General features: G+C 45.6%; 2 protein-coding genes and 1 long non-coding RNA gene across 9 annotated transcripts; 2 read left to right on the top strand and 1 right to left on the bottom strand.

The window, feature by feature from the left end:
- Positions 1 to 5,478: 5,478 nt before the first annotated feature.
- LOC106025552 (uncharacterized) lies at positions 5,479 to 9,330 on the top strand. Its single transcript, XR_001199152.3, has 3 exons — positions 5,479 to 7,165; positions 7,638 to 7,766; positions 8,769 to 9,330. It is a non-coding gene; the product is annotated as an uncharacterized LOC106025552 (long non-coding RNA).
- Hmgxb4 (HMG-box containing 4) lies at positions 9,196 to 41,875 on the bottom strand. 7 transcript variants are annotated; one of them, XM_013143003.3, is made up of 12 exons: positions 41,773 to 41,875; positions 37,651 to 37,733; positions 36,906 to 37,054; positions 36,376 to 36,454; positions 34,653 to 35,626; positions 29,271 to 29,348; positions 19,283 to 19,364; positions 17,874 to 17,938; positions 17,055 to 17,160; positions 16,477 to 16,646; positions 11,935 to 12,057; positions 9,196 to 11,319 (listed from the first exon to the last, which is right to left on the bottom strand). In XM_013143003.3, the coding sequence occupies exons 2-12, from the start codon at positions 37,679 to 37,681 to the stop codon at positions 11,275 to 11,277; spliced, it is 1,902 nt and encodes a 633-aa protein (XP_012998457.1). In that variant the 5' UTR covers positions 37,682 to 37,733; positions 41,773 to 41,875; the 3' UTR covers positions 9,196 to 11,274. The 7 variants fall into 7 exon arrangements, with proteins under 7 accessions (XP_012998457.1, XP_063111628.1, XP_063111625.1 ...); XM_063255558.1 differs by lacking the exon at positions 37,651 to 37,733 and adding an exon at positions 36,159 to 36,270 and having other exon boundaries at positions 41,773 to 41,871; XM_063255555.1 differs by lacking the exons at positions 29,271 to 29,348; positions 41,773 to 41,875.
- LOC134477479 (uncharacterized) lies at positions 40,742 to 43,127 on the top strand. Its single transcript, XM_063255586.1, has 5 exons — positions 40,742 to 40,769; positions 40,915 to 40,979; positions 41,114 to 42,006; positions 42,359 to 42,413; positions 42,519 to 43,127. Exons 1-5 carry the CDS (start codon positions 40,742 to 40,744, stop codon positions 42,522 to 42,524), a joined length of 1,047 nt encoding a protein of 348 aa, XP_063111656.1. The 3' UTR covers positions 42,525 to 43,127.
- Positions 43,128 to 61,219: the final 18,092 nt, after the last annotated feature.

Raw genomic sequence — 61,219 nt, 5'->3', positions numbered from 1 at the left:
TATCCCTGATACAGCCCCATGTTCCCTCAGCATCCCCCGCCTCTCCCAGTCCTCCTGTCTGCCCCTGCCCACCCATTCTTCATGCTTCCCAGGGGAACATCAGAGATGTGGGTGGCTGTGTCCCACTGTGCTCCAGGGCCTCAGCCCTTCCAGAACATTGTAACCTTCCAAGTCATGCACTATATAACCTCCTACAACATTAGCAACACATGAAGAACATGATCTCACCCCTCCCTGTACAGTGTCTACTGCTGGACCACACTGAACTGAGGCATGGGGAGGCCAGCAGCCTAAAAAGATGGGAGGCACCATGGCCTGCAGCCTGAGAAGGACCAGCATCTCTGCATCAGGGTTGTGGACAGGACTGTGCCCTGGTACAAGGCAGAAGCAGGCAGGTGGGGAGAGGACCAGGGCATGAGCAAGGCTGGAGAGCAGTTGAGTGCCAGCAGTGGGAGGAAGATAAGGCCAAGGCAGGCTGGAGGAGCCCTTTCCTCCGACAGCTCTGGTGGAGGCCACAGGAGGCTGGGTAGAGGAAACTGGCTTGGATCCCCCTGCCCCAGTGACCCGAGCAACTGTCATGGGCAGCTGCTGAGAAGGTCTCTGCACTACTGACCTGAGCCCCAGGGTGACTTCAGGATGCAGAGGGCCAGGTGCCAGACCTGTTTGTCTCTAGTACTGCTGCTGGCCCAGCATAGCCTCATCCTGCCCCCAGAGTCCAGAGGCAACTGCCGGGAAGGGAATGAGGTAAAGGCAGCCCCCGGGCCAAGACCACAGCAGTGGCCTCCACATTACCTGTCCTCACTTGGGAGTCTCTGTCTTGCATCTGCAGTGGGTTCTCGGCCTGGGCCTGCACAGTATCAGCTGGGCAGGGACGGTGTGTTGTGGTTGACAATGCACAGATACCACAGCCGTTCACCCTGCCTGGTCACCCTGGGATGGGCAGGACCAGGAAAGCCAGGTGACGGTGCCCTCTCGGCCACTCTCCTCTGTGGGCAGCACTGTGGACTCGGGCCCATTGCCTGCCAGGCCTGGCTGCCACCTTGTGCTTCTCTGGCTGCAAACTGTCAGGCCATGTGCCCCCTGCGGGTCTCACTTCCTCCTAACCCAGGCATGGACTGAAGGCGCTCCCCACATTGGTGACCACTCCCCACCCTCACAGAGAGAGGAGAAGCCGAGACAGTTTGTGAGCTGCAGACAAGTGGTGGGAACCCACACAGGTCTGGTCCTCAGATCCACAGTGGGAACCAGCACAGGGTGCCCTCAGCAGGTGGACACTTGCCCAGGCCTGCAGGGCAGCCAATGGGCGCTGAGTTCACAGAGACCTCCCAGCTGTCAGAGCAGGAAGAGAGTTGGCACAGCCTATTCCCTGAAGACTGCCTCACCTCCTGCTGCATGTGACAGAGATGGCTGCCACCAACCTCCCTGGTTCCACCCTGCTTCAGATAGGACTGGCTGTGTTCGACCAGCAGGACCTGTTTGCTGACTGACTCCCTGAAGGCTGAGGTCACATCTGGCAACACAACACTCTCCGAGGCCTTTGCTTGCCCCTTTGGCAACAGCTGCTGTGTGGGAACTCTTACTTTCCTTCCATCTGACCATTCCTGGAACTTTCTTTCTTTCTTTGTTTCTTTTTTTGTATTGTTTTTGAGACAGGCTCTGGTTATATAGTTCAGGCTGGATCTGAACTCACTGTGCAGTCCTAGCTGGCTTCAAACTTGTGGCAATCCTTTTGCCTCAGTCTCCCAAGTGCTGGGATTACAGGTGTGCACCACCATGCCTGGCTTGTTGGTCTCATTTTAACCTCCACAGAATCATCTAGCATGTTCACCAAGCATTAGGGTATACTGGCCTGAGTTGACATATGTGTTAGCCAGCAGAGTGGTTCTTTCTACTGCCTGCATCCCAGTGAACCAACCCTGTCTGTCCCTAAATTCTGTGCTGGCCCCTGTGGCCAGGCTGGCCTCTCCCTCCTCTGCCCGCTTGCTCTCCTTGTCCTTGTGTGTAGCGGCCCCCCACAGCACTTGCCAGTGCTCCATCAGCTGCCATGATTCCATATCCAAAGCCCCTTGTCCAGGGTGGGGCTGGCACCTGAGGCCAGGTCCCTGGGCAGAGACAGAACTCTGGCAGAGAGCCAAAAGCCACTGACATGTGTCCTGGGGCGTGGCATAGGGCTCCCAGCACTTACGGAGGCACACAGACTGATGTGTTCACTTTAACGCAGGATGGAATAAACCACGAATTAGCTCTTTCAAAGCCACGATTTCAGGGCAGTAATTACATGAGATGAGGTCAAATTAACACAGGTGATCCAGTTAAAGGACAATAGCCACCAAGGTGGCCTGCAGTGGACACAAACCTAAGCTTGCTGCTGACTGAGTGGCATCTGGATGGTAGGGGTTTAGATCCAGAACTCCTGGATGAAGTAGAGAATCAACCTGCCCAGCATCTACCTGTTTCTCCCCAGATGAGGGCCCCCAGTTAATCAGAAGACATGGAGGTTTCTGTTTTTCCCCTGAGACCAGAAGATGGGGAAACTGTGGATTCTTATTTCACTAAGCTCAGGGTGGGGAAAAAAAACCTATTTACCATTCTACCCAGAGTTAGCCCAATGCCTTGGGTCCCGAGTGCACAGCAGCTCCCACCTACACTTGGAACCTGAGCTGTCTGTGAATATGACAGCCAGTCTGCCTAGGACCTTGGGCACCGAAACCAACACAAACTCAGGGCCTCGGCCAGCAACTCAGTCCTGCTCAGGAATGCTGACCACAGGGTGGAAAATCCCATGCCGCCTCCTGCCTGGCAAGTCCAGCCAGGTGCTTTGCAGTGCTAGACATAGCACCCAAGTGACAGGCCTAGCACTGGACTCACTGCACAGGAACAAAGCTGGACACAGGTCAAGTCGCCTGCTCCGAGCCACTGTGCATACAGCTGGTGCAAAACCCTGCTGAAGGCAATTCTGTCATTCTGGCTCCTGCACGCTGGATCAGGACACTGCTGCTTCAGACTCACAGGCTTCCCAGGCACATATGGGCTAAGGGAGCGACTAACTTGGGCCACCTTCCAGCCTCCCTGGCATGGGTGCTCTGGAGCCCACATTAAGGAGCACAGCCCGACCCCTGCCAGCTAGTATGACGTGAAGGTCAGCTACCTATGGACCCACGAAACAGACACAGTCTGCTTCTGTGTGGCCTAAGAAAGACAGAAGGTCTTGATACTTTTAAGTGACAGGAACAAAAGCCAAAGGACAACATGTCTCCTGGCATGTGAAAAGGACGACCTTCAACTGGCTGTCTCGTTAGTACATGGCCATTCCCATACATCACTCCTGTTGAAGGCTGCGCCTATACAATAACAGTTGTGCTGGGTGGCTGCAACAGAGACTGTGCATGCTCACTCTGTGGCCCTTACAGGAGAAGCTGGGGACTCTGCTCTGGTTTACTCTGGCAGCCATGCAGACATTCAGCAGCAGCAGCAGCTCACTACCCATCAAGGCAGGTGCATCTCTGATTGGCTCCAGGGCTGGCTATTTACACCATTTCTCCCGTCACTGAGGTCTCCTTGCCTCTCGACCTGGCAATCAGTTCTCTTGCCTATCCACAGCCTTAGTGTCTCACTTTCTGTCTTCCTGCCAGTGCCGGCTTAGCCTGGACCCCTCTTCTTTTCTGGGGGGGGTGGTGGTGGTGGTAAGTGAGGACAATGGGCAGTGCACAAGGCATGGTCAGGAGTAGAACAAGTGCCAGCCCAGCTCTACAGGACCCCAGCCTGCTGTCTGAGCATGTTAGCTGTCCACCTGGTTTCCAGCGGCCCTGCATTTTCACGCTTCCTTCCTATGGCTGCCTGGTGAGGCCTATAGGGACTCAAGGACAGCTCTTTCCACCTCTTTTCCAAGTGCTGAGCTTTCCACCTCACCCAGCATCCACCACTCCAGGGGCAGGCTGGTCTCTTGGACCAGTCTCTGGGTTTGTAGCTTGATTTCACAAGTGTAGGAGACTGAGAGCAGAAACAGATGCTGGGGATCTCTGACATCTGACATCTGTCTGTGAACCCAGCCACTGAGATGTGGATGCAAAGAGTCTTTAATAGGGCTTGAAATGCTCAAAAGACAGCTGTGTTAGCTGTGCCCAGAACAGGGGCTCTAGGACCCTCTTTGGCCAAGCTGCTCCCTTGGGAAGGACCTGGACCTGGTATAAGCCCAAGAAGCACATACCCATGACGTATGGGTAGATAACAAGGCCCATCTGGAGGCTGGAGGATGGTATAGCCTGAGGCATTGTTGTGAGAACTGAGAGACTGGATCTGCACCCTACCCATGGGGGCTGTGATACTCTGGACCTGGAGACTGACTCCTGGTGAAACTGAAAACACAGGAAACCTCACAGGGTCATCCTTTTTCCTTTCCTGTCTCCTGCTGGGTACCAATATCATGATAGTGAAGGGCAGCTAGGTAAGTGAGACATCCCTGTTCTCAAGAAGTGCAGTTTAGGCAGGGTGTGGCGGCACACACCTGTAATCCCAGCACTCAGGAGGCAGAGGCAGGATTGTGATGAGTTTGAGAACAGTCTAGGCTACATAGTGAGATCCTGTCTCGAAAAACAAACAAACAAATGAACAAAGAGAAGTGCAGTCCAGGTTAGGCATGATAGGCTCTGCTGTCCCAGCGCTCAGGGATGCTGAGGCAGGATCTCATGTTTAAGCCCAGCCTGGGCAACCTAGACACTATCTCAAAATAAAAAAAATTTAAAAAGATGTTGGGGATATGGTTTAGTATAAAGACCCATGGTTGAGTCCTTAATACTGAGAAAAATAAAAGAGTACAGGCTAGGTGAAGAGGAAGAGGTGTATAAGTGTGAACAGGACAGTGAGGTATTGGTGCAACAACGGCAGCCATGAGGTTTCCTGTCACCCCTGGGACAAGCTTGCTTCATGCTCAGAGCTGCCCTTAGTGGAGGAACCCAGAAGGCAGGAGCATAGGACAGGAGCTTGGGGGTCAAGACAGCCTCTGAGAAGAGGCAGTGATGCCTGCACTCTGACAACAGAAACAGTTCTGTGGGGCACATAGGAGTGGGTGCTCCAGCAGTGTTATCCACAAGTATCTGTGTGCGAGGCTGGACCAGAGCTCTGTGGGTTAAGCGACTCTGTTGGTTAGTGTCACAGAATCCACTGCTCTACCAGGACACTGTCCTCATGACTTTGCTCTCAGCACCAACTGGAGGAGAGACTATTTCACTCTTGTTGTGAGGGGCCTGCAAACCCTCCAACAGACGGCCTTCCATCTCCAGCAAGTATACAGTGGAGTGGTGTGCACAGGAGCTCTTACTGTGGGAAGGCTGAGGCAGTGCATGGCCTGAGACCAGAAATTCAAGACCAGCCTGAGCACCATGGAGAGGCTGATACTTCATTTCAAAACACAAAACAGTCACAGACAACGAACAGTCCTTCTGGCCCTACATGCAGAAGAACTTGGACAGCAAGGGCTTTAGTGAGGACAACAGCTCTTCGTGTAGCCTTACTGTAGAGAAGCTTCAGCTTTGGCTTAACTCTCAGCAGCTTTGGGTGGCTCATTTCTGCTTTTAGAGGTGTCCTTGGGTAAGGTGGACCTCCACCTCCCTCCAGCTGGATGGGCCAAGCCCACAAATATGCCTGGGGACTTGTTTGAATGCAAATTTTTGGGATCCCCTGGGCTGGGGCACTGCCATGTCACCTTAATGAGCCCCAAAGAGGATTGTGGGTGTGCAGAACAGGGGTGGTGGGTCCCAGGGTGAGCTCCTCCAAGCAGCAATCTCATCCCCTGAGATCAGATGTGCAACGCTCTCTTGGAAGTCTTTTTACCCATGAAATGCAATCCATCAGGGAAAGAAGAAACGCAATTCTTTAGCAGCTGAAGCCCAGAGCAAGGTAAGCTTGTCCAGGAAGCCTGGGGAAAAGGCAGCTGACTTTGAAGGCAGATCTGTTTTACTTATTTTGAAGTAGGAAGATTCTACAAGGGCAACTTTTCTCCAGTCCTGCAGGGTGGCTCCAGGATATATGAATATTGGGGGGTCGGGCTGCGCCTGTGTGTCCTCTGGGTCCCCTGTCTGGTGACTCCCGGGGTGGGCGTGTGTGGGGGGCTCGGGCCACATTTAAGCGTCCTCTGGGTTCCCTGCACGATGACTCCCAGGGTGGATGTGTTTGCAGGTTCGGCCTGCATTTGTGTCCCCCGGTTCTCCTGCGTCCCCTGTTGAAGGCTGACGATAGGTTCACAACAGCCACCTATACCCGGGGCAAGCGCGACACGGCGGTGACAGCTGGGACGAGTAAGAACGTTCCGGGCACAGAGAGGACCCCGCTTCCTGGTGAGGCGGAGTTCCACAAGGCCGCCTGGTTTCTCCACGCTGGCCGCGCTCTCAGCACCGGCACACACGATCTTTCGCCGAGTTCTCAGTGACCCCGGCTCTAGAGACCCGAGGGGTGCTCCGAGGTCCCTTTAACCCCGAAAACTTTCTCCCTCCACTCGCGACCCCCGCTGCGCGCACATTGGTGGACCGCCACACTGGGCCCGCCTTCGCCCTCACCGATTGGTTCCCACAAGCATCCATCCCTGAGAGAGGCTTCCTATGAGACTGCTCTCTTGCCCATCAAAGATGGGCGGGTCGGGTGCGACTCACTACCCTCAGCACCCTCCTTGCCTCTCGAGGGGGCCGGACCGGAGCCGCCAGAAGCCGAGGCTGCACGGGGCTCCAGAGACTCACCGATGCGCTGTCCCACCGGGGAGCTGAACGGGTTTCCCAAGAGAAAGTCCATGGCCGCGGCAGTCGCTGCCACTAACCGGGTAATCAGCTGACAGCAACCGCCGGCGCCGCCAACCCGTGACGTGACGCGCCAGCGGCTGGAGGAGAGGCCGAGCGCTCAGGGCAGGTCTCCGCCCAGATGCGTCACGCACGCGGGGCGAGGCCGCCAAACCGGGTCCCGAGCGCGGCGCCGTGGTCCAGGGGCGTGGCCTAAGGGTCCGCGTCGGAAGCGGGAGGGGATTGGTCCTTTCCCTGCGCCGGAAGTGGAGTTCGGGCGCTGTTCGCTTGCTGAGCTGCGGTGGCTTGGCGGAGTGGCCAGGCGTGGGCCGTCGGCATGTAAACACGAGTCCCCATTCTCTCTGCTTGAGATCCAAGACTTGGCACCATTGTTTTGCAAGGTCAGTGGTTCCATTGACCTAATTTAAAGAAAGCAGTGGGTCTTTGTGAAGAACAAAAGCCGATGAAGTTTCGCTCCTAATCCGAGGGCCTCCCGGAGAGGCCAGGCTGAGACCGTGACAGGGCTTTCCCAGCTGTGTGAGTTAAGCCTCTTTGGCTTCCTGGCCGCGGACCACGTGCACAGGCGACCCACGCGCTGGGTCACCAAATATCCTTGAGAGCCACTGCGGCCAAGGCCGGGCCACCGCAGGGTGCTTTAACATTTTATTGATCGCGTGCTGCGAATTTTGCACCTAAAAGGCTAAATTTAATTGGCACACATTTTGGCTGCCTAATGACTAGATGAATGTTGTGATGACTGCCATGTGTTCACTTGTTTGAGCTGCGGTGCAGCATCTACAGTATAAAAACTACTTAGAGGCCTCTAGTGCTTAACAGAACCCTGTCAACATCTGCCCTTTCCCACTGGGCTAGGTGCTCCACGGGGCTGGAGGACTCCGCCTCTTCTGGTCGTAACTATGGAAATGTAAGCGACGTAGTCCACCTTTCCGTAGAGGCTCCTGCACTGTAGCCATGTACATTTACGATGACCTTCATATTAAGGTACTTACACGTCTTGCTTCCTGTAAGCATACTGCGAACGTTTTTTCACTGATGGCTTTGGTTTTTGAGACAGGCGGGTGTCCAATGTGATCACAGGTGTGCAGCACCACACCCACCTCACTGATGACTTTGAATATATCCATGTTAGGTGGCGATTTGCTAAGTTTTTGTGAACTTTATTCTTCAGAAACAAATCATTTATAGCTATTACAGGGAAGTGGAAGCATGTTTTTATTTTTTGAGAGTTTTTTGCTATGTTGTCCAGGCTGCCCTTGAGTTTGTGGCGCTCCTCCTGCCGCAGCCTCATGAGTACTGGGATTACAAGCATGTATCATCGTGCCCTGCTGTTTTTGTCTTTTGGGACAGGGTCTCACTATACACTTCATGCTGGCCTTGAACTCAAGTGATCTTTCTGCCTCAGCCTCTGGAGTGCTGGGATTACAGGTGTATGCCATCACTCTTGTGCGTGTGTTAATTGATAAACAGAGATGTAAAAGGAAAATATTCTTAGTACAAAGCTGCCAGGCCTGCTTGTGCACAGCTGTAATCCCAGTACTCCAGGAAATTGAGGCAGGAAGATCAGAAGTTTGAGCCCAGTCTGGGCAACTAAGTGATGCTGGCTCAAACAAAAAACCCCAAACAAAACAACAAAAGAAAACAATTTTTAAAAAGGGCTGGGGAGGCTGTAGATGCAAAGACCCTGGGTTCAAGCCCCATTTCAGAGAAAATTGATTGCTTTTAAAGTATGTGTTAACAAGGAAAAAAGTGACTTGGGAAGATGTTTGATTTTAATTTTCCTTTTTAAATGTTTCAGTAATATTTGTATCATGCTTTGCTAAAGGTAATAAAAGTCCCTTTTCGTGGCTGCATAAATGTAATCTATTATTTCATTTAAATTCTTCCTAGAGAAAAATCAAGATACCCAAGGTTTAAAGATCATCATATATAAATAAATAAATAAAAACATATATATTTCCTGCTTTTTTTTTTTTTTTCTTTTAGGTTGCTTGGGACTACAGAAAATGTTCACAGTTCTGTTTGCCAGTAAACAGCAAGGACTATCAGATGCTCGGGCTTTGCAATTTGTTTATTTTATTTTATTTTGTCTTTTTCCTTTTTATCAGTACCAGGGATCGAACTCATGACTGCCTGCTTGCAAGGCAGGTGCTTATGCCGCTGAGCTAAATCCCCACTCAGCCCCATGGCTTTGCAATTTGTAAAAGACAGTGAAGAGCATTTACAGTGTAAAAGTTAATTAATGGTAAGATGGTTGGTAGGAAAATGGCTGAAGTTAGTAATTTCACTTCTACTTCAAATTCTTTATTTTGGAGAAAATTACAGTACAACAAAAGGTGAAAAACAGCTAAATTTTATAATTTCATAGCAAGTCTGATAAGCATGATTAGGGAAAAGACAGCTGAGACTAAACTACAAATATTAAAAATGTGATTTTTAATAATATAAGTACAAAATTTTATTTCTTTATACAATCATAATGACATTTGGGTCAAGCCACTGGAATTTAAAAAAACAAAATAAAACAAGGATATAAAAACTGCAAGAAGGTCTGGATCCAAAGTTTTTCCTCTATGAAGTACCAAATACCACAAGACACAGATTATCATATAAATGTGTACAAATCGTAAATACAAATATACTAGGGCTGGATTTCAAAGGAAAAAGCAAATGAACAAAAAAAAGCAGATTCTTGCCAGGACTTCATTAACATGTTCTCACTGACTTGAACTATAGGTGGTATGTACATGGCAGTCCCATGGGGCAGCGTGTATCACCTGATGGGACCATTCCTGCCCCCCACCATGGGACAGTCATGCCTGTACTGCTGGTGGTTCAGAGCCTCCCGGCAGTGAGTCACATGGTCATGCCCCCACCAATGTAGGCCTGCCTGCCTGTGTGCCACCCCCCACTGAGTCCTGTCTGACAGGGAGCTCCCCTGGGAACCAGTGAGGACTGGACACGGTCCTGGCATGTGCAAGCTAACATTCTGCTCTCCTTGATTTCGGTTCCTAACATTCCTGTTTCCTTGATCAAATGCAAAACTACTCTGAGCTGAGTGAGCTCAATGCCAGAGCGCCTTTGAGGAGCATGGCCTCCTGTAATTGCTGGCTGGCGAAGGGGGAGCTGCACAGGACGTGTGCTAGTTGCACTGTCCCCAGAGCCTCACAGTGGCCCTGGCCAGCTGGCATGGCTCAGCAAGAAGTCACCAACTGAAAACCATCCACTGTCCAGTTCTTTCCACCTGGGACACAGGTCTGGCTCTTTGGAAATAAGGGCAGCAGGGAATGGTAATATTTCTTTATTTCACTTTTTTTGACATTATTGAAGGGTTTGAAATTCTCTATGAAGAATTAGAACCACAATATGATGATTCTTTTTTTGAGATATAAGACCTTGAAGTATAGATGATTTGGAGTTTTCAGAACAGACCAGAGGAAGGAAGAAAGGGGAAGTAACCAATCTGTATCTACAATATGCTGCTGCTGGTGGAGGCTTTTGTTATTATTAAATTATATATACACAAATTTACAGCATAAATTAAAATCCAAGAAATTTAGAGTTAAATACACATAATTAAAATACACATCCACACACATATAAATAAACCTACATGAGAACTGAGTCATGTTGCAGTTCACTCACATGTGGAACGGTGCTGTATCTGCCCACAGGGAAACCGGTAAGATGAACCCGAGAGCCATGTGGGGCAATGCTTATCTTCCATCACCACCGAGAAACTAAGCAGCAGAATCTGGGGGCTTGGTGGGCAGTCTAGCATGGCCAATGAAAGACACCGGCTTTCGGGTTTGCAGACCAAATGCTGAGGGCCAGCGTACAACACGTGTAGCTTTCCCCCTCAGGAATTTCTTGCTGCCAGGAATCAACGTCACTCTTGGCCTCTCTCGAGGTTGCCATTGGTACCAGTGATTGCAGTGAGTTTTGGGACGTGGACACTGTAGGAAGGACTGCAGTGACCCCTACTCAGCCCACCTAAACTATCTCAGTAGCTACCGTGGGCAGGATAGCGTCACCTCCCACCAAGGTCACTTGCGCAGCTGGCATCTTTCATAGTCCTCCTTACATTTCAACTGTAAGACAGGTAAGGCAAATGGTCAGTGATGGGTCTGGAGGTACCACTGATTTGGAAAAAGTCACACTTTAGCTGTCAATGGCAGGAGCACTTGGCACCTACAACAAGCCCCCAGTCCCAAGTGACACTGATTTTTAAGGCAGATTTATCCACCACAAGAGAATAAAGAGTCCCAAGCCCCTATTCCTGCCAAAGTTTCCTCTTAGCTACACCTTTGCCATATCATAAAATAACTAAAGCAAAGTAGTTAGAGTCCTATGTACTGTACATTACATATATATAATACATAGATATAAAATTTAAAACGCACATCCAGAGGCCAATGAAGGGGCTGTAACAGTGATATATACACCAACCAGCAACGGGCTGGGGAGGGTTCTGTCCCAGGGTTCTTTGTTGTCACAGTCCAGGCATGATGTAAGCAATGTTGTCTAGTGTGTTTGACTGTAAAACAAGGAGAACAGATTCAACTGAGGAGTACTTCCCAGGGTGCTAGGAGGCACATTTCTCTGTTCAAGGGGAGAGCCAAGGAGGGAGGTAGAGTTGGAGCAGCAGAGGGTGGAAGGCATTAGGAGGTCTGTTACATTAGGAGCTACTCTGCTGACCCTCTCCTGTTAATCCCAGTATCATATATATGTAATTTTTTTTTTTTTTTTTTTTTTTTTTTGTCTTCTCGAGACAGGGTCTCACTATGCACTATGCTGGCCTTAAGCTCATTTTGTAGCCCAGGCTGGTCTCCACTTGCTGTGATCATCCTGGCTCAGCCTCCCAAGTGCTGGGATTACAGGCATGCACAACCATGTCCAGCAATGCCAGTATCAATGAGGCAGAAAACTGCCGCACTATCTGTGTATAGAAGAGCAAGTAGAGGTATGATACCTCAAGGGCTAGACTGCTTGTCCCCACATTACTGTTCTGGAGAGTGGCACATTTTCTGGTCTCGCTCCAAGCACAGCGTTCAACAGTGCAGCACAACATTCCATGGGCCAAGGGGCTCAGGAGCACGCCTGCTCCCGAGGAGCCTGACCCCCTGCATCCAAGGAAAATAGGAAAACTCACCAAGACCTGCTTGGGACAGCCGTTCAGCTCAGGTAGCTGTGTGGTCAGACACGCCAAGGGGCCAAGAGCACAGATGATAGAATCCAGAAGTACCGACAAACTGCCGGACACGGCCACCATGCCCTGAAAGGAGAGGGGACTTGTCACGCACACCTGTGTGCTCTCCCTTTCCTGACTTCCTCGTGTGCCATTCATTTGCTTGTCCATTCATTCATTCATTCATTCATTCATTCATTGTCTTTTCGAGACAGGGTTTCACTATGCAGTTTAGACTGGCATTTAACTCACTTTGTAGCCCAAGCTGGCCTCGAATTCATAGCAATTCTGCCTCTGCTTCCTGAGTGCTGGGATTAGAGATATGTGCCACCATGCCTTGCCATGTGGCTTTTATTTTATTTTGGTACCAGGGATCGAACTCATGACCTCTTGCTTGCTAGACAGGCGCTTACACACTGAGCTAAATCTCCAGCCCTGCCTGGTGGCTTGTAACAAATCTTGGACCCTTCTGTCTGTAAAATGAAACTTACATAGGCCGGGGGATCTACTCTGATGATTCTGGAAGTTACTTAAAGAGGAAACTTTCATAGTATACTTCCAGGTCTCCTCTTTGTATTCATAATCCACTGTATCTGCTCTGGAGAGCTGCTGGGAAGATCTGTGAGCTCATGTATGCAAAAGCACATCTGTCACAAGCCCCAAGAGCAACTCAAGTGTGATGACTCAACCTTGCTACTTTATATACTCCCACTTAAATAACCATGCACACATTTCTTGACATAGCTGAGATCACCATTCCATGCTGAAGTAAATTCTACATCTCACACACTTCACATCATCTATACCTGTGCTCTAAAGAGGTGAGAAGGAGCCCACTTGTGGTACACCCACTGCTCAGAAGCACTGTAAGGGACTGGATTTGAGTTCTGTACCTGGCCTAGCTGCTGATTGGCTGGGCCTGAAATAGTAAGTGTAAAGCATTGGCACAGCTTGCAGTATGTGGAAAGTGATTACTACTCTCATCACCCGCAAAGTGCATCCCTGGCTGTCCGCTGGGTGACCTCTTGGCTATCTTTCAATCTCGACATGCCTGAAAGAGGAATAACCTTCTTATTCTAATCTACCCCTTAGTCCCGTTAGCCTACCAAAGTCATTGCCATTCTCGCAGCTGTCCAGGCCTGAGGCTATGCTGTCACCAACTTTTCCTTCACTCTTCTTGCCCTCTCCTTTTGGGGCTGTGGTCCAGTGAGAGGGTAAGAGCTTATACTCTGAGGACACACTCCAAATTCAACTGTCAACACTAGGGCCTAAGCTTCTGAGCAAAAGACTCCATCTAAGCCTGTTTTTTCTTTGGTAAAATGAGAAACAAAAATACTGCCTGTCCTAAAGCTGCCATGTGAATTAAATGAATTAATCTACATAGAGCGTTCTGAACTAGAGTTGGCAGACTAAGCATCTAGCAAATGTTAGCAAACAGCAATATCATTCATCACTTTTGCCTACAACTAGCTACACCTAATGTACTATGCCTGAATCTCCAAACTGATGCTAAGTCCCTCAAGGACAGAAACTCTGCCCCTCTCTCATTTATGTGCTACCTATGACAAGTGTCCCATAACAGATCCAGAGAGGCTCTGTGGAAGGGTGGTCCAACAGCAACTCTTGAGTTCAGGCTGTGCAGCCAGGAAAATGCTCAAGAAGCATCTGCTAAACTAATCCACATCTTCACTGTATCTAGACATTGCTCTAATGCTTCTCCAACTCTGATCTCTCTTTATCCACAACCTCCAAAATAGCAGGTCTCAAAAGAACTGAATAGGAGCTCTGCTCATACCCATCCCCACTCAAAAGAGCCCTGCAGTTCCCAAACAACAGAGTATAAACACTGCAGAGTCCGTGAAGAACCCCTGTACTCTAGTTTCTAGACTTTATTTTCCACCTAATGCTTATTGCTAAAATGAAACTTACTGTTTTAATATTTCAGTGAAAATTTTCAAATAAAACCCAAGGAAGACCAACACACAAGATAGCTAAAATGTCTATTCCTCGATGGATCACCCTCATCCCTTCCTGTAGAAGACCAGGGCTGCAAAACCTGCCGTCTCTCCAACATCCTGCGGGACACACTCCCTGCTCATCTGTTCAGATCAGCTTGGATACCGCCTCCCTTTCACAGTGCCTTTCCCTGACTCCCTGCTCTGTTCTCCACAGTCTTCGTGCTACTTGAGTAGCACAGGGTGGCAGGAGGGCACAGGCAGGAGGGGAGCAGGCTGGGGACTTGCTTGAGTACTTCTGTGGATCGATATCCATCTGTGACCTTCACTCAACTCCCTAGGCCCAATTACCAATCTCTAAGTTCCCTTAACTGTGATATGTGCTTCCACGTTGCAAATAGGTGATACAACTTTGATAGTTACATGCCCCATTATGAACACTAGAGAAAAATTAGGACATTACTTTTGCAACATCAAGAATCACTGCAAAAGGATTTATTTACTTAGCAGCCCTGGGAATTGAACACAGGGCCTTTGTACTAAGCTACATCTCCTAATTTTTTAAAAAAAAAATTTGTGGCAGGGTTTTGCTAACCTGCTAAATTGTCCAGACTGAGCTTGAATTTACAATCCTCCTCCCTCTGCCTCCCACAGCACTGGGATTACGGAGGTATATGTCACAACACCCGGGTGGCTAAACAGACTTACTCAAATAAAACTGTAATTTTGGAATTAGATACCAGTGACAGGCTTACTGTGCTAGAAATATACAAAAATCCACTAAGTTCTGCACTTTAAAGGGTGAGTGCTATGGTATGTCAATCATATTGTAGCAAGACTTAAAAATATTAAACAGAAAATTTTAAAAATAAACAGTCCTAAGTTTTAAACTGCATGATCTTCTAAGCAGCATGAGATGGCTCTGTCCAGCCCTGTGGGCGGGGACCCATGCCCTGCTCTGCTCGGTGCCTCTGTGGGGTCAGTGGCTGACAAGCTCCCTGGGGGTCTGAGTGAGACTCCTGAAAAGAGCTACTGGACACTGTACATTAACTCTCACAGCAACTCTTCGCCTGAACTGGCTTGTTTTGAGAATTATACAAGCTTTTTGCCTTTCCAATTAGATTGTAACTTTCCCACTGATAGGTGTCCTGTGTGTTCAGATTTGTATTTCCCAAGTTACTAGAATGGCTTGATATTCACCAAACACTTGCTACACTAAATGGAAATATCTGGACTGTGGAAGGTATTTACAATGAAATATTTCTAAGTTTTTAGGAAACTTAACAGTGACTGAATATGAAAAACATAGATAAGGATCACAGATTATTTTATTCTGGGAATTCTTTTAGTCATTCAGATGAGTTTACGTGAGTGTTCCAGCTCTTTCTACACCAGCTGAATTTTTAGATTAACCAAAGAACTCAGATACAGCTTTACCTCTTGCAGCCTTTGGCATTTTATTTGCTAAACCACGGGATTAGCTCTGTTCCTGAGCTGACTTCTCGGTTTGTCTTACAGAAGTGGAACGCTGCAGCTTTGCAGGTCAAGTGACTCTGAAAGTAGAGTTTAAAGACCGATATGTCCCTCAGACACAGAGCACTATATGCTCAAGTGCAAAGTAATGAAGAGTGAGTATTTATTTATTGTCTTTTTGAGATAGGGTCTCACTATGCAGTTCAGACTGGCTTTGAGCTCACTTTGTAGCCCAGGCTGGTCTTGAACTTGCAACATCTTCAAGTGCTCAGATTATAGGTGTGTGCCACCATGCCTGGCTCATAATAAAGAGTTTAAAACCTCAACTTCCTCATTTATAATTTATTTTCAGAGAAACACAAAACATCTTTTATACAATCTAATTTCTACATGTAAAGCTTTGTTGGAAATGTGCTGAAAAATCCAAACCATCTTAGAAGTACAAGTAATGAAAACTGCTGTGGCATTTCCACTCACCTCTTCCACTGCTGTTTTGGTTTGTTTCTATTGAGACAGGGTCTTGGCATGCAGTTCAGGCTGGCCTTGAACTCACTGCATAAACCAGGCATGGCAGCACACTCTTATAACTGCAGAACTCAGGAGCCTGAGGCAGGAGGATCACTATGAATTTGGGACCACCTTGGGCTAGACAGTGAGACCCTGTCTTAAAAAAAAAAAACTCACTGCTGTAGCACAGGCTGGCCTCAAACTTGTGGTGGTCTTCCTGCCTCAGCCTCTTGAGTACTAAGATTACAGGGGTGTGCCACCACTTCCTGCTCCACTGTATTTTTAAAGAATACAAATCAGTTATAGGGAATTCTAACTTTTCTTCATGTTGCTTCATGAGTACAGCCATGTGGACTGTGTACATGCCATCTCTCTCAACCCTCAGCTCTGTGTTAGTGTGTTAGTGTGAGCTTTAAGAAGAAAATGCAGATTGGAGGCCAGACGAGCTCATCCCATGTCATCTTCTTCACTGCCTCTGTGTACCTGGCAGCTTCATCACAAAGCTACTTCTCAGCAAATGTAGGTGGAAGGGGTGGTGGCTCCAGACCCGAGCTGCGCAGAGCCATCTCACCTCTGTCTCCTGCAAGCGGTGTCCGATGAGGCTGAGGGACTCCCCCAGCAGCTGAAGGTGCGCAGCCACATCGATGGGCTCTGTCTCAGGAGCTCTGGCTGGTGATGCAGGTAACAGCACAGTGGAAGGTGGGGACTTCTTCTGGGGTGACAGGACTCCTGCAGCAGGAGCTGAGAAGAACAGTGGGGTGGGGGGAGGTGAAATTCGCCTGCAGCCTTAGATACCACAGAAGTGCTGCTCCCGACTTCCCTCCTTAGGAAGTATACCAGGCACTGGCAAAACTATGCCCTCTTCTGTGTGACCTGTGAGCTAAAAATAGTTTTACATTTTTAAAGGTCTGCAGGAAAAGACAGAGGTATCTGTGACAAAGTATGCATACAGCACATGGCCTGTGACATTACCTTCTGCATCTTTACAGAAAAAGTCTGCTGACCTTTGATTTATTTCCATTTTCTAAATCTGAACATCTTTTCTTGCTACCAGTAATGTCCAGTATAATGTGTGGCTGCTTCTAGTGTAAGCTGTTTTCCCAGTTTCTGACTAAGGCAGTGAGCGCATGAAGGGGAGATGATCATTACCTTTTACTTTGGTGGAGCCTTCTGAGCTGGACGCTTTTCTCTTCACAGTTGTAGCCTCCGCTTTGTTTTGCTTGTGTTGCAGATACTGAGCTTTCTGCTTCCAAATCTGCAATCAGATCAGTGTGCAAATGAAAAGATAAAACATAAAACAGAAGGTGGTCATGGTAAAACAAGATGGGAGAGTGGAGTGGGCAGGTAAAGGCTGATGCTTGTAGGCCGAGGTTCCTGAGTTGGCTCTGGCCTATTGTAACTGACACTGAAGCCTAGAAAAATGAACAATTTCCCTCACTAATGGTCAGTCTCAGCACTAGCAGATCATGCTGTGGATGAGAAGGAAGTCACACTAAATGCCTGGCCGTCATTCAGGTGGGAAGTAACTACATGATTCCAACATGAACCTGTCACTGTCTTATTGGCTTCTTGGCCGCAGGGTCCACTACATGGCCATGGGTGAGGAGGATGGTGAGCGGTAGCCAGGCTGAGCACAGCCCTTGTGGACTGTGTGCATGCCATCTCCCTCAGCCCTCAGCTCTGAGCCCTGCTGACGCTCAGGTCCTGCAGAAGAGGCTGTGATGCTCTGCCCTCCTTTAACGCTTCATTCACTGCCCAAGTGAGGTCTCCTTTTGACTCAATGTAAAGTGTTTGGAAAAATGAGAAACCCTAGCAGGTAACTCAGCACTGGCACTACTGACGCCATGGCCTACTGCTCGGTCTCTTTCTTCACTGTTTCCATTGTTGTGAAGTTGCATGGTCTGCAGGAGAATCACACTCAAAAGGCAAAAAGCTATGAAAGGTATGTTTGTAGGAAAATGCCCTTACCAGTTTGTCTTTTTCTGGCAACTGCTTCCACACTTCAGCCAGTTTTTTACTGAGTTCCCCAAAATCTGGCATAAAAGAGTAAAAATCAAAACAAAGAACAGGCTTATTTAACAAAATAGAAGGAAGGTAGATAGGAGCAGAAATAGGAAAAAGGTTTTTTTGGGACAGAGTCTTGCTATGCAACCCAGGCTGGCCATGAACTCATAGTGATCCTCCTGCCTCAGCCTCCCATGTGCTGGGATGACAGGCGTGTACCACAAAGCCCAGTGGAAAAAGGCTTTTGCAGATCCAATCAAAAGGTTGCAGGATTCTTTCAGAAAACCAAACCAGACCCCTAACACTTTTCTTCTAATTTTCTATAGGAAATGGACGTTTTGGTGGTTAACAGGCTCAAATCCTCACACATTTTACTCGTAGGTTATATTCCTGCGGTGTCTTTTAACTTGACAAGGCCTCCCAAGTTAGATTAAGGATCATATTACACAGAATCTGATAAAATGGTATTAGGCTTTTACTAAACATCTTAATGGTTAGAGCCAAAGAACTTTCCCATGGCAGCCAGGAAGCAGCCCCAGACGTGCGATGTCATCCTTCCATCTGCGTACCAATCCATTCCTCTTCATTCCTGTCTCCTGTTATTTATTTTTATTTCATTTTTTTTGAGACAGGGACTCACTATGTAGCTCAGGCTGGCCTTAAACTCACTACATAGCCAGGCTGGCTCTGAACTCACTGCAATCCTCCTGCCTCAGTTTCCCAAGTGCTAGGATTGCAGGTGTGTAGCACCACACCCTGCGGCCTTGCTTTAGTGTCCTCAGCTGCACATCACAGCTGCCCATGGAGACCAGGGAAGGTGAGTGAGACACACACAGGTAAGGGGCTGTCCGAGGTCTGGGGGAAGAGTTCTCTCACCTCGCCAGACCACACGAGAAGAATGTGAGCAGTGCTATACAGGCCGTTGGTCTAACTGCACCTAAGGGCAATCTGCGAGAAAGCCAATGGCAGGACCTCAGAAGGCAGGACGCAGACACATACACATGTGCGCACACTTATATGTGAAGTGCAAAATATTTCATTTTTCACAGCTTCCCATTATTTTCAGTTTCATACATTCACAAGAGGACTTGTACCAGCACCAGTAGTACATGTAAGACTGTTCCACAGAGTGGTTTATATCACCAACGGGACAGTCACACATGATTACTGGCAGGAACATGTGAAGATACATGGGAAGCTCACTTCCTGGTATCAGCGAGGTGAAGGAAGGCAAAGTCTACAGTGACCTGCAGGTCAGAGGAGAGATGAGATCTGTGTGCCGACAGGGAAAGCGGCTGTGCTGATTGAGTCAGCTGTGGGCGCTGCCCCAGATACAGACAGAGAGGAAAGCCTGAGGGCCCAGCTCTGCTTACCTATTCCCGGATGGTCAGCCACGATGGTCACACGGTACTCTTTGCAGAACACCTGGTAGGCCGACATGTTCTTCTTTTTTGGCTAGTGCCATAGAGAATACAGAACAAGGCAAGACTTGATCAGAACCCAAGTTTAGTGAAGCTCAACACTTTTTCATCCACAAAGATAGTGTACTACTTCTCAGCCTTCTGAGACAGGGTAACGTCTTAACCCATGATACTTACCTCTCAGGGGCTCTACGTGTTGGGCTTCCCCGGTTGCTGCAGTGACCCACTCGTTACCTGGAAAGCCTTCATTCTGCTCATAGCATTCCTGTGTTAGGGTTTCTTTTAGGAATAAGTACATCTTCGACAATCAGGACCACAGCATTTCCTTGTAAACTTTGGGGCCAGAAATCCAAGAAGAGATCTACATCTTTTTTGTTTCTCTGGTACTTATTTCTAATCTGTTTTTGTCTTTTTGAGACATGGTTTTGCTATATATTTCAGGCTGGTCTTTTTTTAAGAACTGGGAGTTGAACCCAGGACCTCGTACTTGCTAAGCAGGCATCATGCCACTGAGCCACACCCCCGGCCTCCAGGCTGGTCATGAATTCTGTGTAGTCCAGGCTGGCCTTGAATACACAGAAATCCTCCTGCCTCAGCCTCCAGAGTGCTGCAATTACAGGTACATGCCACCATGCCCAGTTAAAAGTTTTCCTGACCCTACGTTTACTATATTTGTAGTTACCATTACTTTATTAACACATTTTCATGGCTTAAGGTAAGGACAGCTAAGTGAGGCCACTTCAACCTGTGCCCTGTCATGCGGGAACACATCTGTTCTTCACTGTATGACAGCAATTGCTGTGTGGTAGATTTTTTTGGTCTTTTTGAGACAGGTCTTGCTATGCAGTTCAGGCTGGTCTTGAAACTGCAACTATCCTCCTGCCTCAGCCTCCCAACTGCTGGAATTAAGGGGTGTGCCACCATGCCTGGCTAGTGGATGGGTTTTGAGAAACAGAATTCTCACTTCTAGTGATTTCAACAAGGAATATATAAAACAAGATATTACTATGCATTCTACTTCACAGCTCCCCACAGATGGAGGAAGACAAGTAAGGGTTTCTGCCACTAAGGGGATTAAATTAGTTATCTGGCCAAATCTTTCCTTTTTGAGAATAAGAAAAAGGACACTCCGAGATACTTCTGTTGTAATTTGCTGAGGGCCCCACAGCTCAGCTAAGTTTTCACACCAGGAAACCACACCCAAGTACCAACTCCCAGGGCTGCACAGTGGATTAGAAAGAAAACACGTCACTTTCTCCGAGTTACTGTGTAAAGACATGGCTGCTGCATTATTCTCATTCTCACTATGCTTTAGTGGGAGTGGGGATTGAACCCCCCACTCCCAGAGTCTTCACATCGAGCTACATCCCTAGCTCTTTTATGTTTTAATTTTTCTGTTGTTGAAAGGCTTCATGCTTTGAAACCAACTGGCCACAGGCCGATTTTATGACCCTAACCCAACGCGCAACACTGTGCTGGTCCCTAACTTCAGCGCTGCATCTTGTTTTGAACAAAACTTGATCCCACACTTTACTTCTCTAGGTTTTTTTTTTAAAAACCATAGCCTCCTTATAGCCCTGATTGGCTCTGAACTCTCCACCCTGGTGTCACCAGGGCCAGTTCCTGCCTGCTTCTGAATGTTTCCATGTTCTAAATGTTTTTTCTCGAAAAGCAAACATGGATGACTTGATGGTGGTTTGCACTTAAATTCTAAAAGAAATTCTGAAATCATTTTGAGGAACAGAAATATCCTAGCATACCTTTCAAGGTAATTGTACCAAATGAAGTAACACTTGGAAAATTGTGACAGGTCTGTTAAAAATGTAATTTTATGCTAATCTTTTAAAAATGGCTCAGTTTACCTGTATGCCAAATATGTACTAGCGTACAAGATGAAACAATAATTTGTGGAACTCTCGACCTTGAAATTTTTCTCTTACCACTAAATACTGAGTACGTTATTAAGAATATGGAATATGGGGGACTGGGGATTTAGCTCAGCAGCATAAGCGCCTGCCTTGTAAGCAGGCAGTCGTGAGTTCGATCCCTGGTACCGATAAAAACGAAAAGGACAAAAAAAAAAAGAATATGGAATATGGGGACTGGAGATTTAGCTCAGCGGCATAAACGCCTGCCTTGCAAGCAGGCAGTTGTGAGTTCGATCCCCGGTACCGTTAAAAAGAAAAAAAGACAAAAAAAAAAAAAAAAAAAAAGAATATGGAATATGAACAAAAGATACAGTAAATATTTAAAAAACCTTACTACAATAAAAAAATAAAAAAACACATTGCAACTGATCTCCTTCAAACTACTCCCTTTTTTTTGAGACAGTGTCTTGCTATGTAGTTCAGGCTGAGCTTGAAATTACTTCATATCCTGACTGGCCTTGAACTTGCAGTGATCCTCCTGCCTCAGTCTCCCAATGCTGAAATTACAGGTATGTGCCACCATGCCAGGCTCCCCCTTGATTTGAACATGCCTCATCATTTTCACCACCCTCTGAAGCAGTTCCAGAAGTGCTGAGTCTCTCTTTAGTTGTGCTGCTGTGGCTGCTTTGATGTCCTGAATCAACTAAAGATGTTGACAGCAATTTCTGTCAAATAAAAACATTACCGTGTCCTCATCCACTTGGATCTGGCTGTGTGATTCTAGCTCTTCTTCAAAGTCAAAATAACCACGGAAGGTAAATGTTTTCAATCAATTCAGGCCACTGAGGCAGCCACAAAACTGCAACTAAAGACACTCAGGAAACAGGACTCCAGAGCTGCTTCAGAAGGTGGCCAGATGATGCACGAGTGTTTAGAGGGAGGGGGAGGGTTCTGAGGGAGACTCTTGAATGGCAATGAATCTCTCACAGTGAGAAAAAAGGGCTTTAACATTCACTGCATTTTTGGTCCAACTTGGTAAGTACATGAGACACTTCGCAGCTCACTTGGCCTTATCACAAAACTTGCCAGCAAGGAGTTCATCAGTATTTTCTCCAATGTGATGCAACACTGTTTCAGATCAGTTATCCTACCTTAAGGCAACCTACAGCTGCTACCTACACTTACAAGTGTTCCTTTGTGGTACTAGTGGAACTGCAAGTCTTGGCCAGAATGCTAGGTCCAACGCCATGCAGTGAAGAAGGGAGCTCCTCCTACACCTCTCATGAAGGACTTTGAGTGGCCAGCACACAGGGTAGTGGGACAGCACATGGTTAAGAGTATGAGTTTGAGGTGCCGGTCTCACTCTCAGAAGCTGGAGAGTGTGAACTGTGGAAAACATGAAATGGAGGGTTCAAGACTACCATCTTGTCCTAGGTATCTTATAATAATTTTTGACCCAAAAAGGGATAACATCTCTGATACATGATATTCAAAGTATCTGATGGCAAAGAAGAAAAGCTGAAGTTATAGAAATTTCAAAGGCAAGAGAAAAAAGTAATTTATTAAAAGTACTCTACCACTCACTTACTCAATTACTGATTGAGTCTCTGCTCACTGGCAATATAGTGGGAACCCTAGACATGGATCTAACAGACAAGCCAGATGAAGATGACTTGTGGTAACAAGCAGTGCTAGCACAGGAATGGCCCTGGGTGCCCTGCGAAGGCAGCATCTCACCTATCAGGGCGGAACCCAAAGGACGTCTGACCTCAATGGAAGAAAGCAGAAGCCAGCAGGTGAGAGTGATGGGGAGGATTCTGGGCAGAGGGGCACGGCAGCCCTCAAAGAGGCAGGTGGTGTCCAGGACAGAGGCACAGCACAGGCTGCCCACGGGAAAGGTTATGCTGCAGGGCCACAGAGATGGCCTGGGAAAAACAAGGGCAGGACAGTGAGCAGCTGCTATCACACAGGGTAGGAGCTGAAGAAGAGCACAGATGGGGTAGGGAAGTAGCAGGTGCAATCTGAGAAATGTGCCAAGCACAGAGCCTGCGCCTCAGAGACCACCAAAGCTGAGAAGAATGCTGACTGCACTAGTGACTCGTTCTGCTAACAGCTTCATCTCCCTTTGCTTAGTTTCTCAATGGTGGGAGTTCATTAGAGTGTCTGCTCTGCTCTGGGTTGGACATAGGACTTAAGGGACAGGACAGCAGGTCCTGTGCTATTTCTGTGGTGGGCACAAAGAGTGCCCAGTGTTCTGCTGAGCCTTACATATAGGCAAGACTGGCAAGTAGAAAGGGTCCAGCCTGAAGATTAAACCATGCTACCATGCAGATGTAATCAGGTATCTAGTGAATTCAGTGAAAAGAGTATAATCCTGACAAGGTCTGACCTGGCCAGGTGGGCTGCTAGAAGAGACAGAATTCTGTTCTTGCAGGCACCATGAGACTTGCCTCTGAAAAGCCAAGGACAGCTGACCATGTATCGAACCATCCTGGGAGACAGACACCAGCTGGTTTCGGAGCTTGCTGCAGAGCTGCAGTCACCAAGGCAGTACGTGGCTGGCGAGGGACAGACACCGACAGACACCAACGGAGCAGCAGTGTCTACAGACAGACATGCATGGACACGGGCAGCTATGCTTTTTAAAAGGGCACAGCAGCATAGTGGAGAAGAGACACAGGGCATGTGCTCCTATTTCCCACCCTCCCCTCAAGAATGAAGAAAAGAGGAATCTGGACACGGACTTTGCTTCCTCTACAAAAATGAACTCAAATTGGATCACAGATTTAAATGTAAAATGCAAAATTAAAACTCCTGGAAGAAAATCCAGGTGACCTTGGGTTTGGTGATGATTTTTTGTGTCTTTTTTTTTTTTTTTTTGAGATGGGGCTTGCTTTGAGCTCTTCCTGCCTTACCCTTCTGAATGCTGGGATTACAAGTGTGTGCCCTTATGACTGCTTTGGTGATACTTTTTTAGGCATGATCCATGACAGAAAGGACTGGTCAGCGGGATTCATTAAAATTAAAAACTTCTGCTTTGGGGCTGGGGATTTAGCTCAGCGGCATGAGTGCCTGCCTTGCAAGCAGGCAGTCGTGAGTTCGATCCCTGGTACCGATAAAAACAAAAAAGACAAAAAAAAAAAAAAAACAAAAAAAAACTTCTGTTTTGGGAAAGCCATGCTTAAGACAATGAAAAGAAAATCTAGACTGGGAGAAAATATTTATCTAAGACAAAAAGATCCTGATAAAAGCACCAAAATCCAAAATATACGAAGAACTCTTAAAACTCAGCGGTAAAATTTGCTCTACAGAAGTTGTCTTAACAGTTTCCTGAAAAAATTTCGGATGAAACAGAAACCACATTTAAGCTAGAATCAGGAGAAAACCAAACCCCAAGAGACAAACCACAGCTTCTGACCTTGAACCTGGAGAAGAGGTCTCATGAACCTCTCCGATCCACCCGAGGCCCCGCCTTGCAGCTATCTTGGAGGAGCCTGAAGAAACTGAGAAGTTTCTGCATAGCTTTCTCAGCGTGCACAGCTCACGGACAAACGGGAGTCTTCTGTTTGTGAGTTAAGTAATTAAAGTCCGGACTCCACGCCAAGCCGCCACGCCGACGTCAAGTGCAGTGGAGGACAGCCACGCCTACTGCACATGTCCTGCTGGCCTTCGGGTGGCGCCCTCCGAGGGCTCCCAAAGGTGATGGTCTGCTCCCCGCATGCAGCGCACATGCTGACCCCCAACCCACCTGCCATGCAGACCTGAAGCTTCCACAGGAACACAGACAAGTGGTGGGTGGCAGCTGCCTAGCCAGAACCCGTCTCCAGGCTCCAAGCAGAGGCCATTGGCTCTGCGCTGGGCTTTCACGCAAGAAAACACCGCGTCCACGAGTCATAGCTGCAATGCAGACTGTGCTCTGGTCAGTGTTAGTATTTTGAAAACGTGAACCCATTTAGTAACAGCGATTATTTGCAACAAGCCTACATGCTAAATGTGGCCCTGGATGGTTTGGCAGCCAGTGTCTCCATTCCAATGTTCCACACGGTACACAATATCAAGCCACTTCAAAGAGTAACTTCTGAGCCACATGTGGTGGTGCACACCTATAATTCCACCACTTTGAGAAATTGAGAGAGGAGTGCAAATTAGTGAGATCCTGTCTCAAAAATAAATTTTTTTAAAAAGCTGGGCATGGTGGTACACACCTGTAATTCCGGCACTCCAGAGGCTGAGCCATTCCAAGTTTGAGACAGCCTACGCTACAAAGTGAGCTCAAGGCCAGCCTGAACTGCACAATGAGACCTTGTCTCAAAAGGAAAAACAACAAAAATCGCTCAATATGAAGACCTCGAACTTAATCCCCAGTTCCATAAAAAACCAAGCCAAGCTAAGCCAAAACAAAGGCAACTTCTTAATGGTCTTCATAAGTCTCACTTTTGAAGCATAGAACTCTGAGAACCTGATGAAAATCCCTCTTTATAACTAGTTTAAAATCCAATGTTTGAAGCATAAAACATCTGGTGCTAAAGGCACCACACAGCTTGTAAATCTTTAAAAAATTTAATTTTTCCCTCTTAAATAGGAAGTCCCTTTAGTCTCTAAGCTAAAAGCTGTCAATACCATTTAGGAGACACTGCTGCAAGAGCTTTACCCAGAGAAGATCTGTGAACTTTGTAGCTTCTGAAGAAACAGAGGTCCAGAGCCTCATCTCGGGAGGGCTGAACACAGACCCTCACTGCCTGCTGACCCTTTTCTGACCCAATCTGACTGAGATCCCAAATCTGAGCTAGCTGAGGCAAGGTTAACAAGGTTTCATATCAAAGTTCTTGCTTTAGCTATCTGAACAGAAATCCTTCTGCAGTGTTCATGATATACCTGCTATCTCTCACCATGGAACAGACCTGAACCCCTTCCTGCAGAGCAGGAGAGCACAGAGCCCAGTTCCTGCCTGCCACTGATGGGGGTCACTTCCCTTCCCTTGCTTCTGTCACACTCACACTCAGCAGTGATCTGAGACTGCAATGCCGTGGTGGTCAGCGAGTATGGGGCCAGGACCACACTAAGAGCTCCACACACAGAGACTTCCATGGGATTTCCCTCAGTGCCCCTACCCCACCCCGCCTTCTTCACTGGCTTCTGGCTGACAGACTTGTCGAGGCCCCAAAGGTCCTGCTTTCTAACGTCTCCCCTTCCTATCTTCTGTGTGCTCTTCTTTACCACCACTTAGCCCTCCACACCAGCCCCTGCTAATGCTTTCCAGCCTGACAGACCACAGCTGAGGAAAGTGGCCCTTCCTTATTCCTCTCCATACCCTCAGCAGTGCGCAGGACTGGCAAATCGGCACTGCGTGTGGGAAGAAGCCAGAGCGCACATGCACAGGACCCCCTCTGTCCATGGCCTCTATGTGAAGTCTCCACTTTAAAAGTAGAGAGCAGAAGGGTCACAGGGCTCTTCTATTGTCCATCATCAGTGATCATATAGCTCTCCAAAGAGCAACCAGCTAGGGGAAATAGCCTAGAACATCTGCTTTTGCTCCTTTCTGTTGTTTCCACCTAAGTGCCACCTAGCCAGATCCCTTAGAGGCCAGTGCTACTCAGCTGAATTAGACACATAATAATCTCCTTGCTGAGTCAATGTAACATGTGAAGTGACTGACCACAGAAGTTTCTTAAGAGTGTCTTCCTATGTGTTTATGCTTTGGAAAACTAGGTGTAAGAGCAGCCAACTGCCACGTGTGCCCTGGACTAAGCACATCATAGGTATCAGGAGTGTAACTGAAACAGTCCCACTGTACATGTTAGCCAACTGAAATGAGGAAGCATTTCAAGGGAACAGGGCCAGAATGTGGCAGGTTTAGGTTGGAACCCACCCACCGTGGAACTGAGGCCAAGCTTCCCACTGCTAACCTTTCTGTTCTAAGCCTCTCACTTTTTTTTTTTTTTTAAAGAGTCTCACTGTGCAGTTCAGGTGGGTCTTGAACTTGCTTATATAGCCCAAGCTGGCCTCCAACTCAATGATCCTTCTGCTTCAGCCTTCTGATTGCTGGGGTTATAGGCATGTACCATCACGCCTGGCAAGCCTTCCACTTCCCAACAGGACAGATTGCATATCTTGAGACCCTAATACCCTGAACTGGTTTTCTTTGATGCCAAATGTTTTTATCTTTGTTGTGGCATATTATGGCACTAGGTAATCATGTGGCATGTGATTACCAAGGAGAGAGGACAAACTTGGGATGAAGGAAACCTATACTGAAATTCTGGCTCTGCATCTTCTCAGCTTTTCCCTCTATCACACAGGGCTATGGACAGCTATCAGTTAGGCCTGAAAACCCAGCACAGAACAGGCACTCAGAGGTGGCTACCGACTCTCATCACATGTTGCTGCTACTCAGCCTGCTTTACCTGAGAGAAAGCCCAGAAGAGTCAACTTAGACCAGCTCATTCATTAGTGGGCCTGCTGCTGCCAGGCACTCTACCGCCTGGCCCTGCCATGGGTGGGCACAGCCTTGAAGGGTACACCATGAACTCTCACTGACTTAGGAAGACCACAAGTTACCTAGTTTGGCCATGTGACAAAAAGCATCCATTCCAAGGTGACGGTGGGAGATCAGAAAGATACTGTCATATGATTCTCTGAGAAAGCAGGACTCAAAACATACAAACCCCAGTAACAAAAACAAAGCAAAAATCCAGCCTGCAAATGAAGCTCACCAGGGAACTGCCTCCTTCCCAGTAGGTATCCCATTTCCCTTCTCTCCACCCTCACACCCCAAAGCAAGAGCCCTTGCCATTACCCCTACCTTCCCTGGCACAGCTGTAAAGTCATGGCTCTGCTGGCCTCACCAACAGGGGACTGGCGGCTCCTGGAACTGTCCTTCCCTACCACTCCATGTTTCTCCTGCAACACAACTGCTCCTTCTTCCCTCCCTGGGCCCCCAGTAGCAGTGTCCTAGAGCATTCTGCTCTAGGCTCACCCTCTTATCCAGTGACGTATTTCAACTACTGCACATGGACATCTAACTTTTAGTCCTAGTTCCAACTGTTCTGCTGAATTCCAGGTCTTAAACCTCCATGCTCTCTGGAGCATCCCATGGAGATGAGAGTGCATTCCTGCTCAATGCTGGGCAAAGTCCCTGAACCTGCCTAATTCTTGGTGCCTTTGTGGATTTTCACACAGTATTTGGTGTGGCTCTTGTCACTGCAGCTACTGGAAGCTCAGCTCTGTAAGGTCATGGCACTGCTCAAAGGAGTGCACAGGGGCTGCTGACACTGGGAATTACACTGAGGCACAGCTTAAAAGATCAGCGGTCTACCCTAACTTTCCATATCCTCAAGCCCTGGGGAGATGAACGGCACTCCACTCAGAGTGCCCTGGCAGGCTGCAGCCCAGAGCACTTCTACGCCTGTCACCTCTCTTAATCCTCAGCAGTTTGAGAAGGGAAGTCTGCTGACACCCTCAGCTCAGAGTTGGACAGGGATGCCACAGACCAGCGACATGAGCAGGACTTGGACCAACAGGTTGGCTCTACAGCCCACACCCTCAACTGCTCAGCTGCTCCCACCTCCTGCTGCAGGCACCTCCAAATCATCATCTTCTCCTGAATGGGCTCTTCTCCCTGTTTATTTATTCATTAGTTCTGCTCCTGCAGTCCAAAGTCAAAGGGCCCTCTAGGGTCTTTAGCATTTCCAGTCTCTGTTCATAGGGCCTGAGGGAACATTCTGCCTGAGGCTTCCTTTCTCAGCAGCCCTGCACCCCATTTTTAGAGTTCTTCATACTGAAGCAAAGCCCATGAAAGGCTACTTTTTCAAAGTTTCGTAGGAAATTTTTATGACCAGGTCAGGTTTTAAAAATGTGGGGAGCAGCTAAAGCTGGAGATGGATCACATGTGTGGGGCTAAAACAAGGCCAGCCCTGATGACACAAAGCACCCAAGGCGAGCCATGTACACAAGCTAGTCCAGCTCTGCAAACGAGACACACCTGAGGTGCACTAGGCAAACAAGTTGTTAGGCAGAGGGTTTTCAACAAATCAGTTCCTTGCCTCCCATCAGGAGAAAGGGCTCCATCTGACCTCAGCTTTCTGCATTGTGACTCCTGTCTCCATTTCTTCATTCTCCACCATCTGCCTCTGGGAAAATTGACAGCTGTGCTGGACATGGCAAAAAAAAATGGCAGTTACACTGCAAATAGCTATTGGATAAATAAATTATTAGACTTAGAGTAAGATTTTCAGATTTTTCAACAATGACAATTAAGTATTAATTTATACTACTGTTTTCACTATAAACTAAAACCTTAGCAGTGATAGCCCCATGGGGATCACCCATGGGGAAGACAAATGATTCCTGACCTCAAGGAGATGGCTATCTCCTGGGGCTCTGGGGGAATCTGATGGACTTGCTCATGTCTCTAGTGCCCCACATCCTGCTCAGTTTTCCCTAAGATCTCTCTGGGATCTGCTTCTCCATTTACATTCTCTCAGGATTCTGGGCCATCATGACCTCCTGTGTGTCTTCCTGTCTGTCACAAGTCTGAGCCATCTTGTGCAGCTCTGTTAAGTTATGCTTTGTATGAAATCCAAACTATGCTCATAACACATGAAGTACTCACAGCCAAGGGCTTCATTCTAGCATTCAAGATTCTGGACAATCTGTTCCCATGCTATCTTATCAATAGGATGTTTTTATCCTTATTCATTCATTGGACATATACTTAGAAAATGTTCTATCGGTCTGGAAGAACATGCCAGATAGCAGCAGCCTCGGAGGCTCTCTGAGAAACCGCACTTGAAATCCAGGAATCATGCTGGGCAGGAAGTCCTAGGCAAGGGGGTGATATTCTTTGCCAACCCAGGAATGAACTAAATTAAGAGAAACCAACTAGAAAATGCAATCCCGGTGATACAGCAGGAACAGATAAGGTCTCAGCACGGGAGCCGGACCTCGAGCCACTGGAAACTGCGATCTGAATTTCCTGCAGCCGCTGTTGCGTCCCGGTCGGCAGAGTGGGGAGAGAGGCGTGAAAACTCAAAGAGTGGGAAGCATTGAATGGAGTTGGGAGTGGGGCTGGCCAGGTGCCCTGCATTGACCTGCGGTGAGTGAGCTGATCAGGACCCTTCCATAGAGGAGGAGGCTTCAGCGGAGGACATACTTGGACTGGGCAGACTTCCCAGAACGTGATGCTGTAGTGACTTCAGTCACATATCCCCCTCTCAAGCAGGATTGGTGGGGAGTGCCTGGCCTGTGAGACGCCGCTGGCTGAGATCCGGTAGGCTAGCCCAACCCAGGTCCCAGTGCCTGGAGGTGCACCCTAGCAGTGAAGCCTTCGGTAGGTTGACCTGGAGGGGCAAGCCCAGCATAGACTTGTTCAGGTCTGTGTCTTCCTGGTGCACTGCGGTGGGTGGGAACACCTAGCCGGGGCAATTCAAACGGACTGTGGCCAACAAAGAAGGAAGCTGGGCCTCCTATGTACGCTTATATATAAGGAACAAAGAATATGGGAGAGGGAACAACAAAAAAGGGTCCTCGGCCCCCAATCCTGAGAAACATGCAATAACAGACACGGCACCAATAGACATAAAGCGCTATCTCCAGAGCCTCATAGACGAGTTCAGGAATGAAGTTATTAATGTCCTGAAGCAAGACAAAAGCAGAATAGTTAGAGAAATGCTAAGCACCACCCAAGAAAAAACAGATGATGGAATGGAAGAACAGAAAAAAAGGGGAGAATTGTTTGATGGAGAGAATAGAGAAAGCATAGAATACGTGAAGCAGGTTCAAAGAGATTACCAGGAAACTAAAAACTCTTATCAAAAACTGGCATAACAGCTTGAAAGAAACTAAGGATAGATTATCTGAACTGGAGGGCAGATTTGTAATATGGGAGCATGAAATGAAAAACTTCTTAAAAATAACAAAAAAACCAACAGCAACAATACAAAAGCTAGAAGATGATAAGAGGATCTATAACTTAAGAATTAAGAACATAAGAGAAGTGGGGACACGAACAAATGGACTACAAAAGCTATTCATAGAAATAATCCAAGAGAATTTCCCTAATTTAGCAAATGGTAAAGATACACAAATATATGAGGCATACAAGCCCTCAGCCACCTACAACCCAAACAGAGCTACACCCAGGCATATAATATTTCCAGAAATTCAATATAAGAACAGAATATTAAAAGCCATCAGAGACAAGAAACAGATCACTTACAAGGGAACACCCATCAGAATTACAGCAGACTTCTCAGCATAAACCATAAATCACGAAGAGCGTGGGGGGAAATAATTCAAGCTTTGAAAGATAATAACCTCCAGCCAAGATTGATATATCCTGCACAACTGTCCCTAGAAATTGATGGAAAAACAAGGTGCTTCCAGGATAAAGAGGAACTAGGGGGATTTGAAACCACCATTTCAACTCTACAGAGAATACTGCAGGATGGTCTAAAAAAGGAAAATACCAAGATTCCAGAAATAGTGGCAGAGAGGCCACAATGAATGGAGCAGAAAACGAAATGAAGAAGACAAACTGACAACAAACGACAGAAAAAGAACTCAACAGAAATGAGACAGAGAAGATCGGATGGTAGGGACAGCTATTTTGGAGAAAACAAGACATCATAATAGCTAGTGCTGATTTACTATCATCTTGTTTTGAAGTTCCATCAAACTTGTATTCTTCTGTCTCCATCATCTTAAAAGGTTGTATCTTATTGGATTTTATTATATATGATAATATAAGCAAAAACTTTTAAAGACAAGGAGATTATACAGAAACCATTGTTCATTTTCTGTTAATTGGTCCTAAATATCCTGTAATAATGTCATTCTCTTGAATGGTTTTATAGTGTCTTGATATGTTTGGTGCTACAGTATACAAAGTTATACTCAAAGATTTTAAGGAAAAAGACACTATGGTAACTATTTTTATGTCAGGACATCTTGTGGTGAAACACTATTTTGCTCAAATGGTTGATTTGACCTGCGCTGTTCTGTTGTTATGCCCTCTTTTATCTCCATCCCCTTTTTTTGAATTATTTACTTTTTTCTTTTTATTTTTTTAATTAAGGGAAAAATAAAAAATAGCAGGATACATTATAGTAACCTACTTTGATTTCCTATTAACTTGATTTGAAATCCTGTATTGCCCTCACCATCTTGTTTTGACTGATTTTCCTCTATTCTGCTTTGCTTGATAGTACCAAGTTCGAAAGTATAGGCATAACTGTGAAGACAATAAGAATCATTATGATGCCCATTCCGGTTGACTATTATTTTTAAAATCCTGTAATGTCTCCAATGCTTTGGTTTTATTCTTTACTGTTTAGTTCAATTTTATTATAACTGCCAATTCTTCTTAAAATAGCAAGAGGCAGTATGGTCACCATTGTTGATTACCTTATATTTTGTTTTTACATTATCTATTATATCCATCATTTTGATTTGACTGACTCTGTTCTGATATGTCGCATTTGGTTTTACTCTCTTCAAAAAAAGTAGGGCCTGGGGATTTAGCTCAGCAGCATAAGCGCTTGCCTTGTAAGCAGGCAGTCATGAGTTCGATCCCCAGTACTGATAAAAAGGAAAAAGACAAAAAAAAAAAAAAAAAAGTAATAAGAACTGTGGGAGTAATAAAACCCAAAATGTGTAATTGTCATTGTGCAAAAGAAAAGAAAGTGCTCTAAAGGTTATAACTCCATATATGTTTAAGTGTGTAAGATAGATTACTTATACTTTTTGTTTTTTCCTTTTTCTCCTTAAATAAAAAAAAGAAAAGAAAATGGTTACCAAGGACTTTGAGAAGCTGAGGACACATTAAGGTGACCAAAACAGTCCCTACCATCAAGGTACAAAGATAGCTCCACTACAAGGAAGAAAATATGGAACAGGAAAGGCAGCAAGGTATCAGGAGAGTTTAGAAACTTGGGGAGTTGATAGAGGTGGCACCCGTTCAGGTCTTGAAGGTACAGCTTCAGTAGTGAGCAGGAGAACAGGGACGCCCAACTTTCTATCCTAGCTACAACTATTGCACTGAGCACTGGGTCTTGCATGTGCAAATGTGCAAAAGACAAAGTGAGACTGTCCAGGAAAGCAGACTGACTCGAGGTAAAGCTGAAATGACAGGTTCAGGGCTGAATCCAGATCATTATGAATGTGTGGCCAAGTCTGGACCCTCATATTTACTTATTCACCTCAAAAGTAGGAACATTCATCAGGCAGCTGGAAACATGGCTAGAGCTGTTACTTTTCTGTGCTGCTCCTCAAACAGTTCTCTGATAGGCTTTTTCCTCCCTCTTTGTTTCCTCTGGCTCCAAGAGATGCACACATGTCCATGGCCATATCACTGAGATGCCCTTGCCTCATACTGTCAAAGGGCACCTGTGCCAGGTGTGAAGGCACAGGCCTATAATCTTGGCACTCTAGGAGTGGTGACAGGAAGATTCCCCGTTCAACCTAGATAGGGAAACAGGGTAATAGCCTGTCTCAGAATATAAAGCAGCTCAGTGTGGAGTTCCTGGGTTCAATCTCCAGTCCCTATCCACCCTGAACACCCAAGGTATTCTGTGCAGGGAAAATTAACTTGTACCTCACAGACAGAAATTAAATTCCCATTTCCAAATTCATAATATGCCCAATGACCTTCTTAGCTTTTCCTCAGATTTTATCAGGTATTTCATTTTTCAAAAATATGAATAAAGGAAGAGAATGGTTATTGTCATGTGGCAAAACTCATTTTTTTGTTTCTACTATTTTGTGTTTATAAGATTTCTTTCCAGTTGGTAATTTATCTCAAAATAAGATTTCCTTGCTTTTTTTTGAATGATACAATTTATGAATGTCTATAAAAGTATACTACTACTTTGATAACAGGGACAAAATGTCAACTGATGTTTTTAAAGAGGGAATCTTTGATGACATAGCCATCAGACCCTGAAACACAACTGTTAGAAACCTGTTATGCAGAAAGAAATCAAGGTCAAGGGACGATATTCTTCCTCCCCTCTCCAGGGCACAAGGCTCCTGAGGACAGAACCTGGCGCTTCTGCACCAGCTGTAGTAGATAGCCTGCAGCAGAGGTGCTCAGTGCTTCCTCTGTTGGCCTGGCTGATCGCTATACCACTGATCCTGAAGGCCAATTTTTCCAAAATGAACTCAAAAACACCTCTGCACATCTCCAACTGGCAGGGTAGGCAGTGCAGCTAAGGGCAAGAAACTGGGACCTGCTCTTTCCAGGAATTCTAAGAAGCTGGATTCCTCAGCTTATGCTTGGCATATGAAAACCATAAATAAAAAGAGTACTCTTGTTTCTACACGAGACCGATGTGGTCCCTGCAACATTTCCTCTCATTCCAGCAGATCGCCCAGCCCTGAGAAAGCCTGAAGTGCCCTCCTCAGGAAAACCAGTTTCATCTTGGACCAACCTTGCCCCCCTTCAAAAAACATTTTACCTTTTCTCCCCTCTCTCTCTCTCTGTCCCTTTCTTCCTTTTTCTTTTTTCTCTCTCCATGCCCATCTGCTGGGAGGTTAAGAGGTGGCGGGGTAGGGGCAGCAGCAGCCCCAGCACAGGGGACGCTGGGAGGGGGGCCAGGTGTCACTGAGATGTCACCCACTGCTGTAGCAGGCAGCCCCGAACTCCTCCTAGACTTGGAGTGCCTCTTCTCTTTATGCTTCTCCTTGTCCTTCTTCTTTTTGCTCTTCTTTGACTTCTTCTTCTTCTTGATTTCCCGGTAAGAATCATCTATTACCAACTCGCCTGCCTCCAGCTCTCCACCCGAGGATGAGTCTGACTCCACTAGAATCGGCTCAATCCCTGAAAGGTCGAGGTTAGAATTCTGGGGTTCTGGGAACGGGGCAGCATCAGATCCACAGCCTTCAGGGCCGGGTGATGAGTGTGGCTCTGAGGACGACTTGTGCTTCTTCCGGGCCGTTTTCAGAAAACTCTGTAACTCGTGTCCTAGGAGTACAGCACCCTGCTCATCCCGAGCAGACTTCTTAGAGGACTTTTTCACAGCTGCTTGCTGAGGATACTGAAAAGACTCGTCCTCGACGGAGCTGCTTCCTTTCTCCTTCGGGGAAAGAATCAGTTTCATCTTCAAGCCATCAGGCTCACGGAGGGTCAGGGTCTCTGTGTTCACGTAGAGTGGCTTCATTTTCTTGGATTTGTGGGAGCTGCTGTCCTCCGGGGTGGGCTCCCCACTGCCGGCACTGACCTTCTTTCTGTGGTGCTCACGCTTGCTCTCTGAGTGGCTCATGTAGCTTGTGTGGCTTGAGGAGCCAGAAGACTTCTCCCCTGCCTTTCTGGGGGGCTTGGCGCCTGCTGCCAGCGGGGAAGTGATCGCTTTCAACAGATCCATAGCTGTGTCAGCAGCCTGCAGACTGGACCTTTTCTTTTTCTTCTGTGCCAATTCCAAAGAAGAAATGTCTAGAGACAAATGAGAGAAGTGCTTGTCAGTAAGACAGGAGCAGTTTCTACCAAGTGTCTTCCCTCACCAAAGACACCCAGCTAATGTGACAAAGAGGCCGAGTGATCAAGGGGAGGCCCTTTGGTCTCTAACGCTTGGAGGTAGTGCCCATGTGCTGCCTGGTTTGGCGGACTGCACTCAGCCCCTGGAGACCACTCTTGCCACTAAAATTGTTTCTCTTCGAGTCTTCACAAGCAACCAGAGAGTACCCAGAAGAACAGACTACAGCTGTGGGTTGGGAGTTATGCTCTAGATTAGGGTGCGCACAGAGGATTATTGGTTTCCATGTTCAGGACAGACTCATTCCAGTAGAAGGTTAGTTTCACCAGCACTAGCAGAGCATAGCTAGGAACACTGGCTTTGTGAGTGGCTCTTCCCTGAGAAATAACCCACAAATGCAGGCCAGAGGGCCCAGGACTACATTGGCAAAGGGATGCTAGATAATGATGGCACAAGATAAGTGAATGATTGGGGGGAGAAGGAACCTGGTACCTGTGAATCACAAATGAAGACTGTTCTTCTATGCTGAAGCCTCCACAATACCAGCCCTCCACCTCTCCTCCTTCACACTGGTTTATCGGCACTCAGAACAAGAACCACTGTCCTGTTAAATAGGCCACTGAGTCAGCAACATCTGGATCCCTTTCCCCTACCCCGACTCCAAGAACCAGCGATACATCCTCCCACCTGCTGCCCTCCCCAGCCTTACCTCCATGGTGGCAGTCATCAGGGGAGTGCTTCCTCTTCTTCCTATGTGCGTCCGTCCCCAAGAAGCACAGCTCACTGTCCTGTAATCACAGAGGAAAAGGAACAGATGCTGAGAGGACAGCACGGGGTGGGAGTGCAACACAGCCTGGGAGTGCAAGACCCTGGGACTGAGCCCGGTACAAGAAGAGGGAAGGAATACAACAAGGCAAAGGCAATGTAGAGCCACTGTTGTTTTTAGATGGGTTTTTTAGATTTTATTTTTTTTAATTTTTATTTTGGGTACCTGGGATGGAACTCATGACCTTCTCCTTCTCCCTGCCAGGCAGGAGCTTACACCACTAAGCTAAATCCCCGGCAGCTGGATAGGATTTGACTTTGCAAAACAAAGCAAAGTCAAAGTATCACAGGAAGTGATAACCGTGGGTAGGAATAGCATTTCTTTTCTGAAGTTTTACAGAGACACTTTCCCCTTGATATAGTAGGAAATGTGCTAATTTTAAAACAGTCCTAATTCAAATGTTTACAACTTACCTTTAACTTCTTCTTGGAAGAATTCCTGACCTGAGCAGCGATCTCTTCCTCTTCCCTTAAGAAATCTTTGTAAGAACGTCTCTTTTCTCGCTGGCTTCGGCCGGCTGCAAGGCCTATGTCCTCAAAGCCGTGATCACCATCGAAGCAATCTGAGAAGCACAAGTTCATGTAGGAAAGGATGTGAGAAAAGTAAGCAGCAACCAATCGTCCCACTATTTCCAGATTAACACTGTATTTTCCTCAGTCCACTGAGACACTGGGCTAGATCCAGAGGGACTAGTGTTTCTTGATGACCTGGCTGCACACAGAAGAGTCAAACCTGAAGAAAGCTTCTGCGCTATGCAAGGCCCCGTGCGCATCTTCAGACATGGTTCTCAGTTGTGCTCTGGTGAGTGGACACAGACTTGCAGAGGAAAGGCAGAAAGAGCACGGGTCCTGCGCTGTGGTTGCTGCTCTGTGGGAATCCGCAGGTGTTCCTGTCCCAGCCTCCCGCACAGGGAGCTGGCACAGGTAAGAGTGCTGCAGGGGTTGCCTGAGACCCTGAGAGGCTCATGTCGGAACCCTGTCTTGGTTTTCGTCTCCACGGGCCTAGTCTGGGGATGACGTGGTGGCTGAGGGTCAGCACAGGCTCTGGACCGGCCCGTGGAGTGCAGGCTGTGATGCCCAGTGCTGGTCTCTAATCCACGGCTGCAAGGCCTGAAGAGGACACCCGCTTGGAAAGGCTTCTCAGGTTAAGGGGTCATACCTTCTTTCTTCTCGGAGTCATCATAAGCCATGGTGATCCTGCATGTGTCACTGTCCAGGCTCCTTCCGTCTACAGGCCCAGGTCTGAGAAACAAAGAAGGAAAACCCTCCTGTAATGTGAGATCACGCAGAGAAGCAACCTTCCAGGAGAAAATTCGCAGTGATCCAGAGGCTGGCCGGAAGGGCAGCAAGAAATAAAGGGGTGCCTCATTGCTTCCTCTGTCAGTTTGTAAACTGGGGTCAAAACTGTAGCAAGTATGCTATACTCAATTAGATGATTTACAAATTATGGCCGTCATTTGGCGAAGCACAGAAAATACTGGCTTGTTAAAAAGTAATTCCAAAATGAGTTTTTGAAAAGCTAACAGGACTGACAACTTGGAGATGAAGTAAAACTTGACACCACATCACAGGACTAGGTTTAGTCGTGGTTACAAGACGCAGATACAGCAAGACGCAGAGGAAGACAGACAACAGAGAATACTGACAACCACAAAACCCTACAACTGGACGGGCCAGCTAGATACCAGCTGTACAACTTAAGCACAAATGATAACACAAAGAGACTAAAGAGCGCTTTTTTGTTGGGTGGTATGACTTTGCTGTTCTAATAAGTGTAAAAGTAGGAAAGCTTAAAGTAGCTGGCCATATGACAGCTTGCAATGCTCACAAGCCTCTCTCAAAGGCTATTTGTCCACTGGAGATGAAATGTGTATGATTTTAAGATCTTCACTACTTAGAATTATTATAAATTTGAATGTTGTAAATATCGCAGGTTTTTTTTGGTGTTCAAGTTTAATGCTCACTTTTAACTTTGAAGAGAACAATCTTACACATTGTATAGTATGGTTAAGTAAAATTCGTTAAATACTTGAAGGACAAGCAGCAAACTCTACAGGAAAAGTATCTGTAGGAAATTTAAATTGTACATTAAATATCCTGAAAATGCCCTCACCAGCTAACCAAATGCTTAAAAGTTAACCTGACTGGTGATTTACTTAAGTTTTATTTTACCTTCAGCATGGTAAGCTGGGTGTAGCAATATCAAAGGACACTTCAATGACATTATTAATCTTTTCAGGGAGGTGAGAATAATATTAAAGTGCTCTATGTAACTTGTGGGAGAAAAGATGAATTTGATTAACAAAGGAAACTTTCACAGTAAGTTAAAAAAAAAACAGAAAGCCTTATTTGAAGTCAAATAAAATATAATGCACAAATAGGTCTAAGCTGAAAACAGAAAAGTGTTACCAAGAATGATGACAGAAAATACACAAAAAGGCTTTTTTCCCTTCTCTGAGAGATGAAATGAAGAATGGACTTTTGCTAAAGGTTAGAAAAGCTGAAGTGAGGCTAAACTAAATGAACTGCATCATTTTAAAGACATACTGTAAAATTTCTTACTCAAAGGGTCTTTTCATGAAACAAGAGACATAAAGTCAGGCCTCACATAAAATTGTGGAGACAAGATATAGTGTGGCTGGCTCTCCATGTCCAGAATTTAAATACTAAATTGTGTCAAATGGGGATCACTGTCTTCCTTTTCCACCCAAGTGGTACTGTTTCCAAATCGTGTGAAGATGGACATGGGCAATCACTGCTATTTGAAAATGGACAGGCTCTTGTTGGCACTAAAATACTGAGATTATTAGAAAAATATGTGGATCACATTGATTTTCATATGCTGATAATGCCAAGAACCGCTATAGCTTGAGACTTCCAGTTAAATACTTTTCATGTCAAATGAATTTTGGTACAGAATAAGAAATAATAGCAAAAAAACAAAAACAAACCCTCACTGCCATAAAGATAGCTATTAATCTATAGTCAACAACAAAATGCCAAAAGTCCAGGACTTATAAGTGGGCTCTCCTCTGGTAAATCAACACCAACTAGAGCTGACCAACCTACAGTAAGAGTAAGCACCTCCATAGCCACATATAAAGATAATGGTGACCTGCTGAACATGAAAGGTACATACAGTGTAGTAACTGCTTCGAAAACTAGATCTAAAAAGCTATAAAAAGGAGCAGAAAATTAAGGTCTGCAGCTCAGGGGCAAGCCAACATACAAAGGGTGCTGGTGTTGGCATTACACATTAGAATCAGGTGATGAAAATCTCACAGTGAAGAGTGTTTTACAGATTACAGGATAAATACCTTAGGAGAAAAAGAGGAAGGCTAGAATACAAGTCCAGCTCACTGAAGAACTGGGACAGCCGAGATCAAGAGCTACTTGAGACCATATCACACTCAGCCTAGGCAGACTGAGGGGTCCTCAATTTCCAGGTTCTTTAAATCAGGGTTTTATTGAAGCTTGGGGGTTGTGACTCAAAAGAGAAACATGAGAACAGATAAAGATGCCTCAAAGCAGTAGTGTGAAAGGGAGGCAAAGTTCAGGCAGCATTCACAAAAGGGGAACCCTGATCTTCCTCCCAGGTCTTGAATGTTACTAAGGTAAGCTCAAGGTGCAGGGGCAGGAAGCAGATTGTGAGGGTTAATGACACAAAAAATCAGGTTCGATTTTCCCGTTAGAAAACAGAATCACAGTAACGTCGGCAATGTAAGAGGTGTTAAAACTCATTCTCCTGAATTCTGTAATTTCAGAGTTTACAAAATTCAATGTTGTCAACTCCAAGAGGCAGGGACAATTTTACTTGTGTTTGTCTTCCTGTGTAAGGAAATGACAACGTAAGTTCATCATTAAATAGTTTATGGAAGAAACATGCCACTGTAAAAAAGGCATCCTTGAGAAATGTGCAATTATCAACTGACTCTTCTGGGACTTTTTTCAGGATGAAAAAGGGGAGGCAGAGTTGATCTTCCAGTTGGAGATCAAAATATTATATTCAGGTACAAACTTTCAGAATAACCAAAGTATTTATGGAAAAAGTTAAAATCATCAAATGTTTGGCTGTTTTGAAATGCAAACTGTAAAATGCTGAAAACCTTACAGAGGACAATGTTTGGAGGTGAGTCTGAACCCTGGCAATGGCATGTATGTATCGTCATCCCAGAATACAGCTTGGAACTGAAGAGGAAACAAAACAAGTCCCCTCAAGTGGGCAGGAAGTGAAATTCCACGATTCCGATATGGTCCAGGATTTGGGCTCTGTCCAAGGTTTTTCCTTTTCTTTCAGCACTCCTTTCAGGATCACAAAGGGTCTGATATACATCTCCGAAATTTTGTTGCTGTTTCTGGGAGCGCAGTCTTCTCATTTTCATCGGGATTCTCTCCCTTATCTACATTCAGGCTTCTCCGGAAGGACCAGCACCAGCTTACAGGTCTGCGGCCACCTTGCAGATTGGCGACGACACACACTGTGACACGGTGTGGAATCAACAGGCTTCCTGTGGGATTCAGTCTTTATTATTCTGCAAGGAGGGAAGATACCCAGCCGGCCTTGGAGAGGGAGCTGAAGGCTTCTTCTTTCGTAGAGTAAAATCGAGTGAATCTACAAGTAGCAGCCCTGGAGGGTACGGGGCCTGCGTGGAGGAAGCTCCCATGCGAGGGCGGGCTCGGCGGGACGCAGATGCGCGCGACACAAGGATTTGAGTGCCAGCGCCCCGGGACGCGGCCTCGGGGTCTCCACAGCAGACACTCCACAGCAGTGCGAGCGGGGCTCGCACGGCAACGCTGCGGCACCAGCTCGTGCATCGAACTGGCAACGAGGAGGGAGGAGCAGTGCCGACCACGATGCGGCGCCCAGTCCCCGCGTACCACGCCAGTCCAGAGTCTGCATCCCGGCCCGCTCGGCCCCTCTAATCTCCTGTCCCCACGAGCCGTGCCCCGTGTCCCGGCCCCCAACCCAGTCCCCGCGCCGGCGTCCCCCAGCCTGGTCCAGGCTCCACGGCACCCGAGGCTGGAGCAGGCGGCAGGCGCTTCCCCCGGCCCGGGCCTCCTCCCTGCCGCCTTCCCGCCTTCCCGGTTTGAACTCTGCCCGCCCCGCCCAAGCCCCGGCCCCAGCCCTGGCTCCGGCTCCGGCCCCCGTCCCGCCGCCACGCCAGTCCCCGCCTCGGGCCCGGCAGGCCGCGCGGGCCTCGGGCGCTCCATGCCAGGTGGCGCGGCCAGGGCGGGGACGGGAGGGCAGCGCCGCCGGGGCCGGGCCGGGCCGCACCACTACCTTCACTCAGCTCGCCCGGGTCCCGCCGCGCCGCCGTCACCAGCCGCCATCTTGGAGAGGGAGCGCGCGCGCCGCTGGGCACCTAGTCGAGCGCCGAGCGTCGCCGCAGAGCGAAAGAGCGAGCACCGAGCGCATCGAACTCGGCGGTGGCGAGCTCTGCCGAGCCTGCGCTGTACTCGCCTACCTGGGGCTCTGTGAGCTTTCGGTCTTGCAAAATTCCGGCTACTCAACGAGGTAGGTTTTATTGCGACTCACAGGGAAGGATTGCTCAGAGGCAGACTTGCTCAGCAATGCACAGGTAGCTGGAGTAAGAGGCAGCACACTACTCTGAGATTCTGATTTGCAATGCCTGCTTTTCCTAATAGCCAATGCTATGTTTTCACGATGTTTTTTCTAGGCGATTCCCCGGTGCAAAACTCAGAGGCGTACTGAGCCATAGCAGTGGCGCTTGTTTGAAATTTAGAATTTTACTTGAGTATTTGGCCTGCAGGGTGAGGGAGAACACATTTTGGCAACAATATACTGAAAAATAATTTGCATGCCCAATCACCCACATTTATGCCTCCTACACAATTTTCATTTACAGGTTAACGACTATTTCCAGAGACGTGGTCTCCTACACTCAGAAGGCAATGGACCAGGTAAGAAGAGTGCCTCTCGATTTTCACACTTACTGTAGAGTGCGTGGTAGTCCAAGTTCTGCCAACGTGGGTGGGCATCATAAGGTACAGCAGTTACTTTTATAGCACTAGTGTGACAGGCTGCTTAGTGACTTGTGAGGTACCCATCGCTGGAGGAGTCCAAGCTGGAGCTGCAGACCTCATTACTTCGGAGCAGACGACTGGACATTCAGATTGGCTTCAAGTGTTGTGAACCCCATGCTAAGTAGGTAAAAGTAGTACAGGCAGTCAGACAGGGCAAGGCCCTCGAAGGAGTCAGTGTAGAAGATGGAAACACACAACAGTGGCTGGCGGTGCCTCTGTTGAAGGCGAGGCCTCAAGATAGAAGAGGGAATGATCAGGCTTATGTGCTCCCCAAGGGATAAGCAGTATCACCTGATCCAATAGTCTAGATAGACATCAGTCACCCTAATGGGTGACCAGGACCTCCGATTCATCCTTTCCTAAAGAAGGTCTATGTTCTTTCCATGTACACTTGCTGTTTGATCTGCTTCCCCATTGGATCAACATTACCTAAACAGCTATCCAGGTAATTTTATTGGTTTATCATAGTTTTGACCTGTTGTACACACCTTGTGATTTTGCTCTGTAAAACTTCCTTTGAGAAATGGGCTGGTTAGAAACCTACTTTCAGGTCTCCTCTAGTCCCTCTGAATAAAGTTTTCCTGCTCTCAACTTCTGTTGCTCCTCTGAATTCATTCTTTGATTTTGGGGAACATGAATGTTGTGTATGTGACACCTAGCAGATTGGGAGTTACATTTACTTTCCCTGTATCAAAACTGTGTAGAAGCTAAGTCTGAGAATGTAGCTCAGTGGCAGAACACTTGCCTAGCATGTGCGAGGCCTGGCATTTAATCCTCAGCGACACACACATAGTAATAAGAGAATACTACGAAAAGTTCCACAACTGTCCTGTTGACAACTGAGACAAAATGGTACTGCAAACTACCAGAAATAAACCTTTTTTCTTACCCTTATAACATTTAAAGAAATTGAGTTTGAAATTTGAAAAGTTTGTTTTGTTTTTTTGAGACAGAGTCTCACTATGTAGTTCAGGCTGTCCTTAATCTGACTATGTAGCTCAGGCTGATCTGAAACTTACAGTGATCCTCTGACATCCTACCTCCAGCCTCTTGAGTGCTGGGATTACAAATGTGTACCACCTTGCTTGGTTAATTTTAAAATTCTTGAAAGAATTAAAAAAGAAATCTCCAGGCCCAGATGGTTTCATTGGAGAATTCTCTCAGATACTTAAAAATATAAGTTCTACAGAATCCTTTCTAGTAAATAGAACACTTCCCAATTGTCTATGAAGCTAGTATTGTTACAGAAAAACCAACATCAAACTGAATGGAAGATGACAGTATGTAATTTATCAACTAGTGATTTCTTAGTGTTTATTTTTGGAATTTTGTATTGTTGCTACCCTTTTTTTCTGTTTTGATTTTTTTCTCTTTAAATAAAAATTTTTTTAAAAAACTGAATGGAAGACTCTTTGCACCAAAGAATCTAGAGGGCAACTTGTTTATTATGCTAGTGGGCTAGTGGGAATCTCGGTTCCAAATCATCAGCACTGAGCCAGGTTTGGTTTCAGTTTGAATTCAGTTTGCAAGCAGTAAATACAAGGCATTACATGACTGGTTGCATGGAATGAATTAAATCCTATATTGTGAAGTAGGCTAACTCTAAATACATTTGCTTAAAAGGAATTGTTTATCGTAACACAGGAATATCATGGAGAGGAGGGGAGGGGGTTCAAGCAGAGAAAGCAAGAGTTAAAAAGTATCGTTGAGTGGGTCACTTTATCCCAACCGAAGTCCTTGAAGCCAGTGAGAGGCAATATACTTTCTTAAGGGAAACGTCAGCCAAGAATACTCAAATTGACCCAGGTCATTATCAGAAGAAAGGCAGCTGGGCCCAGATAGTCAAGGCTGCCTGAATTCAGCAGGATGGCTATATGACAAACAACAGGAGCACAGGCAGAGGCTACTATTTGGTTTTAACTTGTTATAATATATATATATATGAGTTCGTTATTCTGTAACCGTGCCTTTACTAATTGTATAATTGTGTCCCAACAGTATTCTCCTGATAGCAAAACCAGACAAAGACACAAAAAAATTACAGGTTAGTATTCTCCATGAGTACGGGCACAACGCTCCTTAAAGTATCATCAGAGGGACTCCAGAAACATATAAGGGAATTAGGGACTTCTCCCAGTGGTGTAAGCCTGGTTTAGGATTTGAAAATCAGTTGGCATACAGGCAGAGAAGAACACTCATGTGGTTGTATCAGTCAGTGCAGAAAAAACACTTGACAAAATTCAGCACCCATGATTGAGAAAAAACCAAATACCCAAAAGTTGGGATAAGAGGGAAATGTTCTCAATTTAATGAAGAGTGTCTATTGAAAACCTGCAGCTGACAGACTCAGGGAAAGGCTGATCGATTTCCCTCATCACTGGAAATATGGTAAGAATGGCTGCTGTCTTTCTTTTCCAATACAGTGCTGGGATTCTAGATGCTGCAGTAAGGGAAGAAAAGGACACAGAAGCCATACAAATGGAGTGGAAGGAATAGAACACTATTGTTGGAAAAAAAGAGGCTTACTTAGGTATGAATCCAACATGACATGTCCAAATGTTAATCAAAGAATTTAAAAATTATATACATGAGGGGCTGGGGATTTAGCTCAGCAGCATAAGCGCCTGCCTTGCAAGCAGGCAGTTGTGAGTTCGATCCCTGGTACCGATAAAAATGAAAAAGACAAAAAAAAAAAACCAAAAAAAACAGACTATATACATGAATGGAAAGATAAGGTTTCTTAGTTTGGAAGATTCAACATAGTAAAGAAGTCAGTTCTTCTCAAATGATACAGAGGCTTAATTCAATTCTTAGCAAAATCTTGGCAAGTGTTTTTATAGTTATAGCTAGATCATTCTAAAGTTTATGTGGAAAGGCAAACAGAACAGTAAAACATTTTGGAAAAGATGACTACGACATAAGAATCAGTGTACATAATTTCAACACTTGTTATGTAGCTACAGTAATCAAGAGTAGTGTTGACAGAGGGTGAGATAGATCACTCGACAGGCAATAGAATCAGCACCTAACTCATGGAAGGACAGCATGCTGATTCTCAGCAAAAGTGAAAGACAAATACTGCATGATCTCACATGTGGGATCTAAAAATGCTGAGTCAATAGAGATGGAGATATTCTGGTCATGGGGCAAATAGGGGGTGGCTGTGGGTTTTGTAGGGCAAAGGGCATAAACTGACAGATGCACAGGATGGGTAAGTCTAGAGATCTAATGTACACAAGACTAGCGCTAGTTGTGTTGGGTACTGAAAATGTGCTACGATTGAAGGTTTCAGGCTCTGGTTACCGTATGAACAGAGCTTGTGGTCTCGTAGCACTGAGGAATGAACTAGCAGACTACAGGAGAGTTTTTATTGGAAAGAAGAAGAAAACCGTCTCCTGATTTCTCCAGCAGGGGAATCTGAAAAAAGTTCCACGTGGCCTGTGAGTCCAGAGCTGTTTATGGGTGAGTGGAGCAGGGAATTACAGATGATTCTATGACTTTCAAATGACCAGCTGGAACTCAGGGTTCTTAACCCAGTTACACAGTATGTAGGATTTAAAGGACACTGGAATTTTTAAATTAAAAAAACTGGCTATTTTGTAGTTACTTCCTGGAAACTCAGGATTTAGTACAGAGGGGCTGCACCTCCTTTTACAGGGAGGGGTCTGCATTCAGTGTTGCCTGAGGAAGTTAAATCTTGGCCCAAAGTCTCTTTGTTCTTTGATAAGCATTTTAAAGCCTGTCCCAGGGCTGATCACCCAGCTCTGTTCTCAGCCGGTCTGGACTAGCTGCCTTACTCATTAGCTGACTAACCCACCTATCTTTCACAGTCCCTGTGCGGAAGGTAACCAGGAGAGGTTATGATGTGCTAACTAGCCGGTGTTCCTTAAACAGCACGGTAGTGAGTGCCTCCATAGTAAAAGACAAATAGTCTCTCACTGATGATCCAGGTAACGCACAGACAGAAGACACAAAGAGATATGCAAGAAAAAAAGGAAAAGGAAAACCTTGCTGGGGGGAGAGGCTTTATTTAGGTAAAGACTTGAGAGGGGCAGTGGCTCAGAAGAGCCCAAGCAGCTTCTTCTACAGAGCAGGGATTGTAAGGCACTAAGGGAAGTAAAGGCCCATTGTTCTCAGGATCAGGCCTTGGGTCCATGGTCACTGGTCCACCTTAGGTTTGCACAAAGTTGCCTGATCAAGAGAACTGAATGCTGTAGTCTGGAGTGTTTTGCACAGAAAGCAGATTTAATGGACTTCATAATTACAGGGGCATTGGAGAATGAGGGGGAAGGGTTGCCACTCCTGGACAAAGTCCAGTGACTTTTCCTTTGCACATATGGGAGGAGAGGCAATGCCGATGGAGATGAGTCCATGAGGATGTACCCTGCATTAGCAAGAGGCATCACCACATGCCTCTCAGAATGCCTAAGAGGAAAAGCCGTGACTGGGACAAGTGCCGGGAGTTGCAAGAAGCTCGGTCATTTGAATATTACCTGTGGGAAGGCAAATAGCACAATTACTCTGGGAAAAGGCTGGCAGTTTCTTCAAAAAAAATAAGCATACAACTACAGCAGGTGCAGCAATTGGGTGCTCATCTCATGAGAAGGGAGCTCTGGGTTTGTAGACCCCTGCACATGACACGCACTATCTATCTGCTTTTGCTATCTTCAGATTGCTCAGCAGAAGCGAACTACAGTCCCCGGTAGGTGAACAGACAAGGCTGGTGCATCCAGACAGGGCACAGGGCACAGAGAGACAGAGAAGTGGGCCACAGGGCCATAGACCAGTTGGGCTCCCACAACTGTGGAAGTGAGCAAAGCCAGCCAGAAGGGGTGCTCCACTTATCATTCTTGAAATCACAACAGCCTGGAAAAAGCTGCTGCGGAGGGCAGGGGTGCGGGTCACTGGGGTCCCTGCCTGCTGCTGGCGGTTGCATGGGGCTTCCCGTTCATCAGAGGGCAGCAGTGAGTCATCCAGGCCTCTGTCAGTCCTCGCAGCCACATGTGACTCTCCCGTTGTCCCAAGATGAACACTCACTATGGAAGGCTGTCGGTATAAGGGACATAATGGTACACTTGGCAAAACTGGCAAATGTCCTGTAGATTAGGTAACACTATCTATGTTTTATTCCCAAATTTAGTAACTGTGCTTTGAGTACAGAAGAGAATATCCTTGTTTTAGGAGAAGCACAGAGGTCTTTAGAAGCAAAGGGACATGATATGTATATTTCAGTATCAAAAGGTCCAGGACAAGGGGCTGGGGATTTAGCTCAGCGGCATAAGCACCTGCTTTTGCAAGCAGGCAGTTGTGAGTTTGATCCCCGGTACTGATAAAAACAAAAAAGGCCCAGGACAAAAATAAATCTGTATGACGAAAGCACAGACTAGCAGGGCAAATACAGCAGAAAGACAAGATGAACTTTTAGGGAAGATGGACATGTTTATTATCTCGATTGTGGTTATAGTTTTGTTGGAGTTTACATGACTCAAAACTCCAAAAGTAATAAGAACTGTGGGAGTAATAAACCCAAAATGTGTAATTGTCATTGTAAAAAAGAGAGGAAAAGAAAGTGCTCTAAAGAATATAACTGCATGTATATTTAAGTGTATAAGATAGATAACCATATTACTGAATTTTTGTTGGATCATTGAACAGAACTGTTTGCAGTCTCACTGTTTGAATGTCCACTTTATATGCTTTAATTTTGTAACTTGAACAACTATTTCTAAGATGACAATATGTAATCTACTAACTAGTGATTTCCTACTGTTTATTTTGTTTGTTTGTTTGTTTGTGATTTCTTTTTTTTTCTTTTTTTCTTTTTACTGCTACCGGGGATCGAACTCAAAACTGCCTGCTTGCAAGGCAGGTGTTTATGCTGCTGAGCTAAATCCCCAGCCCCTTGTTTATTTTTTTGAAATTCTGTATAACTTATACCCTTTTTCTGTTTTTTTTTTCTTTTTCTCCTTAAATAAAATTAAAAAAAAACTCCATCAAATATCTAAAGCTTTTTTTCAGCTTTTATTTTGAAGCAAGGCCTTTTTTTTTTTTGTCTTTTTACTCACGACAGGCGCTTATGTCACTGAGCTAAATCCCCAGCTCCCAAGGCAGGGCCTTTCTGAGTCATTAAATTGATCAAGCTGAGCTCTGATTTGCAATCCTCCTGCCCAGAGTGCTGGGCTTACAGGTGAGCACTACTATGCCCCACCACATTGCCAAAAGAGATATAAATAAAATTTCTAAAGATAAAACCTGCACTTTAAAGATGAAAAGGAAACTAGACAGAACTAAATACTGAAGAAAATATTTCTTGAAGACTGAGCAAAGAAACTGTCCAAAGTCAATTTGAGCAAAAAAGCCCCCAGAATGAAATTTCAATGAATTGTGGTGCAACTTCCAGCTTAATAGGAGTGTAATTTATGAGCCTGAAAGAGGACAGAGAGAATAGGGTAAAGGATATTTGGATACCAGCATGGAAGCACACGTGTATAGTCCCAGCAATTTGGGAGGCTGAGGTAGAGGATCACTTGAGCCCAGGTCTTCAAAACCAGCCTGGGCAACAGAGTAACACTCTGCCTCTTAAAAAAAAATATTAAGGCAGGGCAGAGTGGCACATACTTGGCATCTGCATTTGGAGGCTGAAGCAGGAGGATCACTGTGAGTTAGGGGCCAGCCTAGACCATCTAGTGAGTTCAAGGACACCCTAGACTACTTAGCAAGATCCTGTCTCAGGAAAACCAAACCAAAAAGCTCTCAAAACTAAAAAAAGGTACAAAATGTTCTAAAATTTCCAATTCCAAACACAATCACAATCTAATTGTAAGACCAGGGATCAAGAGGAAATCTTAAAAGCAGCCAGCAAAAAAGATGCCTGTGGAGAAAGGCCCTCATGCTGTGGCCGAGCACCGCAGCCCTCTGCCCGCTGGCTGGCGTGCGCACCTGACTGCGGGAAAATTTTGTTCCCCCTCCCTTCTGCTCAAAGGTCAAGATTCAGGTTTCATGGCCAGGGTTTTGGGGGTTGTAACCGGAATCCCTCGTATAAAACCCGTGAAGGCTGCAGATAGCCCTCACTGGATGAGCTTTCCCTAGGGCTCCCTGACTTTCCCCCTTGAGGTGGGAGGTTCTTGTGTCGGCTGTGACTCAGCTGTCCACCTGCCCATTCTCATCCAACACCTCCTGGATTATCTGCAGTGGTGTGGTTCCCTCAGAGTGCCCACTGGCCAGCTCTACCTTCCTCTACCTGTTTCCTGCTTAGGCAGTCATGCGGCCCAAATGTCTGGTCCCCACGCATCTCAGTTCTTCAGGGCTGAGCTCCCTGAGAAGTACGGGTGGCCATTTATGATGAACCTACTATCAATATCATATTAAATGAAAAGAGATACAATCAGGAAGAAGAGGGACTTTTGGGAAGATGTTGGAGTGGTAAAAATCAGCCTCTCTGAGATTTGAAGTCCAGGCACTGAGGTAAAGCAAAGTGAAGAAGAAAAGAAGGACACAGCAAGGATCTGAAGCAAGAATTGAAACCCCCGAGGAGAGTGAAGACAGGGACCTCAACAGTGCTTTCTCCCTAGTCCCAGCTTGGGGTTGAGAGAGGTGGCTCAAGCCTGTAGAGGCACAGTGATGATGGGCCATTTCAGAGACCTCCATGGAGAAACACACCAGTGGGACGGAACAGTGGATGCTGCAGGCTGCAGTGGTTAGTAAGTGATTCCACTCAAATGTCCCCAGCAGAGGGCAACTGGCTGGCCACTATTTTGGCAAGTGGTCTGTAGGGAGCCGCGTGACAGCCCCATTGCTGCCTTCCCACCTCTCTCTCCTATGGGCATATAATGCGCCTGCCTACATTAACCATAATCCTCTCCTGCTTATGTCACATACCCGGATGTGACAATGACCTATCAGAAACCACCCCGTAGCCTCTTCCTGTCCCACCAGCCCACCCTTGGCCCATAAAAGCTGCAACCTCTTCCTGAATAAATGAGACTTGATTGAACTCCTCAACTTGTCTCCATCTCTCTTTGTCCCCCCCCTGTTCTTTTTTTTTAACTTTTTACCAGTACTGGGGATCAAACTCACGACCACCTGCTTGCAAGGCAGGTGCTTATGCCGCTGAGCTAAATCCCCAGCCCCTCCCTCCCGTCCTTTATCATCTCAGTTCCTCCTCCAGGTACACCCCATAGATTGATGTTGGGAGCCGCGGCCGACACCGGTCGCCTTACTTGGCGGACGTGAGGCCTGTAGAAAAGGCAAAGCCTGAGCTAAATTACCCCTCCCATCGAGTGAGCCAAGTTGGCGCCTGCTTCCTGCCCCCTGATTGCCCTGGCGACTTAAACAACCCGCTCTGTAAGATAGTCTGCCTAGCAACAACTGATGTTAGCCAATCAGCCCGCATCGCGCGCTTTGAACTGATTGGCCACTGTTACCCTATAAAAGTGAGTGCCTCTCCCGCTACGAGAGAGAAGCACAGAGAGAGATAGAGAAAGTCCACCGGTAAGAAAGGACTGGTGGCAGAGCAGAGGCCTCGCGGGGCCCACGCGGAGACAAATAAAGACAAGGTTGCACACCGTCAGAATCTGTCGTGTGTTTTTCCTGCCGGCCGGGAGCGACACCGACAGATTGATCCCCGGGCTGGATCAGTGGCCAAGTGAACTTAGATCTCAGAGCAGGAATGGGTTGGTTCACATGTTGCTTTCAGTGTCAGGATAAGGTGCAGCTCTGGGAGACTCAGGTCAGGGAGCTGAGTTCAAGCCAGAAGAGGCACTTGAAGTGTTGTGGGCTGAATGACTCAGGTCCCAGCCTCACAGCCAGAAACCTGAACTTCTGTGGAGTTGAAAGCACAGACTCGCTGGGATTATATCACCTCACTGTAATTCTACTGCAGGCTTGCTGGGATCAATCAACATGCATCTGGGGTCTGTCTGCTCCTCTGTCTACCAGTGTCTACCAGAGACATATCCTGAAGTGGACAGTGTTTTTCTTTCTTTATTTGCTTCTGTTACAGTTTGAGTTTGGATCCCCCCCACCCAAAGCCACATGTAGTCATGGATGCAGCTGAATGTAGTATTTGTGACTGGTTCACTGTCTCATGCTGGGATTGGCAGTGTAAGTGCTGTGCCTGCCCAAGGGCAGGTAGCTGCCATACGATATAGGAGAGAGAAAGAGGCACACTTTTCATTTTTGTCCCTTTTCCCCTTTTCACTTGTGGCCACCATGAACAGTTAAACCTCACCCACACCACCCTGCCTTGCAGCCAGCTGAGTAAGGACTGAAACATCCACAAACTGTTAGCTATAAATCTTTCCTTCATTCTTTTTGAACATTGGGTATTTTGTCTCAGCAATGAGAGAAAAGTAACCAAGACAGAATTTGGTACCAATGTAATGGGGTCATTGCTGTGACTACATGACCATGTGGTTCAAGGGTCTTTGGAAATAGCTTGTGAGAAGAATTTGGAAAGGTTCTGAGATATTGCTTCAAGAAATAGTGCTAGAACACCTTAGGCTGTTCAGCATGGGAGATTCTGGTCAGAGCTCAGAAGATCAGAAGGCTGATCAAAATCTTGTCAGTAAAGACCAGGCTCAGGGGTTTCTGCTGGGAAGAAGGACTACATTGGTTATTGGACTCCAGACAATGTGTGTTATGGCTTGGCAGAAAGTTTGTCTGCCTTTTGCTCGTATCCAGAGACTTTGCCTGAGACTGAGTTTAAGAGTGGCAGATTAATTAATCTGGCATAAGAAATTTCAGGGCAGTCCAGTGTCAAGGCTGTGGCATAGCTATTGTTGGGGGCTTTTTAGCCAGATGTATGTTGAGATGTATGGTTCAGACCAAGCTGACAGTGTGAAGCATGGTTGTCCATCCTGTGTGGCTCAACCACATATTTGGGGAGTCACTGGGTGGGATAACACTGACCTGTTGCTTTGCTTCAGAGATTATGCATTAGCTCTTCAGCTGATGCATAATTTACATTGCTTACAGCCAATTTAAGGGACAAAGAAATAGCCCAGCCACCTCTGTACATATCAATACATGGAGATAGGTCCAAGTTTATCCAAAATGGAGATAGTTGCTCTTGGTTTTAAGGCGAGTCATCTGGGTGGTTCCCCACACTTGCATCATCTACATGGCACTGGTTTTAGGTGCATAAAGAATGCAAGAGTTCTGAAGTTGAAAAGTCTTCTATCCTGATGTAAGAAGGCCTGGGAGGCCTGGCAGTGTGCTCCTGAGAGGACAATGTGTGAAGCTGTGAGTGTGAAGCCAAAGGTGCAGTGGGGAACCCAGAAGTTTGGAAAAACCAGAAGCGTGGCTCATCTAAGGAAAGCTACAAGGAGGGAGAAAAGCCAGTCTAATAAATAAGCCATGGGCACTACAACCACCAGAAGTTCCATGGAGGTGGAGTCACTCAAGCCTTTTGGAGCTCCCAACCAGATTGCTTCAGATGATAAACACAGAACTCCAGGACTTAATGTTTGCCCTACTGAATTTTGCACTTCCTTTGGTCACATTTCTTGGTATCCCTCATTTGTACTTTTGGAATGGGAATGTTTATTTTATGCCATTGAATGTTGGAAGTGTTTAACTTTGTTTTCATTTGTAGAGGGTGTTGCAGCTAAGAGTTTGCTTTAGGTCTTGGAGGAGACTTTGGACTTGGACTTTTCAGCAATGCTGAAACCACTGGGATTTTTGCAACTCTTAGAGATGGATTAAATGCTTTTTGCATAACAAATGTGCATGAGCCTTTGGGGGGGCAGGGGTGGAATGTTATGGTTTGTGTTTGGATGGCCCCCCAAAGCCTCATGCAACCAAGGAGGTGGCTGAATCTAGCATTTGTGACTGGTTTGTTGTCTAGTGCTGTGATTAGCAGTATGAGTGCTGCACTTGCCCAGACATACTATGGGAGGGAAGGAGCTGTGCTCTTCCTCTTGTTGCTGCATCTGCCCTTTCACTCTTGTCATTGTGCAGTCATGAACAGTGCCCCCTCAGCCACGTCACCCTGCCTTGGAGCCAGCTGAGTATAGACTGAAACCTCCAAAAACTGTAAGCTAAACAAACCTTTCCTTCCTTCATTTTAGGCATCAAATATTTTGTCTCAGCAATGGGAGAAGTAACCAAGAGAACTTCTCTTTAGTTTTCTTGATTGTTCTTGTTTTCACATAAGTGTGAGCATTTTTGCTAATTTGTTTTTTGCTCTTTTTTTGTTTTGTTCTTATTTCTGTTTCTTCCTTCTTTGCCTCCTGTCTTCTCTACCAGTTTCCCAATGCCTGCGTAATCTTCCTTTTCCTCTAGCCTTGTTTATCATATTTCTTTCTTTTCTCTTTTGTCATTTTTTCTCTTACCACTAGTTTTCTATTTTTTGAGACATAGTCTTGCTATGTAGTACTGGCTATCTTTGAACTTGCTTATGTAACCCAGGGTGGGCTCAAATTCATGACAATCCTCCTACCTCAGCCTACCAAGTGCTGGCATTACAAGTGTGTGCCATCATACCTAGCGCCTTTTACCCCTCTTAAATTTCCTCAGCTGAGGGTAAAATCACTCTATTGTGAGAATATTTACTGGTTTGTTTTAGATTTTGTTATATAACTACAAATCTTGTTCCTGTGATTAAAGGTAGAAAATTAATAGTTATCACAGTTTGTCATTTTCTAGGCTGTGTTGACACTATTGTTACTGACTGTACTACTTTAGCCAAGGTGAAATAGTTATTGTGATCAGTTGTTCTTCCTTTTCTGCCAAAACCAAGATTGCCTGAGGGTCATAAACAGTAGTATATTTGGCCAGTGCCAAAGCACCAGGGCAGAGGCCAGATATGCGGCAACTTCTCATCTCCAATAAATTGAAGAGGTAGGAACTTGCAATAGTCTCAAAAGCCCAAAGCTAGCTACACCTAGAAAACATCTTTAAGAAGTAGTCATTTCCCTAAGATTTTTCAATACTAGTAATTAGTATTGAGACAAGTACCATAAGCAATTTACAAACATCAATGCAGAAACTAAAAAAAAAAAAAAAAAAAAAGAAAAAAGAAAAAGGAAACTAGATGACATGGAAGCAAGATGTATCCCCAGCCTTCTTGCTTGCCCAAGGCAAACCCAGAGGGCAGTGAGATGGAACAGTCTGAAAGCCACCTACCTGGACTCTCTGAAATGGAAACTGAAAAGTAACAAAGTAGATGAATGAGGCTCTAGAAAAAAATCAAATTAGGAATAATTTCTCAGATAACTAAAACAATGATGACCATAATGAAAGATAAGGTTAGTGAATCTAGATTAGACACAGATAAAAACTAGAGGGGCTGTGGAAAAGATGATAGAAACCCTGAATGCCCGAAATAAGAAAGAAATGGAATCCATGAAAGATTCAAACGATAATTCAGGAGATCAAAAATTCTATTAAAAGTGTACACAGCAGAATTAACCAATGTGACAACAGAATATCAGATCTAGAAGATAGGTTTGTGATTATTAATCATGAAAACAAAGATTTCTTAAAAGTAGCAAGGGACCATGAAACATCAATCCAATGGTTGTTAGATAATGCAAAGAAGAATAATAGGATTGACCAGAGTCAATGAAACAGCAGGAGATATTGCAAATGACATAAAAATACTTGTTCACAGAAGTAATGACAGAACTTCCCGAGCATGGAAAAAGAATTTGACATACAAATAAGTGAGGCATATAGGATTCCAATTAGCCATGATAAAAAAGCTGTACCAAGGCACTTACTGGTCAAGATTCTAGAGATTCAATATAAGGGTAGAATATTGAAAGTTGTTAGAGAAAAGAAACAAATCATTACTAAGGAAAGCCTAACAGATCACAGCAGACTTCTGAATACATGTCAAGAAGAGATTGGAGGGAAGTATTTCAAGCTCTAAAAGGAAAAACCTCCAACCTAGATTGATACAGCCTGCAGAACAATAATTCAAAGTTGATAGAAATAAGATACTTCCATGACAAAGTACACCTGAAAAAAATTCATGACCAAACCAGAACTCCAAAATGTTCTGAAGGACATCCTAGAAAGGGACAAAAAAGACTAAAAAGAACCCCAATCTAATGAATCAATCAAGACAGACAAAATAATTAAACAGAGAAGAGGAAAAAGGGAACCAACAATAGGAAAATCATACAACAAGGATAAGTCAATACCCATCAGTGTAAATCATTCTAATTTATCAATCAAAAGAAATTAGCAGAATGGAGTAAGAAAAAAAGATCCAACAATATGTTGCACAAATAAACACACTTAACTCAAAAAAGAATTCATAGAGTGAAAATCAAAGGATGGAAATCAATACTCCATATAACAGGAATCCAGAAAAAACAAGGATAGCTATTCTATTGGCAGATAAAATGAATTTCAAGCCAAGACTGATTAAGTGAAACAAAGAAGGTCACTATCCGTTGTCAAGGAGCAATTCAAGGGAAGGAGGTAACAAACATAAATATATAGGCACCAAGTACCAGTGCACCCAAACATATTAAACAAATATTAATTGACATGAAAAATCAAATAAGCACTAATACAATTTTAATGGGCCACCTCAATATCCTACTGTCACAAATAGATCAGTTAGACAAAAAATCAACAAAGAAATATCAGAACTGAACCAAACCTTTGAACAATGACCTTGGGAGATATCTACAAGTGTTCCACCCCACAACATCAGAATATACATTCTTTTTCAGATCCTCACAGGGTGTTCTCCAAAATAGACCACATACTGGTTCATAGAATGCAATGCATTCTATGTGGAGGAATTGCTTAAGGAAACGCAAAGGAATTGAAATGATCCCATGCATATTCTCATACCATAGTGCAATGAAATTGGAAATCAATGGTAAAAGAAACCACAAAAACTGCATAAACACATGGAAATTAAATAATACACTGCTGAATGACTAATGGGTCACAGATGAAATTAAAGAAGAAAGTAGTGTCTACAACTAAATAATAATGCCAAGACAACATACCAGAACTTGTGAGATGCAATTAAAGCAGCTTTATGAGGGAAATTTATAGTGATGATTTCCCACATCAGAAAAACAGAATTAGCTGAAACAAACAACCTAAAGTTGAACCTCAGTTCCTAGAAAAAGAAGAGCAAATTAAACCCAAAGCACACATTAAATGAGAGCAAAAATGAATACAACTGAAACTAAGAAAACAGTACAAAGAATCAATGAATCAAAAAGTTTGTTCTTTGAAAGATTAAATAAAATAGTCAAACCCTTAGCCAATCTTATTAAAAAAGACTCAAATCCATGCAATTGGAATGAAAAGGGTGAAATCACAACAGATCCTGCAGAAATCCAGAAGATCATCAATACCTACTTCAAGAACCTGTGTTCTAATAAGATGGAAAAAGCACAGAAGAAATGGACAAATTCCTAGACGCATATGAATTATCAAAGCTGAATTAAGAAATACAAATTCTAAATAACTCAATATAAGACAAGGAAATTAAAGATGTAATTAAAACCTACCAACAAAGAAAAGCCCAAGTCCTGATAGATTCAGTGCTGAATTCTACAAGAAATTTAGACAAGATCTAATGCAACTCATTATCTCTTTAATGAAGCAGAAAAGGAAAGTAATATCCCAGACTGATTCCTGGAAACAACCATTACCTAGATAGCAAAACCAGAGAAGGTTCCAACCAAAAAAGAGCCCTAGAGGCCAATCTCTCTAATGAACTTAGGTGCAAAAATCCTTAATAGGATTCTGGCAAACCGAATGCAGCAAATTGCCAAGATTATACACCATGGCTAGTGGGATTCATCCTGGGGGTGCAGGGATGGTTCAACATGTGCAAATCAATAAATGTAATCCACCATATTAACAAAGGCAATGACAAAAATTATCTCAATACATGCAGAAAAAGCATTTGACAAACACCAACACTCAGTCATGACAAAGACCTTACAGAAATTGTATTATCTCAATATTGGAATACCTCAATCTGATAAAAGTCACCTATGAAAAACCAATAGCTAACATTATACTAAATGGACAAAAACTGAAAGCTCTCACTCTAAAATCAGGAACAAGACAAACATATCCACTATCACCACTCCTATTCAATATAGTTCTGGAAACATTAGCCAGAGTAATTAGACAAGAGAAAGAAAAAGAATAAAAATAGGAAAGGAAGAAGTTATATTATTTGTAGATGACATGATACTCTACATAGAAGACCCAGAAAACTCCACTAAAAGACTTCCACATTTAATAACCAAATTCAATAGTGTAGCTAAATACAAAGTCAACACTCAAAAATCAATAGCCTTCCTGCATACCATAACAAACTCACTGAATGAAGTGAGTTTTTCACAACAGCATCCCCCCAAAAGTACCTAGGAATCAATCAATGGACAAATATATAAAAAAGATATAAAATATCTTTATATCTTATATAAAAAATATATAAAAAAGATGGCTAAATAGATAAAAGATATTGATAAATGGACAAATAGATAAAAAAGATATGGATAAAGAAGGATAAACTTCAGACATTTCTAGGTAAATGGTTGCACTTTGAGACCATACTCTTAAGCGAAATAAATCTGATACATGTGTTTATTTATTTTTTACTTTTTTTGGTATCAGGGATTGAATTCTTATTGCTTGCTTGCTAGGTAAGCACTGACACCAGAGCTAAATCCCTGGCCCCAGGATACATTTGTTTTCATATCACATTATTTCTTTGGTGTGAGAGACTGAATGGGTAAATAAGGACTAAAATGTGTAATAGATATGCAGAAATAGGAGGAAATGTTAAAATGGGAAGGGATACAAGGAGAAGGGGAAGAGAAAGGAAGGGAAAAGGAAAAAGAACAAGAAGGGAAAAATGGAAACAAAGCTTTATAAATATGGAGGGGAAAAAGGATTGGAGGGAGGGTTGGGGAATGGGAAAAATGGAAGAATCAAGCTATATTCTGTACTGAAAGGTTCCCGCCGCAGTAGAAATTATGGCAGTGGTCTAACGAGGTGGAAGACCAACGCGGGAACACCTACCACTTCCTGCTTCTTCCTCAGCCTTAACTGCAACTCCCCTTCCTGTTTGTGTGCAAAGAAAGCTCCCATCGGCTCCTCGCACCTCTTCAATGCCCGCCCTAAGCGCCACCCCCGTCAGAGGTTATATGTGTATCCCATGTCCTGGCCAGAGAAAGCCAGGGCACTGGCAATCATGGGCTTCTTTCCACATCCTTGGAATAAAGGGTATTTTTACTTTATATTCTCTCTTTTACTGTGCTGAAAACTCTTTCATAATGGTGCCATGACTCACATGGCAGAGTGGCTCCTGGGAACTCCTCCCAGTTTGAGCCCCCCTGCCTAAGAACCACCCTTTTCTTCCTCTGGGACTGTTTATTTGCTGCTGCTAATCCGCATGCAACAGCGGCCTTCCTCACTGCACACAGATGAGCTGCCATCCGTCAGGGGTTTTCTGTTTCTGTTCCTTAGCAAGCTTGCCGGAAAACCCATCCTGCCATCCCCATACAGGGACCCCAGTTTTCAGGTTTCTTAGGCTGCATGGCTTGAGGCAAGACTGCTATTTTTGTTCCCTGGGACCCCACCCCGCACTCTTTGGTGATCTGTCCAGGAGAATGGGTGTTGGGACTGTCCATGTCACACTTTCAAAACTGGTGATGACTCTTGATAGGTGTGATCCAGGACAGCTTCCACATTCCTTGGGGGGAGCTACAGCTCTTACGTCCTGAGGTGAAGTTACTCTCTCAGCTCACTTATAATTCGGTCATGGACACCACTTCCTGTCCCCTGAAAAACACATCTGGGGTGCCTGGTTCATAACCTTGGTGCTCTTGGCCTCTAGAAGGCTAGAAAAACCAAAAAGCTGATCTTTTATTTATGTTTTTGTCGCAATGGCGGCAAGTTGGCAGTAACCCTTCATTTTTAGGCCTTTTTCACTCTAAGGACGTGTCCTCTCTCCCTGTCTTCTATGATGGCCCAGATACTTCTGGCTCACTCTGCTCCTCCAGGATCTCCCTCCCTGCCCACTGGACCCCTTAGATGATGCGGCTCCTGTCTTTACGGCTCCTCCCCTGTATCTCTCATACCAAATCGCACAGCCTTCTCAGCCAGAGGTTTCTTTGTCCCCTGTGCCGTCGTCTCCTCTTCCTCACCCACAGCAGCCTCTAATCCTTCCCTTAGTTTCTCTCCCCAGTCTCCAACTTCTCAATCCCCCCCATCTGTTCCATCTGAGGGTTCTTTGTCCCCTTCCTCTGGTCGCCATTTTCTCTGCCGGCTCACCATATGTGGTCTCGTGTGTTCCAGCCTTCTGGCAGGCCACATGGTTGTCTGCAGCCATCTTGCTCAGTTCGCACAGAGGACAGCCACCATCTTGCGGGCTTCTGCCATGTGGCAGGGCACTGCCATCTTGCAACGGGTCTCAGGGTCAGTGGCTGCCCCCTTGTGCCCCCTCATGTGATCAGCAGCAGCTCTCCGGCTGTGGGTCACATGAGGACCAGCTGCCATTTTGCGCTTTCTCACTGTGTTAGCGGCAGCAGCTAGGCTGCTGTGGGTCACACAGTGACCCGCCAACAGCCTGCGTTTCCTTGTTGAACAGTGATGAGCAGCTGTTTTAAAGCCAATCATCGGGTAATTGCCCACACACGCCGGCCAGATGTTGGCTGCTCAGTGACCACAGCCTCTCAGCCTCAGTCTCTGCTCCCACTTCGGGAACAGGCTGGCCCCATTCCCAAGTGATTGGGTGATAGTCATGTTCCTTTTTTCCTCTCTGACCTATCTCAGATTAGCTATAAATTAGGTTCCTTTTCTGGTATTCTTATTTCAGGAGATCTCTTTTTATTGAGCTACAAAAAGGTTCACACTAGTCTATTTATTATAGTTCAAATTGGCCAAATATATTTGAGTGCACTCTGATTTTATGATTGTCAGTCTATATATCTATTGTGTTTGTCCATTTGCCTGCTCTGTAAACAGCTGTTTCTTTTCATTTGAGCTCAACAATTTTTTCCTCCTCTTTTACATTTTCAAATCATTTAATCAAGGTTTATTTGGGTTATAGATTTAAAAAAACATGCTTCCACCTAGGTTGGCAGCTGGTCAAAATGATGCTAAAATTGGTTAAACAAAATCCCTTGAGGTCAGGAGACCTTGGATAGGACTTCAATTGATAAAAAAGAAAGTGGCCACTTGGTAACTTTAACCAGCTCTTTTCATTAACTGGAGGTCCCAATAATCTCCATAGTCTTATGGGAGACACCTCAACTAAAGTTCATGTGACTAAGACAATTCACTGTTGCTGATCTGATGGTATATTCATGCCTTCAACTATAAAATTGGGATTGTTTATGATAACAAGTGTTTTCTTTCAGATTCAGACATCTGCCTTTTTCTTGTGTTCCAGCCAAGAGATTTAGATCAGATCAACACAAGGTCACCAGTCAAATAATAATTTTTAAACAAAAATTTATGTAATATATATGTAATACTTAGAGATACTCAGTGAGCAGTCCAAACAATGTCACAAATTTCTCCAGTGCTCAAATGTTAAAGCACCCATGGTTAATAAAAAATAATAGTTCCATTTAATGTTCTAGGTTAAGCTTACTGTCTCTACTGCACTGTACTGTTATCAATCTTCTGGATGTTCAACAACTAAAACTAAGAGATAATTATAAATTCCTTTTGCTGGGATC

Source organism: Cavia porcellus, unplaced genomic scaffold (assembly GCF_034190915.1).
Source record: "Cavia porcellus strain 051 isolate PalLab524CR breed Dunkin Hartley unplaced genomic scaffold, mCavPor4.1 scaffold_8, whole genome shotgun sequence".
In the NCBI taxonomy this organism is placed as follows: Eukaryota; Metazoa; Chordata; class Mammalia; order Rodentia; family Caviidae; genus Cavia; species Cavia porcellus.
This window is presented reverse-complemented; position numbering and strand designations above follow the sequence as displayed.

Excerpts from the sequence above, each read along its gene's own strand:
- Hmgxb4 (XM_013143003.3), bottom strand. The coding sequence starts at position 37,681 with ATGGCTTATGATGACTCCGAGAAGAAAGAAG. Across the intron at positions 29,349-34,652 it reads AGAGAGAGAGGGGAGAAAAG|CACAGCTGTCAATTTTCCCA; the intron begins GTAAAATGTTTT and ends TGCCATGTCCAG. Across the intron at positions 12,058-16,476 it reads ACCGCTTGCAGGAGACAGAG|GGCATGGTGGCCGTGTCCGG; the intron begins GTGAGATGGCTC and ends CTCTCCTTTCAG.
- LOC134477479 (XM_063255586.1), top strand. The coding sequence starts at position 40,742 with ATGGTCCAGGATTTGGGCTCTGTCCAAG. Across the intron at positions 40,980-41,113 it reads ACGACACACACTGTGACACG|CAGCCCTGGAGGGTACGGGG; the intron begins GTGTGGAATCAA and ends ATCTACAAGTAG. Across the intron at positions 42,007-42,358 it reads AATTCCGGCTACTCAACGAG|GTTAACGACTATTTCCAGAG; the intron begins GTAGGTTTTATT and ends TTTCATTTACAG.